Source organism: Indicator indicator, chromosome 12 (genome assembly GCF_027791375.1).
Source record: "Indicator indicator isolate 239-I01 chromosome 12, UM_Iind_1.1, whole genome shotgun sequence".
In the NCBI taxonomy this organism is placed as follows: Eukaryota; Metazoa; Chordata; class Aves; order Piciformes; family Indicatoridae; genus Indicator; species Indicator indicator.
The window spans coordinates 7,136,981-7,206,938 of record NC_072021.1 but is presented as its reverse complement, the minus strand read 5'-3'; the positions used below and the strand labels follow the sequence as shown (position 1 = coordinate 7,206,938).

Genomic DNA, 69,958 nt, shown 5'->3' with positions numbered 1-69,958 from the left:
AATAGACTTAGCAGGGGTCCCTTCTGCTTGAGACTTGCCCTCATCCTATATTAGGGCATTAGGTGCTGTGGTGGAAAGCAGGATGTGCCACATCTGTAATCCACAAGGGTATTAAGAACCCGTGCAGTACAAAATGTTGGCTTTGGCCACAGCCTATTCACAATGTTCTGAACGACTGCACCAGAAATTTAAGGCTTATTCTGATGGTTGCTTGATAGGAGCTCTCCAACTGTAGCCTGCTGAGCTCTAAGAGTCACAGTAACCAGGTTAAAAGGAGCAGAGGAATCCATTGACATTTTCAGCTGTCTGAGCCCAGAAGATCCCATGGTTTATAGATGTTCCCTGTGTGTACACACTTGCTCACCAGTGGTCCCTGCTGTGAAGCCATTAGATTTGAATTTCTGTATCAGAAAGATTTGAGAGAGTGGTGAAACCTTGCTACCTTCCTAAGCTGTGAAAAGAGGCAGGCACGAGGGGCAGGGGAACTCCAGTTGTCCTGGAGGAAAGGTTCCCCACAGCACCAGTTCAGTCCTGGGAGATGCTAAAGAATGTATCCAAAACTCAAATCTCAAAACACAAGTGTACTTGAAATTTCTGTGTCAGTCTATAATCCTGAAATTTGGACAATAGGACATCATCCCGTGGCTAGTCCCACAGCCTTTCTGCCATTTTCTTTGTCCCTCTTCACCTCTCTGAACTTCCAGCTTCCTGAGCTGAAATATAATACAGAAAGCACCAACATATCTGTGGAGACCTATCTATCTTTGGTTTCCACTGCCTCTCTAGGAGTCCCCTTCTGGGTACAGTGCAGAGCTATTTAATGTCTGCCCTCAGCCACACACACTGAAGCCAGTCCAGCTTGAGTTCTGGTCCAGCAGCAGCAAGAAGCAACAGAAAAGATGTTGGCAATGTCACAATATGGAGCTAGAGACCACTTACACACCAGTAAGGTTGTGACCTCTCAGGACAGACAGCACGTACTTTTCCTCGTGAGTCCATTTCTCTTGCTAGTTTTCAGAACACATATGCCTAAATTTGGGAATCCTCCTTGAGAGAGTCCATCTTCCAGCCCTTTAAGCAGGCTGCTTTGCCCTTTCTTCCTTCCCACTGTTTGTGGAACCAGTTCAGAGCAGCTCTTGCCACTTCCCCTCACATCTGGGAGTGGATCAGACACAGGCAGCTTGCTGCATTTCCAGATGCAGCCATTGCAATGGCTTTTAGCAGAGCCTGAAGCTGAGAGGTTTAATGGCTGAGTCTGCATAATTATTACTAAGTAATTAAAACATATATGAAGCAAATAGATCTCTCCAGCAATCTCCTCACCAGAATCTCCAAGAGAAAAGAATGACCATATTCAGACCAGAGCTCCACATAGCCTCCTGCCCACCACTCCAGGGGCCCAAGTGAAATGTGTGGGATGAGGGTACAGAAGAGCGAATGTGCATGTGTTAACTTCTCCCTGTTCCCTCCTCCACCCCTTCAGGCTTCAAGAATCAGTGCAGCTATTTCTTAAACCAGAGGTAGTCCCATATATTCTGTAACACAAGGCCCTTTCCTCCTGGAGGTTTATCTGGCCTCCTCTTAAACTTCAGAACTTGGAGAGCTTGTGAGGAGCGGCTGTTCTGTTTCAGGAGATGTTATGGAGAGCTCCCTGTCCTCTCATCCCTTGCCTAGATGCAGTGACTCAGAAGGTAGTGGGCAATGGCAGCAAGCTCCTGCCCAGCACAGCGGGCACTGCTGGTGTGTCCCCCCAGTAACCCACCCAGCTGCCTTGGCAGGGCGGGTGCAGTGCTCTGCAAAGGGCATCAGACAGTGACAAGGGTGATGGATCATCCAGATTGGAAGACTTGACCCCACATCAAACCCTCTTCAGTCAAGAATAAAAGAAGGGTCATTGTCATGGGTGACTTCCTTCTCAAGGCAGTACAAGACCTGGTGTGCAGGCTGGACTCATGTCCTGGGGAAGTCTACTGCCTCCCAGGGGCTCAGATCAGTGAGGTGAGGAGAAAGCTTCCTTCCCTAGTGCAGCTCTCAGACCACCATCCACTGCTGGTCTTTCAGGTAGGCAGTGAGGAAGTAAGAACAAGAAGTCCAAGGGCAATGAAGAGACTTCTAGTTTAAGAGGTTAACTGGTTAAGGGATCAGGAGTGCAAGCAGTGTTCTCCTCTATCCCCCAGTCATGGAGAGTGATGAGGGAATGAAGAGGAAGAGCCAGGAGATCAATGCCTGGCTCCAGGTCTGGTGTCTCTGGCAGGGTTCTTTAATCATGGTCTGATTTAGGGGACACCAAGTCTGCTGGGAACAGATGGGATACACCTGTCTCAGAGGGGAAAAGGGATCCTAGCTGGCAGGGCTCATTGAAAGAGCTTGAAACTGATGCTACCTGGTCTAAGTGGATGGCTCTGATAACACAGAGAGCTCGAACGGGAAATCTCGAAAGGCCTGGTTTGGTGGAGGTGATCACAAACTGGCCAGAAGGCACAAGCTGTGCAAAACCTCCAGAGGAGAGAGTAGCTCGTGCTGAGGAAGCTCCTCCTTACAGTGATCTGTCTGATGATGAAAAGAGATATGCTTTGTTCACAGACGGTTCCTGTCGTCTTGTTGGGAACAAGCAGAGATGGAAATCTGCAGTGTGGAGCCCAACGCGCAGAGTTGCAGAAGCGAGAGATGGAGAAGGAGAATCCAGTCAATTTGCAGAGGTAAAAGCTGTCCAGCTAGCTCTTAACGTAGCTGAACGTGAGAGATGGCCAAAGCTTTATCTCTACACCGACTCATGGATGGTAGCCAATGCCTTGTGGGGTTGGCTGAAAGACTGGAAGAAGAATGGCTGGCAGAGGAAAGGAAAGCCAATCTGGGCTGCAGATCTGTGGCAAGACATTGCTGCTCGTATTGAGAGAATCCCAGTGAAAGTGAGACACATCGATGCTCACATTCCTAAGAGCAAAGCTACTGAAGAACAACAACACAACCATCAGGCAGATCTAGCTGCAAGAGTTTCCCAGGTGGACACAAACTCTGATCCTGATCCTGATCTTGACTGGAAACACCGAGGTGAGCTGTTCTTAGCTCGGTGGGCCCATGACTCGTCAGGACATCAAGGCAGAGATGCAACCTACCGATGGGCTCGTGACAGATCCATTGACATTTCTATGGATGCTATCACACAAGTCATCCATGACTGTGACATTTGTGCTGCTATTAAGCAGGCAAAGAGGATCAAGCCCTTGTGGTACGGTGACCGATGGTCCAAGTACAAGTATGGTGAAGCCTGGCAGATTGACTACATCACTCTACCTCGTTCTCCATCTGGTAAGCAGTATGTGCTGACTATGGTAGAGGCGAGCACTGGATGGCTGGAAACTTATCCAGTTCCTCATGCAACTGCATCTAACACCATTCTTGGTCTGGAGAGACAAATCCTGTGGAGACACGGAACTCCAGAGAGGATTGAGTCAGACAATGGAACCTATTTCAAGAACAATCTTGTAAAAAACTGGGCCAAAGAGCACGGCATCGAGTGGATATTCCACATTCCCTACTATGCACCAGCTGCAGGGAAGATCGAACGCTACAACGGTTTGCTGAAAACCACTCTCAAAGCCATGGGGGGTGGATCTTTGAAAAACTGGGAGAAACATTTAGCACAAGCAACCTGGTTAGTGAATAGTAGAGGTTCAGTGAATCGAGCTGGACCTGCCCAATCAGATTTGTTGCGAAAGGAAGAAGGTGATAGAGTTCCTGTTATCAGAGAAAAGAATCTGTTAGGCAAAACTGTTTGGGTATTTTCTCCTTCAGGAGAGGCCAAACCTGTCTGAGGGGTGGTTTCTCCTGAAGGTCCTGGTCACACCTATTGGGTGATGCAAGAAAATGGTGAAATTCAGTGTATTCCACAAAGAAATCTAACTTTGGCTGAGAGAGGTTAAATTCAGAGTGTTGTGCAGATACAACATCGCGCCCAAGAGGAGAGTCCATGAGATCTACGGTGCACGAACCCTGAGAGCCCTGAGTCACCTGAGAGTCCCTGTTCCTTCCTTCGCTCCATCTGCGAGGAAACAAGCTGTTTGCTGTTTTTCCTGTGATTTGACTCTTTTGAATCATCTACATCTGAAATAGCCGGAATGGACTATGGTCTTTATTCACCTAGTGTTGTAGATATTATTTTAGATTAGATAAATGGTAGTAGCAGCCAATGGAATTGTTTAGAAGGGGTGGACTGTGATGGTTGAAACTGTCTTTTTAATTTTTCCTTGCAAAGTTCAGAAGAGAGAAAGTTAAAGAGTGTAAATAAGTCACTATTGGGTGCAAGAAAGCAAAATACTGATTGTTCTAAACACTTCCATTGGATAGATAGAAATGTTTAAGAACTATTACCCAAAACAAAGTGGGCACTCTGCACATTCTGTGTTCTGCAGTGGGGGCAGTTGCTGGGCTGTCTGGCTGCTGTTTCTTCTTCTCTTCTGGCTGAAGATAACACACTGACCTTGGCAGCTAAGTTAACAACTTTCTGCTTAACTAACTCTGCTTCTCTGTCCAGGGGCGTCTGGGGGGAAGCTCCTGGGAGAGGGAGGCCCCTTTGGGAGGGTCCCCTTGAGGGGAAGCAAAGGGAGATCGGTTGTGCTTTTTCTGTTGATTGTATATATTTGTAAATGTTGTGAATTTTGTATATTTGTACATATTCATTGCATTTCATTGTAGATTTTAGACTCTGCTTGTAAATACATCCTTCATTTGCTTCCAGACTGGGCTAGCCTGATTATTGTTGGGGGGGAGGGGGGGGGGAATTTCAGCTCACACTGACACAACAAGGATCACCAAATAACAGAGTTCTCAGGTGTTGGGGAAGTAAAGATGGGGGTCAGCAGAACTGCACCTGGGACTGCCCACTTTGGTCTGTTTTGGAGACTCGTGGACAGAGTCCCTTGGGAGGCAGCTCTGGGGGGCCAAGGAATCCAAGAAGGGTGGATATTCTTCAGGAGGGAACTCCTAAAGGTGCAGGAACAGGCCATCTCCATGTGCCAGGGAGGAAAAAGGCCTGGCTGAATAAAGAGCTGTGGTTGCTGTTTAGGGAGAAAAGGAGAGTCTGTGGTCATTGGAAGAAGGGTCAGGCCACTGGGAAGGACTACAAGACTGTCATGAGGCTGTGCAGGGAGTAAATTAGAAGGGGCAAAGCCCAACTGGAAATTAATTTGGCTTCAGCTGTTAAAGAGAACAGAAAAGCCTTCTACAAATCTATTTGCAACAAAAGGAGGACTAAGGAGAATCTCTGTTGGATTCAGGGGGAACACAAATGCTCAAGGATGAGGAGAAGGCCGAGGGACTCAATACCTGCTTTTCCTCAGTCTTTAGGAGTTAGACCAGTTGTTCACTGATATCCAGCCCCCTGAGCTGGAAGATGGGGATGAGGAGCAAAATGAAGCCTCCATAGTCCAAAAGGAGATGGTTCATGACCTACTGGACCACTTAGACATGCGCAAGTCTCTTGGATGGTAGACAGCTGTGCATACTGATGGAGCTTGTGGAAGTGCTCACCAGGTCACTTTCCAACTTTCCATTTACCCACAGTCCTGGCTAAGTAAGGAGGTCCCAGCTGACTGCAGACTTGCAAACATGAAGCCCATCTACAAGAAGGGCTGGAAGGAGGACCCAGGAAACTACAGACCTGTCAGTTTCACCCCAGTGCCTGGGAAGGTCACAGGGCAGGTCATCTTTAGTGCAATTATGCAGTATATGCACAATGGGTTCCTGACGGGCAGGTTCTGCTTGATGAACCTGATCTTCTATGCAAAGGTGACCTTCTTAGTGGATGAGGGCAAGGCTGCAGATGTTGTTTATGTGGGCTTTAGTAAAGCCTTCAACATCAGGGCTACAAGAAAGCTGGGGAGGGACTTTTTAGGCTAGGTAGTGATAGGACTAGGGGGAATGGAATAAAGCTGGAAGTGGGGAGATTCAGACTGGATGTGAGGAAGAAGTTCTTCACCATGAGAGTGGTGAGAGCCTGGAATGGGTTGTCCAGGGAGGTGGTTGAGGCCCCATCCCTGGAGGTGTTTAAGGCCAGGCTGGATGAGGCTCTGGCCAGCCTGATGTAGTGTGAGGTGTCCCTGCCCATGTCAGGGGGGTTGGAACCAGATGATCCTTGTGGTCCCTTCCAACCCTGACTGATTCTATGATTCTAAACTGGCTGCTTATGGCTTGGATGGGTGGACACTTTGCTGGGTTAAAAACTGGCTGCGTGGTTGGGCCCAAAGAGTGGTGGAAAATGGAGTTAAGTCCAGCTAGTGGCCAGCAACAAATGAAGTTTCCCAGGGCTCAGCACTGGGGCCAATGAGGTTGCAGTGAGGTGAGGGTTGGTCTCTTCTCCCTATTATCAGGTGATGGAATGAGAGGAAATGGCCTGAAATTGTACCAGGGGAGGCCTAGGTTGGAGATTAGGAAAAATTTCTTTGCTGCAAGAGTGGTCAGGCATTGGCACAGGCTGTCCAGGGAGGTGGTGGAGTCCCCATCCCTGGAGGTGTTCAAGAAATGTGTAACCATGGCACTTAGGGACATGGTGTGATGGCCATGGTGGTCTTAAGTTGTTGTTTGGACTTGATCTTAGAGGTCTTTTTCTAACTGGAACAGTTCTATGATTGTATAAATTATTAAACAACTGTTCTCACCTTGTATTTACCTTTGATCTGCTGCCCTCATTTTAGACCTCAAGAAGGGTTGTACATCTGACAGCCTGCCTGCTTTCTGTAAACATCATATCTACTGTGATGCTGCTACCTACAAGCTTTGCCTTTCAGGATGTTTTTGTGTATCCTCAAACTTTGAAACCAACAAACTGGAGGAGAACAGAAACCCAGCACAACACAACAGTTGCAGCATTGCAGAAGTTAAAGGGAGCACACCAACTTCTGAGGTCTGCCTAAAGGGAAGACCAGAAGGCATCAGGAGAATCCTTGCCTTGTGAGGTAGCTGCAGAGAGGAATGAGCCTGTTGGCTTTGCAGGAATTTGCTGATGATAGGATTGAGTATGTGTCAGGTTTTGAGTAGGAAAGGAGACTGTCTGACTAAAAGTATGGCTGGAGAAAAATCTCACTGTGTGAGCCAGATCCTGTACCTCTTGTCCCCTGAATTGTCCTGACAAACTATGGGCTCCTGCTGCTGTGTGACCTGCTGTTGCTCCACAGGCTTCAGTGAAATACTGCGGGAGCCAGAGGAGCCCTGCTGCCTGTGTTTGCCCTTCCAGGCCGTGTTTATGTGCTGCATGACTTTCCAGCACCAGTTACCTTGCAGAGGATTTCTTGAATTCAGTAGACATTTGACCTGCAGGAAGGGTTTTTTTTCCCTTCAGCACTGTCTGGGCTGTTGCAGCATGAAGTGGAACGTCACTCTTCCTGGTTTACTACATGTTATTTTGCCTGCTCCAAACATATGTTTATCCTAAAATGCATTTCTTAATGCCATATGCCTCAAAGACTGCGAGGGCATCAAGTTGAAGCAATGGACATGTGTTCAGCTGTAAACATGGACATATTGACTGTCCCTGTTGGTGGAATCACAGCCAGGCAAAACTGATCCCAGTCCCTTATATTCAGCTTTTTAACTCTGTTCCAGAAAACTCTGCTGAAGGTCAGAGGAAATGAAGGTCACAAGAAAAGGCGTGAGCTCAGGAGTGCCAGCACACTCGATAGGCTGCAGGCAGGGGTGGCATGGAGAGATCAGCTCCGTGGCCTTAAGTTAACTCCAATCAGATAGCCCTCATGCAGCCCAGAAGGCAAAATTGTGTCCTGGGCTGCATCAAGAGGAGCGTGGCCAGCAGATCAAGAGAGCGGGTGCCACCATCAGTAGTGACAGTGACCACCTGCTGGCAGGGCTGGGGCCAGTATTGTTTTGTACCTATTCATACATGTTTCGTTATTATTATTTCCATTCCAGCTGGTTCAGTTTCTTTCCCACCCCATCAGTCTCTCTCCTTTATTCCCTTTCTCTTCCCTTTGGGAAGCAGAGGGGTTCATGGAGCCTCTGGCACTTGTTTAGTGGCTGGCCCAGCCCTAACCCATGACAATCTTACCTCCTTCTCACATAGAAGTCAAAGGTATGTTCTCTTTAGTCTCCCTTTGTTACTCCAGTGCCACAGCAACCATCATCTGCAGAGCCAGGAGACCACATCTCACGAGCACAGGGGGCTATGGAGATCTCAGAGGAATTGTGCTGACTTCTCCTTCCTCTCCTGCCTGCCACTTTCAGGAAGAGCCCTACATTTAAAATGGCTGTGGACTAGAGATCTACTGAACACAGCCTGGGTGCACCTGCAGAAAACACCGTCTGAAGATGTAGAATCAAACCAAGACTATATCAAGAATATAAAATAAATTTGCACACACAGCTAAAAGTGAATCATATCCTGCACCTGCAAGATGCATTTGACCTGTTGAGGTTTTATTGTTTTATTCCATAGTGTAATGCAGAGGTTTCATCCAGGGTGTGTTCCATTTTCATCTCAGTTCTGAGCAGTAGTGAGCATATTTCTGTTTCCATCCCAGGTCTTTCAAAAGGATGAAAGGATGCTAAGGAAAAGAAAGGTCTCACCTCATTCCTGAGCCACTGCAAGCACGGTGCCTGCAGAAGGTGCCCTTGTTCTCGGATGTCACGTGCTGTGCTTTCATCTCTTCTGTAGGACTGGATGGTTTTGCAGCCACTGGGTGATCTGTGACTTTCAGCTTATCCACAGCAAAACCAAACTACCAAAATAAATTTCCATGGGATCAGAAAAAGAATTTGTTTTATTGTGTGGAGGCAGAGTGTGATAATTCCTGCAGAGGAAGGAGGAGGACACATGGCCAGGGAAAGGGGTAGAATTGAGTGGATAAGTGATATGCCATAATTACTAATTTGTAGTAATTGTCAGTGCACATGTTTTTGGCACCTGTAGTCTTCCAACTCTTTAAAATGCTGTAAAGACAAGCACCTGTAAAGATAAAAGCTGTAAAAAATCAAACCAGGACCTATATCAAGAGCTGCAAGGTGATGGAATGATTCCAAGGTCTTCCACATCAAAAGCCCATTTCTGGAGTCCTGATTCCATCAAACCCAAGGGTTCAGACAGTCCTCAGTGATCATACTTGTGAGGTTCAAATAAAATGATCATCCAGTCATTGTATTTTACCTCGTGTGTCGGTGTGAGCTGAAATTCCCCCCCCACCAACAATAACCAGGCTAGCCCAGTCTGGAAGCAAATGAAGGCTGTATTTACAAGCAGAGTCTAAAATCTACAATGAAATGCAATGAATATGTACAAATATACAAAATTCACAACATTTACAAATATATACAATCAACAGAAAAAGCACAACCGATCTCCCTTTGCTTCCCCCCAAGGGGACCCTCCCAAAGGGGCCTCTCTCTCTCCCAGGAGCTTCCCCCAGACCCCCCTGGACAGAGAAGCAGAGTTAGTTAAACAGAAAGTTGTTAACTTAGCTGCCAAGGTCAGTACGTGTTATCTTCAGCCAGAAGAGAAGAAGAAACAGCAGCCAGACAGCCCAGCAACTGCTCCCACTGCCGAACGCAGAATGTGCAGAGTGCCCACTTTGTTTTGGGTAATAGTTCTTAAACATTTCTATCTGTCCAATGGAAGTGTTTAGAACAATCAGTATTTTGCTTTCTTACACCCAATAGTGACTTATTTACATTCTTTCACTTTCTCTGTTCTGAATTTTGCAAGGAAAAATTAAAAAGACAGTTTCAAACCATCACACCTCGAGAGACTGCAAACTGAAGGCTCCTCAGGTACGATCAAGAGATAAGTGAGTATCTGGTTGGTTTTGAAATTAAATCCTTTGTGCCAAATGCTTTTTGGTTCTCCATGGTTTTCAGGCTGGGTGATACCAACCCAAACTGAAAGCTCTCTACCTGAGAATGGGTTAATCTGCATTCTAATTATCCCACTGTTTTACTAGAGAGAGCACAAGAATTTCTAGCAATATAAGGTGTGAGTTATGTATCATTTCTGGGTTTGTCTAGTGCTGATTTTGGAGACCAAGGGGGTTTCGAAGTGCAACAGGACACCAGGAGCATTTTGTAATTGGAAGAAAACCACAGAATCACAGAATGTCAGGGGTTGGAAGGGACCTCCAGAGATCATGGGGTCCAACCCCCCTGCCAAAGCAGGGTCACCTAGGGCAGATCACACAGGAACATGTCCAGGTTGGCTTTGAAAGTCTCCAGAGAAGGAAACTACAACCTTTCTGGGCAGCCTGTTTCAGGGCTCTGCCACCCTCACAGTAAAGAAGTTTCTCCTCACGTTGATGTGGAACTTCCTGTGTTCTAGCTGTTACCAGGTGACACTGAAAACAGCCTGTCCTTTTCCTCTTGACACCACCCCCTTCCCCCAGATATTTATAACATTGATTAGATCCCCTCTCAGACTTATCTTCTCCAGACTAAACAGCCCCAGGGCTCTCAGTCTTTCTTCATGGGAGAGATGATTCAAGTCCCCTAATGATCCTCATAGCTCTCTGCTGGACTCTCTCCAGTAGGTCTTTGTCCTTCTTGAACTGGGGAGCCCAAAACTGGACACAGGATTGCAGGTGTGGTCTCACCAGGGCAGAGTGGAGGGGGAGGAGAACCTCCCTAGACTTGCTAGACACACTTAGCTCTGAATTCTTACATGAAAAGGCAGTTTTAAATTGGAATGAACACTGCAGGAATTAACAGTGTTTAAACTTCAAAGTAACTTCTGTTTGCAAAAAGAAATTTGCAACACATAAATAAGGAGCATCATTAATCTGTGCCTGTATTCCTAAACAGATTCATCTCACAAAACCATCCTGAAAACTAGTAACTTTAGCACCATGCAGGAAGATTTTAATAATAGAATGCAGAATGGTTCAGGTTGGCAGGGCCCTTAAGGATCATCTAGTTCCAACACCCTGCCATGGGCAGGGACACCTTCTGCTAGAGCAGGTTGCTCAAGGTCTCATCCAACCTGGCCTTGAACACCCCCTGTGATGGTTTGAAACTGTCTTTTTAATTTTTCCTTGCAAAGTTCAGAACAGAGAAAGTGAAAGAGTGTAAATAAGTCACTATTGGGTGTAAGAAAGCAAAATACTGATTGTTCTAAACACTTCCATTGGATAGATAGAAATGTTTAAGAACTATTACCCAAAACAAAGTGGGCACTCTGCACATTCTGCATTCTGCAGTGGGGGCAGTTGCTGGGCTGTCTGGCTGCTGTTTTCTTCTTCTTCTCTTCTGGCTGAAGATAACACGTACTGACCTTGGCAGCTAAGTTAACAACTTTCTGCTTAACTAACTCTGCTTCTCTGTCCAGGGGGGTCTGGGGGGGAAGCTCCTGGGAGAGAGAGAGGCCCCTTTGGGGAGGGTCCCATTTGGGGGGAAGCAAAGGGAGATTGGTTGTGATTTTCTGTTGATTGTATATATGTTTGTAAATGTTGTGAATTTTGTATATTTGTACATATTCATTGCATTTCATCATAGATTGTAGATTCTGCTTTGTAAATACAGCTTTCATTTGCTTCCAGACTGGGCTAGCCTGGTTATTGTTGGTGGGGCCGGAATTTCAGCTCACACTGACACATCCCCAGGCATGGAGCCTCCACAACTTCTCTGGGCAACCTGTTCCAGTGCCTCACCACCCTCATGGGAAAGAATAGTGAAAACTACCAAGTTCCTGCTCTTTTTCTCTTGCTCAGTTGTTGAAAATAAATTGACATCACACACTTAGACTGTGCTGTGGTTGTAACTGCTACTCACCTAAATTATACTGTAACACTGGAGACTTAAATGAAATAAAACTATGGACACAACACATGGACTGCAAAGTTCACTTTGCTGCCCCAATCACCTCCTTGTCTGCTTTATCACATCAACAGATTTATGCAGGTGTTGCAAAACCCCTTCCCATGGGAAGAATAAAACAAGGATGAGTTCAAAGACAAATAGCCCTGCTGCAGCTGTACAGTGGTAAAACACAGAGAGGAGCAACCCATGCACCACACTCGGGGACTGCACCAGTAGTAATGCCTTCTAGCCATCATGTTCAATGCAGCAGCTGAGCACAGTGAATCTTGATGGTGAATCCTTTCCTCTCTCCAACCTCCAGATCAAAAAGGGATTTCCTGTCTTGTGCAGCAGAGCTCTGATCCTTTCAGGTGCATGAACTGCTTCATGTTGGTGCACATCAGATGCCTCTTCAGCAGCTTGTGCATCCTCAGATGATGTAAAAGCATAACCTAGCAAGACCTTTCCCATGAGTTACTGTTCGTAAAGAACCTGGACGTTTAATTCTGCCTAAATCAGTGGCTCAGACTAAAATTTGAAGCACCAAATCCAGGACTAGCATATGAAGTAAAAGTTGTGTTGGGGGACAGCTGGAGTGCTCAAAACCTCCTCTTCAAGACTGCTCAGCAACACTGCCCTTTCTCAGTGCTTGACTGTCTGAGAAGGGCACAGGTCACTGGAGTGCACATGTAATTGTGAGGAGCACAAAGACATCTGCACATTTGAAATCTATAGATCTCTCCAGAACCACAAGAAACTCTGGAATTGCACAGAGGTAGTTTCACAATCTATGACCCAAATACAGCAGCAATGTGCTCCCCACAGCACACAAGCACTTGCTCTGAGGAGTCACAAATCAACAGCCACACAGGTTTAAAAATTTTCCATGTTGAAATTTATTTAGAGCTCAGGGGTTAAGCGTGGCAAGGTTCCAAATGTCCACTGAAAGCCCACCCAGGCCACTGTTGGGGATTGCACAGACTCCCTCTGCCACCCTCCTCTACCCAGTCCAGTAGGTTTGCAAAGAGCCTGCTCCAGGGCACCACTGCACTTCCTGAGCAACTCCAGGGTACACTCAGGCGAAAGAAAAACCAACAGAATTATGATTCAGAACTAAATCAGCTGCTTTAGCTTACTGCTGGAGCACACAGTCAGAAATGCAAGGTGTTGGAACAGGAGATTGTTTTGGAAAGCTTAAAAAGGTGGAGAGGGAAGAAAGGAAAAGCCACATTTTAACAACTGACATTTTTTTACTTGTATTTTAAACTCAGTATTTTTAAACTTCAAGCCATTGACCTCAACACTACCAAAAACGGCCCAAGAACCTCAGAGTCATTCTTAGCTGGAGCTGAAACTCACTCAGACAGCAGAGACCAAAACACCCAGGTCACTATTCCTGGACTTTGCAGGGCAGCTCTGCTGGCTCTAAGCACAGCAGGGCAGTGTCCCTGCTGGCCTTATAGCTGCTCAGGGCTTGGCTGTGAGTTACCCACAGCACTGAGCCCGAGGCTCCAATGCAGGGTTTCAGACATGCCCCCTACAACACAGTGCAGCTCCATCGTGCCAAACCAGCCTAGTGGCAAACTTGTGCCTAAGCTGGTGATGTGTTAATGCCAGCTCAGCCATCACCAGGCTGCCACACAGCAGCTTGTCCATACAGTGCTGCTCAAGGCCAGTGACAGTTCGTGCCAGAACAGCTCTCCTCCATGAGCAGCCTGTGCCACTTACTGGCTTTGGACAGAAAAACCTTTCCTAAGCTGCATTTCCATTGGCAAATGGCTTTAGGGGAGAGCTGCAGCCCTCTAACTTCACCTTGAGAGGTCCTGCTCTCCATCAGGAGGATGTCTTGAGGAAAGACCACAACTGCTTCTTCATCCAAACAAAGCTGAAGCAGTGGCAGCTGACAGAACACCAACTCCATTGTTCTGGCATATTTTTTTTATGATAAATTACAAGTATTCTCATTTACAGATTATTTTGGCAGAAGGGCTCTTCAGGCTGCAGCTGAACAAAACCCAAACTTTTCGTGTCTCAAGTTTAAATTCTTCCCTTTATGGAAACTTGTTTGGAAGCAAGAACTGATAGAACAGGCACCCACCAGCAGCAATGCCCAAGGGATGTTGAGTTCTGCTTTAGTATGATGGCAGTGGCTTGCCAATCCTTGTCCCCTAAATTATTTGTAAAAACATTGGAAATACCTAAGAAATTTATAAAACGGCTCCTAAACATCTGCTTAATGCCCTTGCCTTCAGACAGAAAATCTCCATGATTCCGAGTCTTTTCCAGCAGGTCCATGGGAGAGGTGGAGAAAGAGGTGAAAGACAGGAGCATGGCCACCGTTTCAGCTGCTATGGCACAGTGCTGATGACTGCTCCTCTAGAGATCAAACACAGCCTTTACAAAACAGTGGAGAGAAACCAGAACTGAAAGCAAGTAAAATATGCATCAGGTCAAAGTGACAGGACATTAAGAACAGCCTTCTACACTCTACAGAAGATAACATACACAGCTTTTAACAGTTCTTTTTCCCCTTGAAAGCCACTGTCAACAGGAGCAGAGTCTTACTGCACAGACAAGTGACTGCAGCATTTGGAGTTATCAAGGGGGAAAAATTAGGTTATAAAAGAAAAATATATCAAGTACATCTTTACACAGTTCTATACTATGGTTTAAATTAAAAGCCTTAAGCCTTCTCTTAAATCATAGAATGGTTTGGGTTGGGAGGGACCTTAAAGATCATCAAGTTCCAACTCCCCCGCCACAGGGACACCTTCCACTAGACCAGGTTGCTCAAGGCCCCAGCACAACCCAGTGGAATATTGCTATTAGAATACAAACGTCAGGGAGGACACTTCTCACCTCGTTAGTGTGGCTATGCTAAAGGACAGCTATCTTACAAAGGAGATTAAATTCAGATGTTTAGAAACATGAACAGTAAGAGAAGGTTAGAAACTCTGAACAGCTACTAATATTTCACTACGGTTACCTCGGAGAGAGCATTCAACTCAGCTCCAGGGTTTGCTATGGTCATGGTATGAGAAGGAGGTTCTACCACACCTAAAGGATACGGCATAGCCATCTACTAATTGGCAGATGTGTTTATTTGTCTGTTTGTGAAAAGGTCCTTAATTTGTGTCAGAAGCAAAACAAACTCCAGCTGAAGGATTGCTATCTGCAGCAGGGCTGAGAGCAGCCACCCTGCCGCTGCACTTCAGCAGCTCTCAACAGCACACACACAACATGCTATCTGAAAAAAGTTACTCACTGAAATACATGTATTAAATACTGAAAAAAGTTACATTTTTGTTGGGTTTTTTTGTTTGTTGGTTGTTTTTTTTTTTTTAGTTATAATTTATTTTATTTAACAATCTAAGAAGTTTGCAGCCATCAGAAGTTCCAGTGCAATTTCAGGTGCGATGGGGAATTCAGGAATCTCCGTAGAGCTGTTGGTGTAGCGGACCTTGTAGGTGAAATACATGCAGACTTTGGATAGGACATGGGATGGGATCTCTCTGAAATTCACCTCGTTCGTTTCGTTTTCTGCAAACTGTCCTGGAGAGAAACAGAAGCAACCAAAAATCAGCATCTCAGTTCATTGCAGAATGGAATGCTTGACCTACCTGATCCAACACTGGGCACAGACTTGCCCTCATCCCATATTAGGGCATTAGGTGCTGTGGTGGAAAGCAGGATGTGCCACATCTGTAATCCTCAAGCGTATTAAGAACCCCTGCACTACAAAATGTTGGCTTTGGCCACAGCCTATTCACAATGTTCTGAACGACTGCACCAGAAATTTAAGGCTTATTCTGATGCTTGACAGGAGCTCTCCAACTGTAGCCTGCCGAGCTCTAAGAGTCACAGTAACCAGGTTAAAAAAAAAAACAGAGGAATCCATTAGGGGTGCTGGTGGATGAGAAGCTCAACATGAGCCAGCAGTGTGCACCTGAAACCCAGAAAGCCAATCACTCCTGGGCTGCATCAAGAGAAGTGTGGCCAGCAGGTTGAGGGAGGTGATTCTCCCCCCCTACTCCACTCCAGTAAGACCCCACCTGGAGTACTGTGTGCAATTCTGGAGCCTCTATTACAGAAAAGATCTGGAGGTGCTGGAATGTGTTGCCTTTCTCACGGCAACGGTGACCTGGTTCAGGCACAGCACGACGACCAATCCCAGGTCGCTTGGGTCATTAGCCCACTAACACCAATGTGGTGGATGGCAAATGGTGTTTATTGGTATGCAACACCACATTATATAGCTTAGGTTTACAACGTAGCTTCCGTCTGCTTACATCAAAGGTTAGTGCTATTGGCTATCTGGAGAGGTGTCTTATCTTTCCGTACAGCGCGACATCTTCCGACCGCCAGGCCCTAACTGCCCACGTCAGGCCCTACTGCCCACAGGAATGTGTTCAGAGAAGGGGCATGAGGATGAGCAGAGGGATGGAGCTCCTCTGCTATGCAGACAGACTGAGAGAGTTGGGACTACTCAGTCTGGAAAAGAGAAGGCTCCCAGGAGACCTTCTTGTGGCCTTCCAGTATCTGAAGGGGGCTACAAGAAAGCTGGGGAGGGACTTTTTAGGGTGTCAGGGAGTGATAGGACTGGAGGGAATGGAACAAAACCAGAAATTGGGAGATTCAGGTTGGACATTAGGAAGAAGTTCTTCACCATGAGGGTGGTGAGACACTGGAACAGGTTACCCAGGGAGGAGGTGGAAGCCTCATCCCTGGAGGTTTTTGCAGCCAGGCTGGATGTGGCTGTGAGCAACCTGCTGTAGTGTGAGGTGTCCCTGCCCATGGCAGAGGGGTTGGAACTGGACGATCCTTGAGGTCCCTTCCAATCCTAACAATTCCATGATTAGCATTTCCAGCTGTATGAGCCCAGAAGATCCCATGGTTTATAAATATTCCCTGTCTGCACACGCATGCTCACCAGTGGTCCCTGCTGTGAAGCCGTTAGCTTTGAACTTCTGTATCAGAAAGATGTGAGAGACTGATGAAACCTTGCTACCTTCCTAAGCTGTGAAAAGAGGCAGGCACGAGGGGCAGCGGAACTCCAGTTGTCCTGGAGGAAAGGTTCCCCACAGCACTAGTTCAGCCCTGGGAGATGCTGAAGAATGCCTTGCTGATCTTAAAGGTCTTTTCCAGCCTAAACAATTCTATGATTGCAAAGGTAATCAGTTGCCACCTCCCCAGGGCAGACTGATGCCTAGCCAGTTCCCAAGCAAACTATGCTGACCTTCCTACCCCTCTTGTCCCCTTTCGGTTTTGAGCGTGCAGTAGCTCCTTGGTTGGTTTGGATCACCTGCCTGGTTGTGTTCTCTCCCAGGCTCTTGCACACCATTCACTCTGTGGGGCAAAGAGCAAGAGACATGGCAAGCCCAGACACTGTGCTTGCACAGTGCATGTTCATCAATGGCTAAAACATGGTATGTGTTCAGCACTGTTTTGGTCACAAGTGATAGAATCACAGAATGCTTGGGATTGGAAGGGACTTTAAGGATCACCTAGTTCCATCCCTGCCATGGGCAGGGACACCTCCCACAAGCTCAAGTTGCTCAAGACCCTATCTAACCTGGCTTTCAACTCTTCCAGGCCTGGAGCCTCTACAGCTTCTCTGAGCAACCTGTTCCAGGGTCTCACCACCTTTGTGGGGAAAAATTTCTTCCTAACATCCAATCTAAATGGAGCTTCTTCCAGTCTGAAGCCATCACTCCTTATCCTGTCATTCCATGCCTCTGTATGAAGTCCCTCCCCAGCACTCCTGCAACCTCCTTCCAATAGCTGAAACAAACTAGCTAAACAATAGCCTGCTAGTGAGCTGTAGTAATGACACCACAAGATCATGGACTGTCCAAAAGCAGACCAGCCCAGTTCCATGGCTGGTGGCACAGAGGTGGACTGGTCCACTGGAAAGGGGAACTGGGAAGGGGCTGGAAACGTATCATTCATTCCAGTTTTCACACACTGCACAATATAAATTCAAACTGTCCAAAGGTAAAAACCAAGGATATGGTGGTATGGAACCTACCTGGCCCACTCAGCATGGCTTTTATTGTTCCTGATGTTAATGCATGCTCTCTTTTTACAATGAACTCATGGCCATCGGAGGAGATCAGCTTCACGTACATCGCATCTGGGCCCTCACACCCACCATATGTCTTCTCCTCTCCATCTGCAATGGAAACCAGATTGTCAGTTTCAGAACAAACACCATGACTGATGGACATCACTAAGAAGGCATGCTGCAGGCCCTTCTGCGACTGCAGAGCAAACAACCCAGCAGCACAACCAGACATGGACAGAACATTGTGTGGCTGCACATGACTTCTCAGAAGCACTCGGCAGCCTGGTTTAAAGCAGGAATTTTTGTCAAAGTAGGGTTTTTTAATTAACATCTCTTTCCTCATGACCACATTTTGACACCAGTTCTAAATTCCATGTAGGGATGAAATTTTCCTTTAGAATTTCTTAATGGAAATGAAAACATCACTGCTTCTTTACCTAAGGCCACTGCTGACTAGTGCTGGCTCAAAGCTGCCTCGATAGCACTCTAACATTTACAAACACAGCACTGCTTGGCGCAGCACAGGCCAGCACAGCAGCAGGCAGCACTGCTTGGCGCAGCACAGCAGCAGGCAGCACTGCTTGGCGCAGCACAGCAGCAGGCAGCACTGCTTGGCGCAGCACAGCAGCAGGCAGCACTGCTTGGCGCAGCACAGCAGCAGGCAGCACTGCTTGGCGCAGCACAGCAGCAGGCAGCACTGCTTGGCGCAGCACAGGCCAGCACAGCAGCAGGCAGCACTGCTTGGCGCAGCACAGGCCAGCACAGCAGCAGGCAGCACTGCTTGGCGCAGCACAGGCCAGCACAGCAGCAGGCAGCACTCCTGTGCTCAATAAATGACACAAAGTAAGACTCAGCCTCCCCTGCTGCCCAGCCAGACCCAGAACTACCACACAGCCTTGCTGCACATCTGGGTGGTAACTTTTGGTGGAAAACAGGGGAAGAGCAAAACACTAAACCCCAAGAACTTAGCGATTTCTCCTCCTGGCAGTTTTGATGGTACTTTTTCTGTTTGCCTTCTGCCTCACTATACATCCACTCTCCTCCTCCTCTCTCTAGAAACCTTTATCCCCCATCCCTTTTTGTTCGGTTATTTATTCTTTCCTAACAGAGCTCTCTTTACAAGCTGAAAACCCCAAACGCAGCAGTTGCCACCACTGTGCCATCCACTCTGCAATCTTAAAAGCTTCTCCATCTCACACCCCTCTTTGTCTCCTCACACTGGGAAGTTAAGGCCTGCCTTCAAACAGGCTGCTTTCAAAGGGACTCAGACAGCAAGTATTGCTACAATTGTATTAAAGCAATACTGGAATTTGACACTGCACAGTAAATTTCATCTTCAGAACAGTCTTAATCTTGACAGAATATAAGTCCTGGAAGCTCTTCCAGCATGCAAACATATCCCAGAAGAGCTATATACTTCTGGAAAAGTAATATATTGACAGGATTTGATGATTATATGCAGGAAAATGAACCAGATACTGACTACAAACTTGACATGTGATTGTTAGTACTGTTTCTCCTGGCAAAACGAGGACATGATATTAATGATTAGAACAAGTTCCTTGCATTGGATCTGGTGTTACAACACATGTAACATTCACCCAGTCAAGCTGCTTGTGAATTTGAAGTCAAAACTGAATTACCACCTAGGTACTGCCAGTGTTAATAGAGCATTGCCAGTACCAAATGTGCTAAAACCCATTCAGAAGAAATCCAAGCAAGAAGAGAGCCTGTTTGCTCATGTTGCACTTGTAGAGGCAGACAGGGCAGTTTCACTTAGTCACACAATGGAATTCATCAGAAAACAGTCCTCAGTAGGATCTCCGAGCCAGAACTTGACAGGCTGACCTCAGTCACCAAACAAATATTTAAACCACCTGACCTCAGAAAACAAATATTTAAACCAGCACACAGCAACACTTTCTTGTCCCCTCTCCACATGTTGAATGCTATAAAAACAGCCTGGTTTAGCATGTGCTGGCACTGTGCATATGATGCAAGTGAAATGTATTGTTAGATGCACTCTGGACAAGCCTTGCCATGAATGAACAGTCACTTGAAATCCTCCTACAAGTATTTGTAGGGAGGATCTTCATTTGCTTTTGAGGCTATGAGAAAAAAGACAAGGTCAACATTTCAAGTCTTATGGTTCATTTCCTTTACCAATGCAAGAAAGAAAAACTATTCACAAACAAAATTCCTCTAAGATGATGAACTTACCCATCCTCTTCTTATATAAAAAAATCTTTCTTTTCAACAGCAGCTTCTGCAATTGGAGCGTCTGAAAAAATAGAATGGGGGGATGTTTTCAGTCAGCAGCACAATTTCTAAGGTCAGCTGTAGTTGTTATCTGTGTGTTATCTGAAACAGCCTTGAGAAAAGGCTATGCTGACACACAGCATGCAGGCTTGATCAGCATTACATTCTGAAACCTAGCTTTGCCATTCAGGGATCCTTACCACATCAGAGAACCTCCACATTTTAGCTTACTTTGGAAAGAAGCTGTTCCTCCAAGCTTTTGAAGGGCCCTTCATGGCTCTCCAAGTAAAACCAGAGTTGCTGCAAGAGCCTTATGACTTCTACCACTGCAGACACTGTTCCTGCCATGGTACTGAGGAGGTAAAGAAACCAAGTTTTGCCACACTGCAAAAAGCATTGAAAAGACTGAACAGCTTGTCTACAGAAAAAAACCCTAACAGTCAGAGAAGAGTTTTCCATGCTGGAATGAGGAGTTCTCATCCCATCATTCAGAGTGACCCTGACAAGCTGAAGAAAGGGGACAACAGCAAACTATGAAGCTCAAAGGGAAATGCAAAACCTTGGGAAGAGTTACCACAGGCACCAGTGCTGGCTATAGGCTGACCAGCTAGAAAGCAGCTTTGCAGGAGACCTGAGGGTGCTGGTAGACACCAAGTCGAGCATTAGCCAGAAACATGTGCTGGCAGCAAAGGTAGCCACCAGCACCCTGGGCTGGATTAGGAGGAGCATTGTCAGCAGGTTGGGGCAGGCGATTCTGCCCCTCCACTCAGCACTAGTAGGACACATCTGGAGTGCTAGGTCCAGCTCTGGGCTCCCCAAAACATGCCAGTCCTGCAAAGGGCCACAAAGATGACCAAGGGATTGCAGCAGCTACCACAGGAGGAGAAGCTCAAAGAACTGTGCACTAAATATCTGGTCTCCAACCCGTCTTTCCCAGAAGTGACTGAGGCTTCCTGATACAGCCACCAATGTCACCTAGATAATCTACTTTAGACATTTCAGCCAGGTATTCCCATGGTAAGGAACCAGGAGCTTCCACGGCTTAGAAACTGACACCCAGCTTGCTGCACACCTATTTCACCACAGCAATGAATTGAAAGAGAGAGCTGAAAGCACTTGCTTACAAAACACATCTGCTGCAGATACAACAGCTATTTCTTTATGCTGAACTGCATCTCTGCTGCAGAAACCTTTGGAAGAGAAATTCCACACACCCACCAGCCTAAAATTTCTTTCACAACAACAGGTCCTTTCCAAACATTAACCCAACACAAATCAATCAGCTACTGCTGTGTGCCCAGATTCCCCAGTACAGCATGAGACTTCTGGGTCATTTCCCAGTCAATATCCATGGTCAGAGGCAGCACAGGGACTGGGAAGAGTTTTGACAAAGCAGTGAGCGCCAGTAGAGGCACAAACTATGACTGCTCACTAGAGAGGGACCCCAGAGCAGGAGGTGTGAGAAAACAGAACAAGAGACCCCCTCACCCCTCCCTCCTGTGTTTCTGGCAGAAGCTTAGCAAAAAAAAAAAAAAAAAAGAAAAGAAAAAAAAAAACAAGTTGAGGAAAGAGCTGCAAAAAAGTTTTACAAAGATCTCTTCAGAAGATGCAGCTCTTTGCTGTTTTAATTCTCAACAGCACAAATGTGAAACAGTCTGTGTTTCCTGAAGCTCTCTCAAAAAACCAACTCAAACCACACAGTTTAACCAGCAGCTGTTAGCTGCTGTCTGTGGAGAGCTGAGCAAAAAGCATCCTCCATTTACATTGAGTTTGTCTTTCAAAATTATCCTACTTTACAGATGCATCAATTATTTTCCTTCCCTGCTGCCATGAAGAACACCTTCATGTGCCATAGAAACATAGAATCAAGCAGGTTGGAAGAGACCTCCAAGATCATCCAGTCCAACCTATCACCCAGCCCTACCCAATCAACTTGACCATGGCACTAAGTGCCTCATCCAGTCTCCTCTTGAACATCTCCAGGGATGGTGACTCCACCACCTCCCTGGGCAGCCCATTCCAATGGCCAACCACTCTCTCTGTGAAGAACTTTCTCCTCACCTCCAGCCTATGCCTCCCCTGGCACAGCTTGAGACTGTGTCCTCTTGTTCTGGTGCTGGTTGCCTGGGAGAAGAGACCAACCCCCTCCTGGCTACAACCTCTCTTCAGGTAGTTGTAGACAGCAATGAGGTCTGCCCTGAGCCTCCTCTTCTCCAGGCTAAACATCCCCAGCTCTCTCACCTGTCTTGCAGGTGAAGAGTTCCTCAATACAAGGCACTTTCGGGAATGCCCCCTAAGAGTCCATCTGTGTACTCTCTTTTAGAGACACCTTGGCATCAAGTGTTACATGCCTTCCTCATTTCCAGTAATTCCAGGAACTCATCCAAGGAAATGACAGTTGGGTGCTAGAACAGCTGTGGCACAAAACTGATGGGATCTCTACTGCAACAGGCATTGTAAACAGAAATCAAGCAGCTCATTGGAGAATATCTGTAGCTCAGGAACTGAAGGAATACCTTCTAAGATGTGAAAGGGCCTCCAGGAGAGCTGGAGAGGGACTTTTGACAAAGACATGGAGTGACAGGATAAGGAGTAATGGCTTCAGACTGGAAGAGCTCCATTTAGATTGGACAATATAAATTCTTACCCATGAGGGTGGTGAGGCACTGGAACAGGTTGCCCAGAGAAGCTGTGGAGGCTCCAAGCCTGGAAGTCCTCAGAGCCAGGCTGAACAGGGCCTTGAGCAACCTGGTCTATGCAGTCAGAGCACAGCCACTCTGTGGCCAGCTATCAACTGACACAGCTCTGTAGGGGCAACAATAAAAAAGTGGGGGAGGGTGGAAGAGGCAAAGACAGATATCAAGGATTTCTTTGCAATAGAGGTAGGGAAATACAAACAGAACATTGCAGATGAGCAACAAGTTGTCTGGAACACCACAGACAATTATGAATTCCTGTGTTCAAGAAAAAGAAGTTCTGATTACATAAACTACAGAAGAGCTAATAGGACCAAAGAGCCTGTAGTAAAAATGAGTCTTGCTTACTCAGCTTGCCAAAATACAACTGGAATGAAGATAAATATTACAATTCATTAAAAGGATAAACATCAAAGAGGGAGAAGTATGCCAACATTATTCCTCTAAGTCCAACAAAGGAACATAAACTTAAAAGAATCAACTTTACAGAGCTATTCTATAATCCATGTTAGGTTCTGAATATAGAACAGAACTAACCCTCTGCTGCCAAAAAAAGCCATAGAAAGGCTGCCTGCTTTTAAGGAAAGCGCAGCCTGCAGTCCTCCGCATGGAAGCAAGGGGCACAGTCTGGTTTCACTCAGTTTCCATGGTATAACAATATGTTATTAAAAAATGGTAATAAAAACACCTAAAAAGAGAACTGTGAATACAATCAGGAGTATGGATTTACTGCTGACAAAACACGGACAGCAAAGAGCACAGTTGCTACAACAGAGAAGGAAAGAAACCAAGAAACCTGAAAACCCTAAAGCAGCAATAATATCCATAAGCATTTAGTGGTTCCTCATCTGGATCCCCCAAGTATTCAGTGTGTGATGGAACTTTCTGAAGATTAGAGCACTCTGCAGTTTAAAGTTACTTTGTAAAAAGCATCTCCTCCCCACCCACTACATTCAAGGTACCTGAGACATCATTAACAGTAATAAACTGCTTATATGCAAACCACTCCATCAGGAACAGAATTACACTCTCAATCTTCCATGGGCACAAGCCACAGCCTGTTTTTCAGTCAACTCCAGTCAACTTCTTCAGTTCACAGAAAACTAAGTGGGAACAGCAGGAGAAATGCGCTGTAAAAATGGCAACGCAAGCATGCAACATTTGATTTCTTGATTTTTGATAGAACACTGAGAATCACAGAATCCTTTTGATTAGAAGAGACCTTTCAGTCCAACCATGCTGTAACTCTACCAAAGCTGGGGCTAAACCATGTCCCTCTGCACCACATCTCTGCCTCTTTGAAACACCTCCAGGGATAGGGATTCCACTACCTCCCCTGTGGTTGAGAACCCTTTCAGGGAAGAAGTTTCTTCTCTAATCAAACCTAAACCTCCCCAGGTGCAACTAGAGGCAATCTTGATTTGTTATTTAATATCCCCCAAAACCAGAAAAAAAAGAAATGCACATAGAAAGAAACTAGAGAGAGAAAGGATGCAGAAATGCCTGCCACATGTTACTGCTTGTGTGGATAGCAAAAGGAGTGTGGAGGGCAATTTTCTGCACAGAAATGTATTTCTGAATTGACAACTGCATGCCCTTATGTATTAAACTATATGTTAGAAACAGGAAAGTCAAGTCAGAGAATCACAGAATGGTCTGGGTTGGAAGTGATCTTGAAGATCATTTAGTTCCAATCCCCTGCCATGGGCAGGGACACCTTTCACTAGATCAGGTTGCTTAAGGCCTCATCCAACCTGGCCTTGAACACCTCCAAGGAGGAGGCATCCACAACCTCCCTGGGCAACCTGTTCCAGTGTCTCACCACCCTCACTGGAAAGAATTTCTTCCTAATCTCTAGTCCAAATCTGCCCTCTTCCAGCTTCAATCCATCCCTTCATCCTATCACTGCAAGCCCGTGTAAAAAGTCCCTCCCCAGCTTTCTTGTAGCCCCCCTGAGGTTCTGTGGCCTGGTGGCTTCTCTTACCAGCACTTCTTCTCTTAGAGTCTATTTACCAATGCACTATTTACTGCAAAGCATGTCCCTGTGTTTTCTTTCCACACAATGAAAGCACACATGACAACATCTGCCAAGACAATGTGAAGAAGGAGACTTGCTGAGGCTTCTGAAGATGCCTGTAACTGTATTTTATTTTCCACATTTCATAGCTGCTCCAATACTGCACCAATCACAGAATATTTTTGACCTTTAAAGCTCATCTAAATCCACACTGTGATAGGGAAGTGAAAAATCCACATTTTCTGAACTCTCAACTATCTGCCTTTTTTGTCATAGATTTCTGACTGTTTCAGCCTCCTGCAAAGCACTGTGGATTTTTGTTGAAGTACATTCCTGATTCCATTTCCCCTTCAAGAAGCTTATGTGGCATTACCAATCAGGTGGTTCAGCTCCCTGCCTTTAATCTCCAAAAAGCAGATATATTTGGTATTATTGTTCTCCTGCTTTGACTCCTTAACAACAACAAAAAAAGATGAGCAAAGCCTGCTTTTGTTAAAAAAAGATTACATAAAAAGGACATGCCACTTTTTAATCACTGAGGGAGAACAAAATACAACTAAGCCCTGCAGATTTGGCACAGAAACTTTCCAACCAGTCTAAAAAGGAAGCTCCTGCTGCAGAACAGATCAAATCCTTCTTAGAGGACTGAAAATGTTCACAAGTTGTGAGGATGTTTACACCTATAAGGTAGAACATAGCTAAACCCCACATGAGGCAAGCATTCTTGCTGGTGTACTTCAGCCTCCTTACAGCTTATAGAAGCAACACTGTGGTTCAGTGAGTTTAGTTTCATCTCTCTCCTGCTTCTTCTCTTCAACATCAAATGCAAGGAAAAAAAAAAGCATAACATGTCTATGGCCCTCCCACCTCACTCCCAAAGATGCCTTCCCATTTCCCAAGCTTCCCAGAATTTCCTTGTCTATCTTCTATGTCAATGAGACCAAATATTTGAAGGACATAGAATTGCTTTGGCTGGAAAGGACCTTTCAAATCATTGCATCCAACCATTACCCCAGCACTGCCAGGTCAGTGCTAAACCATGGCCCTCAGCACCACAGCTTTTCAATCCCTCCAGGGATTGTGACTCCACCTGAGCAGCCTGTTCCAGACCTCGACAATCGTTTTGGGGACAAAATTTTTCCTCATGTGCAACCTAAACCTCCCCTTTAAGCCATTTCTTCTTCTCCTATCACATCTTCCTTGGGAGAAGACACTGACCTCCACCTCACTCCAACTTCCTTACAGGGATTTCCTCATATCCAACCTAAACCTCCCCTGGGGCAGCTTGAGACCATTTCCTCTTGTCATGTCATTAGTTACTAGGGAGAAGAGGCCAACACTGGCCTTGCTCCAACCTCCTTTCAGGTAGCTGTAGAGAGTAATGAGGTCTCCTCTCAGACTCCTCTTCTCCAGACTAAACAACCCCAGTTCCCTCAGTTGCTCCTCACAAGACTTGTTCTTCAGACCCCTCACCAACTTTGCTGCCCTTCTCTGGGCACAATCCAGTGCCACACAGCAGCTCCAGGAGCCACAGCAGAGCCTGGAATGGGCCAGCCAAGGTCAGGAGTTTATGCTGGCTTTCCTGGCATATGCAGATTCCAAGCTGTGCCCAAGGAATTTATCTGTCTCAATAGTGCAATCCAAAGGACCTCAGGACAGTGCTTGGCAGCAGGTCTGCTTGTCCCCAGAAGCATCCACAGGCTTCAGAGTCACAAGCAGAACACTGCAGAGAGCAGAGCCAGGACCAGGGGCTTCAAGGCTGCTGATCCCTGGAGGTTGGCCATTCCAGATCCCTCTTATGGCTCATTGTTACAGCCACCACAGCTCTGCGGCAAGTAGCAGCTCCTCCTTACACAAGCACTCCTGCTACAGAGAAGCCTCCCTCAGCTCTGCTCAAGGTCCTTCTGCATCTACAGGGCTTTCAAATCCCTCCAGGGAAGGTGACTCCACCACTTCCCTGGGCAACCTGTTCCAGAGCTTTACAACCCTTTCAGTGAGGATGTTTTTCCTACTATCCAACTTAGCTCTGCTCTGCTGTAATACACTGCTGTAACTGAACACATACAACCACTGCATGGATACTCAGAACCCCAGGGCTTTATTCTGGTTAGCACCAGAAAATTAAACCTGTGCAAACATTTCAAGATCTCAGATTCTTTGATTCTATCTGTAGGAAACTTATTAAAAACTCAACTTCTACTCTAAGGAAACTCAAGCAGCTTCTAACTCATTAGCTGTGCAACACAGGCACAACTTCTGTATGCTTCAGCTCGTGCCACTTCTGCATTCTACGTAATTCACCTCTGGAAAACACAGGGCAAACAACACAAATGTCATCACAGTTTCTAGGTTAGCTCAGAAGCCAAATGCTACATTTTCTGGGTATCATCTGTATATTAGTGAGAGTTCATCAGTATGTTAAAACAGTAGCCTCCTCCTGCTCAAGCCTCAATTCTACTCCTGCTCTTGATCCTTGTTTAAAAATGCCACTCTGTAGTTTAATGCTCAGTGTGCATCAAAAAAAATTATTAATGTGAGTCAGGATTGAAACAGAAGGGGAATCCGGTACAGCAAGAATCCAATCTTCACTATGAATTCACAATTCCATACCAGGGGCATTACAGTTCCAACCTTGGGGGGACACTGCAGTGTGGCAGGAAGGTGTGCTACAGGTGAGTGCTGGCTGGAAAAAACAGGAGGTGAGGTAGGATATGACATAAGGAGCCTCAGAGAACTTATATAAGGTGGTCCATTTCCATCCAAGGAAACTTCCCTTTTCAGTAATTCCCAAGGAAACAGTAACACCCCTCTGCCCTTTTACTTTGTCCTTAAGACAGAAAAATAAGGACAGAGAGTTGCTACTGTTTTCTTCTTACCATACACCAAAATCCCTGTACTGTGCTCTCTTGCCATCAGCAGGGGAAAGCTGCCAACATACTGCAAAATTTCATAGGGCATCTGCTTGCCCTCTCCTTAGAAGCATTCACCAAAACCTACTGTTATGCAGACTACCCCATAATGAAGACAATTAAATCCTGAACTTTCCTAGCTGCAAGAGAACTTGTCAAAATACATCAAAATTCCTTTATTTTCACCTGACAAACCCACACTTTTATAACAAACCTCAAGGGTTTCTTCTAATAAACAGTGAAAATTGCAAAAGCACAGTAAAACATCTAAATATACTCTATATCTGAAATATACCTCTGAAAGATATTCACTTATGCCCACACAAAGTGTAAGGGACAGAAGAAAGAGCACAAATGGATCAGAAAAAGAAATATGAGGCTGAGAGACAGAAGAAGGCACCTCCTCACTGTACCAAATCTAGTCTTCACATTAAGGCCACGTGAGACTACTTCTCATGACCCATTCTAGTACCAAAGGAGGAAAAAAAAGAGATCTTAAATGACTCTTCTCTGACAAGAAAAAAAAAAGTTAAATGCTGGAGTGCTGTAAGTTTCTCAATATTATCTTGAAGATCCCAATGTTGGTGGGAAATGCTAGTGAAAATTTTGCTGACACAACAGGCACATTAGAAGGCTGATCTCTAGGTTTAAGGTGTAAGTTGTATGTGCAAAAATGGCAGCCAATGTATTATAGAAAAACTATTTAACACTGTTTCCCCTTTTAAGTAATTCTTTAGTTAATAAGCATTACATCTCTCTTAATGTTGCTGTATAGCAAAAGAAGGAAAGCGGAGCACATAAGGGATTAATCAGAAATAAATTTTTCTTACCACAAGTGTGGCTCACTTGATTACTTATCAATGTTTTTCTGGCTTGCTTCCAAATTGAACTTCTGCAAGTAATCTTTATCAAACCCACGTAAACAAACAGCCTATAACTAAGTCATAGTGCAAGACTCAACTCATAATCACTAGTATTAAACATCTTAATAAAGCTTTTGCATATAGTATTACCCAGTAGACGATTACACCGGCCATCAAAGTTAACTGCTAGCATCACCACGTTTTCATACATACAGCTGATGGTCATCAACACCTTACTTATGCTCAGGTTCCCTTGCATTAAGGCAGAATCTCCCTTGGAGGTACACGCGGTACTCAAAAGCTTATTTTTCTTACTACGCATACGTTTATCACCTTCTTACGTCAACCTTGCTTTGCTTATACTTGTCGACCATCACAGCTAAAGCACTCCTCACCTTGATATAACCCTGGGGGTGCATCTTAAGTTGTTTCGTACGTAAGTTCCCCGCCCCCCACCCCCTCTAAGGGGTGGACGTCCTTTGTGGCGGAAAAAGTTTAGAAGAGCTATTCAATGAAAACATCGCTTTGCTCCCGCTCGCAAAGAGAAACGCGCCCTTCACCACCGTCCCGGCGGGGGAACCCCAACCTGGCACGGCAACCCCTGACAGCTCCCTGCGTTCCTTCGGCCGCTCCAAGCCTGTTCTCTCCGAGGCCTGGCTCCGATTCCGCACCTCCGAGAGCGGGGCGAGAGCGGCGCGGAGGGCGAGGCCTGCTCCCCTCCGGAGGGGCAGGCCCCAGGGGCTCCCCCTTTTCTATTCTCCGCCTCGCCCTCTTCGACGGCGGCGGCAGCAGCGGCGGGGCCTAGCGGAGCGGGGCCGGGCCGGGCCTGGCCTCGCCTCGCCTCCCCTCCCTCAGCATAACCAGCCCCAGCAGCCACTCACTAGTCAGCGCCGCTCTCTCCGCCCCGCTCGCAGGGCCCCCGCCGTGTCGGGCCAGCTGCCTCCGAAAGCTTCCGGCGAGGTCACAGGGCACTTCCAGCTCAGGGCCAGCCCCCGGAGGGCCCGCACGTCCCGGCACACCTTGCGCGCGGGACGCGGTGCATGCTGGGGCGCGTAGTTCGAGCTGGAGGGGGCATGGTGGGGGCAGGAGTCGGGCCACCATGTCGGGAGCGACGCCCGGAGAACGTTGAGACGGCGTTTCCCCGGGAGGACAGTCTTGTCTGCGGGCTCACAGGTGCCCGAGAGCCCGCCTGCCCGCGGTAGGCCGAGTTCCAGGCTGGCTGCGTTGCCCAGAAAACGGGTTCTTATCACGCGGTGCAGTCAGCCAACCTCTCCCACTGAGCCCGCATACAGATTTACTACAATTCCGGGTGCTGGGGGATATCTCCTCGAAACTGACTCACCAGCTCAACTTCGCGGCCAATATTTATAAGGTCAAATGGATTAGCTACGCCTAATGCTAACACCTACTAATTAGATATTGCTTAGTTTCTTTCCTGTTTCATCTTAAAGATACAGCTTCTTTGAAATTCACCAGGCATGCTCAGAGAGTGGGGGCTTTTTTTGGGTAGGAGCTTTCTAGCTCCCCAGGTGTGGAGTTTAACATTATAACGAGTAGTTCACAGAAAAGCTACATCTACTATCTTAGTTTTCTTGCCAGAGGCCTGATTGGTGACACATTATCTCAGGGTGCTCCCCGAAACAGATTCTTCAGTTAAGAGCTCCTCATGATATCCTCAGTGTTTTACTGCCAATTTTGATGGAAACACCCAGCACAAAGAATCACAGAATGTTAGGGGTTGGTAGGGACTTCAAAAGATCATCCAGTACAACTCCCTTGCCAGAGCAGGATCACCTAGGGTAGGTCACACAGGAACACAAAGCCCTGAAGCAGTTGTCCAGAGAGGCTGTGGAGTCTCCTTCTCTGGACACTTTCAAAATCCGCTTGGACAGTGTAATCCCGGGCAACCTGCTGTGGGGTGATGGACTGGATGAGCTCGAGAGGTTCCTTCCAACCTGGGTATGTAGGCTAAGAGCGGGACATGGATTCTAACGGTGCGGGCGGAGCTGTGGCCCTGTATCCATCGGCAGTACGGGCGGGGTGGGTCTCAGAACCCCTCCTCGCCGAGGGGCTGTGCTGTTGCATGGCCGGGCGGAGAGTTGCCGGCGCATCCCAGCAGGAGAGCCGTTCGGCCCCTTCCTGCCGACGGAACCGAAACGCGGAGCTGCGGCGCTATGGAGCTGTGTTACCGGCACACCGCCCCGCCGCTACCTTCCGCTCTTGGCTGCGGTCGCGTCCCGACATGCTGCTGCTGCTGCTGTGGGCTCCTGGCTGCCGGCGCGCCGCCGGCACAGCCCCCGCCGCCGCAGCCTGGCTGCGGGGCGCCGCTCACGGCCGCTTCCACAGCGCCTGCCGCCGCCGGGCGGGGCCGGCCGCCGCCGCGAGGCCCCAGCAGGTTGGGGGAAATGGGGCGGTGAGGGGACGCGGCCCCGCTCCCCTGGAGGAGCTGGACGGGGGGAGGGCGGCAGTCCTCAGACTCGCGGCTTTTCTCCGGCCGAAAATATGAATCGAGGGAGGGAGCGGAGGTTCTCTGGGCATCCCGGAGATCAAACGTGCGCCGGCGGGCGCGGAGGCCGTGAGTGGCTCCCTGCAGAGGCGGATGGAAAGTGACTGCGAGCTCGTCGATGGAGCCGCGGATATGTAATGTCGATTATTAAAACAGCCACGCAATACATCAGTTTGTGGCCTGCTTTGTAGTGTAACTTAACTTCAATCCCTGATTTGAGGTGCTGGGAATAGGTTTAGGGCAAGGAGAAACTCCACGAGTGTATATACACATCTATGTATTTATATAAAGCATAGTGTGGTTCTGATGTTTGGCCATATATTGCTTTCATTTTTCAGGTTACATCTTTCCAAGGAATAGCTGTTCGCAGCCTCTGCTCAACGTCCCCTCATGAACACCCAGAACATGGAAGATTAGTTTATAAAGGAAATTTGGCAAAGGCAGTGTTAGGTATGTTACTTGAAGGCATTTGTATTGCCTTTTAAAAATTGAACAGTGTTTAATAGATTTAAATGCAGCATTAGGAAGATGAATGTTCTCCTTTCCAAGTCTGCTAATAACCTGGATGCTCTACAACAAAAAGCCATGGTAGGGGCTTGGTTTCTATTTCTACACTTGTGTGTGCGGAAAGTTCTGTAGGTACTGTGCATTTCTATGACCCCTCAGCATCTTCCTCTGGTGACTTAAGGACTGTGGGTGATCTATGGCACTGGCTATTCTCTTTCAAGCTGCATGCAAGTTGGTGTTGCAGTACTTGTTAGCATTGAATAGCCTGTGTTTTTCAAGTTACGCATGATGGGGGACCACGCAAACTTCTTTGTAATGCACACTGAACATCAGCATTAGTTGGTGATGAAGAGAGGAATTCCCAGTCATATTCCTGATGATTACCATTATGTGTGTCCATGGCTGGAGTCTAGTTTCTTTGGAAATCAGGTCCCTATCTGTGAAGTAAAAACTTCATAGGTATGTGTGATAGCCAGTAGCAAACTTCATCATAGAAACAGGGCTAGTTACTAGCTTGATAAACTCATTATGAGCATATGCTCATAGACAAACAGTAGTAAGAATCATAGATGGTTTGGGTTGGAAGGGACCTTAAAGATCCCCTCTAGTTCCAAATCCCCTGCCATGGATAGAGACACCTTCTACCAGACCAGGTGGCTCAAGGCTCCATCCAACCTGGCTTTCAAGCCTTCTAGGCTTGGAACCTCCACAGCTTCTCTTGGCAACCTGTTCCAGTGCTTCACCACTCTCCCGGGGAAGAATTTCCTCCTCAGAGAGTTTTTCCAGTCTGAAGCCATTGCCCTCATTCTGCCACTCTATGCCCCTGTAAAAAGTCCCTCTCTGGTTCTCCTGTAGCCCCCTTCATATACTGGAAGGCTGCTAGAATGTCTCTCTGCAGCCTGCTCTTCTCCAGGCTGAACAGCTCCAGCTCTCTCAGCCTGTCTTCATAGGAGAGGTGCTCCAGCCCTCTCTGATAATCATCTTGCTGGTCTCCTCTTGACCCACTTTACTTTGTCTTGTGTTGGGGGCTTCAGACCTGGACAGAGAACTCCAGGTGGGATCTCGCCAGAGCAGAGGGGCAGAATCTTCCTAATGTCTCATCTAAATGGAGCTTCTTCCGGTTTGAAGCCATTATGCCTTGTCCTGTCCATGCCTGTGTCAAAAGTCCCTCTCCAGCTCTCTTGTATCCCCCTTCAAATACTGGAAGGCTGCTAGAAGGTCTGCCCAGAACCTTGTCCAGGCTGAACAACCCTAGGGTGAACTTTCAATTGTTTCATTGAGAGCTTGAAAATTTTAAAAGGGACGTAGATTTTCAGTAGCTGCAGCCATTTGTGTAATGCCATCAATAGACAGTAACAGAACAGAGGCTGATGGGGAAAGTTTTACTCCTGGGTCTTAATCTCCATTTTGTTTTTGCTTTATGTAGGTGTGAAGTTTTTCTCATACTCCACCAGCATATTCAACCTGTTCATGATGCCCTACATCATGCTGAAAACTGGGATTGGGTTTGACAGCGTGCTACTAGAAGCTGCCTTTTATGGGGTGATTGGGTTTTTCACCTTTGTGACACCAGTGACTCTCCATGTCCTTACCAAGGGCTATGTGGTTCGGCTCTATTACAAAGATGAGGTAGACACCTATACAGCCATCACCTACAATGTCATCTTGGCAGAAAAAGCAACTGTTTTCCATCAGAAAGATGTAAAGATTCCAGACATCACCAAGATGTTTACAACATTTTATGCTAAGACAAAGTCAATGCTTGTGAATCCATCACTTTTCCCTAATATTCAGGATTACAACCATCTCATGGGCTATGACAAATCCTTGTACTTTAAATTAGAGGAGGAAAAGGAAGCTGAGGAAAAGAAATGATTTGAAGATCATGAATGTCAGTAGCACCGTTGATGGTGCAGTGCTATATATATGAATGTAAAAGTCTATTACATTTTCTTAAGTACCAGATAGAGTTTTCCCAATGCAGTTTGGAATGTAGAACAAAACAGCATTTTTTTAAAAATCTTGTAAACAGTGTGGAGGGTTCTTCAGAGTTAATGGCACCAAGCACAGTAAAAGAAAAAGCTCTTAGCTCTGTGTTGTGCTTGGTTTTTCTTGTTAACTGCATGGGCTGTGGGTAATCTCACCATCCCCACTTTCAAAAGGAACCATTCATGTAAGAAAAGTCATCAATATTCATTACCTGTCAAGTGCATAGTTAAAGTTTTAGGCCTTAAAGATTATATGTAACCCAAAAACATCTGGCTTTCTTGTCAGTGCTGCTGGTGGTATAAAGGGACTGGAGCTGGCTTTCGCTTCCCTTTGTGAGAGCGTTGGCAGCCAGGAGGAGTCTGCAGAAAGCCAGATAGGTATTGTTGCTAGGCCCTACTGCAGTCTCCTTCAAGAGGCCTGCAGGCTTGTGGAGAAGACAGGGAGAATGGCTGCCTTGCAATAGTTTAGCCACTCATGGCTACTAAATGGTTTCTTAGGCTGGAGTCCCACTCCAAGCAACTCAGTCCCTAGAGGTGGAGACCAAGAAGCCTCTCTGTTGAGCAGGAGAAAGCACCTTAGCATGAGATTTGCTCTGTGACTGTCCCCTTGGTTGCTGTATTTGAACTGACTTAAATACTGGTTGTTAAAATGGATTCTTGTCTGCATTTGTGTGAGGTGAGGAAGCAAAAGGGAATCTTGAAGGGTACTGTTTAGATCTTGTGCTTTTAAAAAACATACCTCTTGATCTTTAGCACTGCAAAGACAGCCACCTTTTAGCTCAAGTGAGAAACAGGAGTAGATTTTTTGTGTGTGTGGGTGACTAGATTGGTTAACTGCACTCTTGAGAATGCTGAAATTGCAATTTAAATGTTTTTAGCCCAAGGAGAGGATTGTTACAGACTTAACAGGTATTTGTTTTCAGATCATAAAGGGCCTAAATATTTGGAGGCTTAGAAATGACTCAATTAAAAAAAAAGGCAAAACTCAGATTTATCCTTTTCTATTAGCAATGCCCTTTGTAATGAGAAAATCTGATGTGTGCTACTAATATTAAATCATCCTGAGACTGCAAATAAAGTAATTATAGCTAACTTTCCAGATACTTCCTAAGTTCTAGCTGAAAAAATGCATTTAAGGGCCTGAATGTCTTCCAGATCCCATTAAAACATCAGAGTTTGTAAATGTTGGTTTTATGACTGTTGGAACTGCTGTCAGTGTATTTGCTGAATAGTTAAAAAGCCAAACATCTCCTCCAGATAGTTTTGAGGGACTCGTTTTGTTGGCACAGCTAATTCGGCCCTGGAAAGCCAGGATCAGTTCACAGGTAACTACAATATATTCAAGAATTATTTCCATGAATGATACTGAACTGCAATGTCAGTAACAAGCAATTCTCCTCTGGTTGTAGGACTTGTCTGTACTGAAATGCTGTTTAACACATCATTAAATCAGCTTTGTCTGGTGCATTCACTTGCTTCTTTTTCTTCTTGTGGGTGAAGTTAAAGTCATCTTAAATACAAACCCAGGGAGAGCAGGAAACAGTTGCACAGAATCATGGTCTGGTTTGGATTGGAAAGGACCTTAAAGACCATCTAGTTCCAACCCTCTCCCATGGTCAGGGATACCTCCAACTCGAGCAGGTTGCTCAAGGCCACATCTAACCTGGCTTTGAACACTTGCATGCTTGGAGCTTCCACAACTTCCCTAGGCAACCTGTTCCAGTGCCTCACCACCCTCATGGGGAAGAATTTCTTCCTGATGTACACCTTCTTCCAGTTTGAGGCCATTACCCCTTGTCCTGTCTCACCATACCTTTGTCAAAGTCCCTCTCCAGCTCTCCTGTAGCCCCCTTCAAACACTGGAAGACTGCTCTAAGGTCTCCCCACAGCCTTCTCTTCTCCAGGCTGAATCTCAGACAAAATGAAGTCTTTGGTATGAAGCCCTAAATACTCTAGACTTGGAGTTATTTTATGTATTGTTAACTGGATATGAGAATTGGTCGTTACTAAATAGAGTAGGATTTCAAATTAAATAAGGTGAATTGTCACAACTGTAGTGAGATAACACTGGGATGTAGTTCTTTTCACCTTCCTTCTGGATCAGAGTATGTCAGAAAAAGATTGTAGCAAAGAAAGAGTATTTAGTAAAAACAAAATATACAGAAGCTTATATCCTTCTCCAGTGACCTTCACACTGACTTGTAAGGGGCAGAGCAGATCCCTCCCTCACGCCTCTGGTGCACTAGTTTGGAGTTTCAGTGAACATCAATCAGAGGTATCAAAAGCCACAAGTGTCTAAACCTGAATTTACTGAGAAGGTTTATAAATAAGTGAGGTTTGATTTAAGACATGGTCATAAGTGGTTTTAGCCCTGATACCAGCAGCACTTATTGTTCCTATTTCCCGTTAGCCATCCAGATCTTTGTAAAGTGGAGCCTGTTTACACTGATTTTTTTTTAAGCATTGGAATATTCTTGTGCAAAGGAGCAGGAGAGGAGACAGAGGCTTCCCCATGTGTCTGTCTGTATAAGCCACCAGGGGGGACTCATTGCTCATCTCTATCGTTTACTGCCAGAAGCATCTGCAAAAACACCTGCTCTTGAACTAGGTCTAGGAAGCCAGCAAGTTCAACAGAGAGCTGATCTTCATTTGTTTCTAAAGAGCTTTTCTGCAAAATCTTCCCAGGCTGCACATGTGCCATGTGTTAGGGCTGGCCACTAGATGAGTGCCAGAAGCTCTCTGTGAACCCCTCTGCTTCCCAAGGGGAAAAGAAGAGGAGTAAGGGAGAGAGACTGATGGGGTGAGAAGCGAACTAAACCAGCTTTAATGAAAATAATAATAATTAAATAAAATATATGCAAATATATACAAAACCAATATGAAGCCTGACCCCCTGATAGCAATTAGTCACCTTCACCACAGAACATTAGGGGTTGGAAGGGACCTTGAAGGATCATTCAGTCCAACCCCATTGCCAAAGCACGATCACCTGGAGCAGGTCACACAGGAACACATCCAGGTGGGTTTTGAATATCTCCAGAGAAGGAGATGCCACAACGTCTCTGGGCAGCCTGCTCCAGGGCTCTGTCACCCTCACAGTGAAAAAGTTTTTCCTTATGCTCGCATGGAACCCCCTCTGTTCCAGCTTGCACCCACTTCCCCTTGTCCTATCAGTGAGCAGAGGCCTGGCTCCATTCTCCTGGCACTGCCCTGCACATCTTTATAAACATGAACAAGGTCACTCCTCAGGCTCCTCTGCTCCAAGCTAAAGTTTTCATAATTTGTGATTTTTTTTTTCTCTTCTTTATCATGTACAGGAGACTCTAAGCATTTGAAATTATACCTTAACAAATGTTCCATCTGATGAGTCAACTAAACTTGCCCTTTACGTGCTTCTGGTAACCATGATTTTATTTCTTACTTCCCCATTTCACACAGTTTTCTCTTTCATTTTTTACTTGCGGCTTGAGCTGTGCTGTCTGGAGAAAATGTAGCAACAAAGGCAGAAATTCTTTTGCTTCACAGGATTGATTGTCATGATAACTGATAGTGCTGCAGTAAGAGGGATTAAGATTACAGAGTATTTGACAAAATAACTTGAATATTCACACAATCACAGAATACTAGAGGTTGGAAGGGACCTCTGGAGATAATCTAGTCCAACCCCCCTGCCAAGGCAGGTCCACCTAGAGGAGGTCGCACAGGAGCATGTCCGTCTGGATTTGAATGTCTCCAGAGATGGAGACTCCATCACCTCTCTGGGCAGCTTGCGCCAGGGCTCCAGCACCCTTAAATTAAGGAAGTTCCATGTGACTGAGGATGACTCTGCTGATTTTTTTGTTCCTCTCTACTCAAAACAATGTTTTATTTTACCAAATACCAATCCAAAGAAGTAACTATGTTTGGATTTCTCTTTTTTGTTTTGATCACTCCTGGAGCAAGTGAATTTCTTTGTACATCATCAGACCTGGAATTGTCCTATACTTTTTGTGGTAAGTAAAAAAATGACTTGTTATTTTCTTACCGTCTATTGCACAATAACTGCTGTTGTCTGAAGCAAATGCAAACTTTCATTCCAATTTGTTTCTTTGATGAATACAAGGGAAAATATAAAGAAGTTAAGCTGGAGTACATTTCTGGTATCCATTACCCTATTACAAGAATTGTACTGCACAGGCATGAACATTAACAGCAGCTAAACGAGAAATTTACTTCCAGGCATGTTTTGATTCAGAAAACCCTAGAATGAAAAGCTTTGAGGTGGGTGTTCTCCCTAATAGCAAGTGGTAGTACCAGAGGAAATGGCTGAAGTTGCAACAGGGGAGGGTTAGGCTGGAGATCAGGAAAAAAATCTTTTACTGAAGGAGTGGTCAGGGATTGGAACAGGCTGCCCAGGGAGATGGTGGAGTCTCCATCCCTGGAGGTGTTTAAGAAACGTGTGGCCTTAGCACTTTGGGACATGTTTTTAACATGCTCCTGTTAAAAATCTAGCAATGTCAGGACTTAAAGCTTTGAGACCATGGTGAGTTTTGGTTTTTTTGCTTTTTTTTCCTGTTGCAATTTCCTGTGCACAGTCACCTCCAAGATGAGAAACTGACTGCTGGTTACTGACCGCCAGATAGTTTCCTTTTGCTTTAATCTCCAAACACCACAGAACCCTTCCCTACTGAAAGGAGGTTGCAGTGAGGTGGGGCTTGGTCTCTTCTCACTTGTAACAAGTGACAGGACAAGAGGAAATGGCTTCAAACTGCACCAGGGGAGGTTTAGGTTGGATATTTGGAATGATTTCTTTGCTGCAAGAGTGGTCAGGGATTGGAACAGGCTGCCCAGGCAGGTGGTGGAGTCACCGTCCCTGGAAGTGTTCAAGAAATGTGTGGCCTTAGCACTTGGGGACATGGTTTAATGGCCACAGTGGTGTTGGGTTGATGGTTAGACTCAATGATCTTAGAGTGCTTTTCCAACCAAAAGAGTTCTATGATTCTCTGAATCACCCCACCACCCTGTTTGCTAGCTGGGCTAGCACTGGGATCACCCTTTGCATGGGAAGCATCCAGGCTCATGGCAGGCAGGGAGTGGTTAGATAATGGTGGGACTTCATCATCTGAAAGAGATTTTCCAGTCTAAATGACTCTGTCAGTCTATTCTATGATTCTGTGCTTCAGCTTGAAAACTCCAGGGAAGGCAGAAGCAAAGTGAATGAGGCAGATCTCTTTCCTAAAGTTAAAATAAAAGCACTGGCTGGAAATCCTTCCAAAGGCTGCCACTGAGTGGTTTTTTTTCAAGAGTTAAAATACCAGCTAATGGGCTCAAAATTCAATTAAATACATGTTGTGTGCTTCTTTTTCATGCTGCACCTGACACCTTGCATTGTACAGTTGTGTGTGGGTCCTTCCCACAGCAGATCTACTCACAGGTTCGTTTACACTATCCTGGAAAATGTGCTGCTGTGGTAAACACATTTTTAGCTGCTGTCTTCAATCACAGAATACATTGGGTTGGAAGGGACCCTCAAAGGGCATCTTGCCCAACCCCCCTGCAGTCAGCAGGGACATCTCCACTAGACCAGGTTTCTCAGGTCCACATCTGCAGGAACAGGGGGGCCTCCCCACATACCTGTTCCAGTATTTCACCACTCATTGTGAAGAATAACTTCCTGATGTCCAACCTAAATCTCCATTGCACCTCATCCTATCACCACAAGCCCTTCTAAACCGTCCCTCTCAGCCTTCCTGTAGGTCCCCTTCAGATGTTGAAATTTATATAAATTTCATGGCTGGCATCACTAGAGATTTTTTCATCTGGCTTAATGCTACTAAAAAGTTTGTGTAACTCCAAAAGAGAAATAAAGGTACCTTTGCCTTTCTGTGCAGAATACCATTCACCAAATAACAGATTTATTTTTGTCAACTTAAATATGATATAATTTGTGCTCTCTAAGTATATAAATAATTCCAAATATACTTTAAAATACATATGTGATAGTTACTATTTCCTATTGATATTTATATTAGGCTATTTTATGTGCATTAAATGCATTTTAAAATGTGCTTATAGTGAGTGTGCATATATCTTTGTTATTTTCCTGGAGAAGCCTGTTCACACTACCAACATGAAATATTTTGTTTCCCATAGATTCCACACCTCATACTTTCACGTTTAATGTGACTCCTTGTACCATGGCAAACAAACCCATCTGGAAGGCTGCACTTACCTGGGTTCCATGTGAGTCCCCCTTGGCCAGGCAATGATATCCTGCAGTGTGCCCAGTGAGACCAGTGGGAGCAGGGCAGGGATTGTGCCCCTGTACTGGGCACTGGTGAGGCCACACCTTGAATACTGGGTTCAGTTTTGGGCTCTTCACTACAAGAAGGACATTGAGGGGCTGGAGTATGTCCAGAGAAGGGCAATAAAGCTAATGAAGAGTCTGGCATACAATTCTGGTGAGGAGCAGCCGAAGGAGCTGGGGTTGTTTAGTCTGGAAAAGAGGAGGCTGAAGGGACACCTTCTGGGTCTCTACCACTCCCTGAAAGGAGGTTGGGGTGAGGCTGGTGTTGGCCTCTTTTCCCAAGTAGCAAGTGACAGCACAAGAGGAAATGGCCTCAAGCTGCACCGGGGGAGGTTTAGGTTGGAGATTGGGGAAACTTTATTCCCTGCAAGAGTGGTCAGGGATTGGAACAGGCTGCCCAGGGAGGTGGTGGAGTCACAGTCCCTGGAGGTGTTCAAGAAACATGGACATGGCAGTTGGTTTCATGGCCAGGGTGGTGTTAGGCTGATGGTTGGCAGCAGCTACGTTTTCTCAATTTCAGTGTCTTCACTAGGGAGTGACATCACCTTTCTGAAGACCATCTTCAATGTCTGGTACGACGGAGCCAAAGCATTACACTGGAGACAGGTCCTGTGCAGTGGAGCTGACGACCGATACTCAGTGTGTGGAGCACTGAAAGGGGGTCGGTGTGGAGATGATTTGCTGCCTGTCCCTGGCCTGGCAGGAGCCTTCCACAAGAGGGCCACATCCTACCAGCCCTCTTTCACCACTAACCAGATTTCTTAACAGACTACTTGGTCAGCCCAGAGACAGTTTTTCCCCCTAATCTAGATCTGCCTGTTTTCAGGCAGGCAGCAGACTTTGGAGCACGCCGTTCTGCAGTGCCAGAACCCCAGTAGAGAACTTCCAAATTCTGTGCTTTAACTGCCTTGCACTGCAGCTTCCATCTCTATAAATTAGGATTACTAATACCCTTCATCTCATTATGAAGCAGGACAGAGAACAGATAAAGATATCCTGAGGAAGACTTGGGGATGCTAGGTGGTGAGAAGCTCAACATGAGTCAGTGATGTGAGCTTGCAGCCCGGAAACAGACCCTGTCCTGGGCTGCATGCCCAGGAGGGTGGGCAGCAGGTATAGGGGAGGATTCTGCCTCTCTGCTCTGGTGAGATCCCACCTGGAGTCCTATGTCCAGGTCTGAAGCCCCCAGCACAAGACAAAGTAAAGTGGGTCCAGAGTAGACCAGCAAGATGATCATCAGAGGGAGGGCTGGAGCACCTCTCCTATGAAGAGAGGCTGGGAGAGCTGGGGCTGTTCAGCCTGGAGAAGAGCAGGCTGCAGAGAGACATTCTAGCAGCCTTCCAGTATTTGAAGGGGGCTACAGGACAGCCAGAGAGGCATGGAGTGACGGAATGAGGGGCAATGGCTTCAGACTGGAAGAAGCTCCCTGAGGAGAAAATTCTTCCCCAGGAGGGTGGTGAAGCACTGGAACAGGTTGCCAAGAGAAGTCATGGAGGCTTCAAGCCTGGAAGTGTTGAAAGCCAGGTTGGATGTGTTGTTGAGCAACTTGGTCTGGTAGAAGGTGTCTCTATCCATGGCAGGGGGTTTGGAACTAGATGATTTTTAAGGTCCCTTCCAACCCAAACCATTCTGTGATTCCATGATTATGACACCCTATCATTATCATCTCCAAAATGACATGGAAAGGCTACATTTGGCTGGACTGTACAGAAGACCTGAGAGGAGCTAGAGGCACTACTGACATTCAGAACAGTTTATTTCTGTGTCAGGATGAGTTTGTAGAGATGTTCTCCACACCCACCCATAACCTTTTTTTTTTTTTTTTCCTCTCCCATCAGAGAAAAGCTTATCCTGTTGTAGAGACTAACCAACATTAACATGGCACAGGCTTGGATCCAGGGAATTCAGGCAGGATGTCAGCTCAGAGGCCAAAAAGACCTGTAAGGAGACCATACATACACAACCCACTCTTTCCTTTCTTTAAAAAACAGTATCAGCTCCCTTCAGCTGTCATTCAGCTGACCTAGTATTAGAAGTTAAATTATTGGAGTTATCTCAGTAGGATGGGTCTGCAGGAGCTTCCCATTTTCTAACCTGGTTTAGACAAACAGAGCTCTAAGAGAAGATACAGGTGAGGGCTTTGGCAGCAGAGGGGCAGATAGTATTGGCACTGCTGCTGAGAGATATGCCATGCTGCTTTGAAGTTGTTTAGGATGTTTGGTTGATAACTTGCTGAATAAGTAACCCTTTATGTTATAATTATCTCTGTTTTACAGAAACAATTGCAACAACGTTTGACATCAAAGGTTCACGAATATCATTTCCAAAGGTATTTTTCAGCATTTTATCTAAAGAAACAGCAATAGAAAAGTCACATACTCACATGTACTTATTTTCTGAAAAGAGATATTCACCCAAACTGTAGCAAACTGCAAAAGGAAATGTCAGCAAAGTTTCTGATGTTTGATGTGGTGACTCCAGGATGGTAGCATCTCAGAAATGTTCATTATTCCTCCTTTATTTTACAAAAGAAAAGACCAAAGATGTCAGTTAAACTCACCTTAATAATCCCATTTTCTTGGTTAAATTCTTGCTTCCTCTTACCTGTTGGAAAGTAAAGCCATCCATATTCTTTCTGTCCATTTTGTTCTTTCTTTTCCACTTCATGTGCTGGTCTGTTTCTCCCTGAAACCCTTTTCAAAGATTTAAAGAGGAATAACAATATCCAAAGCAAAGGCAATGCTCCAGTGTTAAAGCACGAGCAGCACAAGTCCTCAGGCTGCCCACACTCCTCCAGCACCTGCTCATCAGCTGCAGCAGCCTTCCAAGATCCTTAGTGTCCCTGTTAATCCCACAACTGTTGCTAAGGAGCTCACACTGGTACAAAATCTCCAGCTTCCCCTGAACTTGCGGCTCCTGAGCCTCTAACAGTGTTGAACTCCATCCAGCCCAGCATCTTCTAGCCCCAGAGCTGGTAGTAGAGAGGAAGGTCCTCTGTCCTGTGTAGTCCTCTTGTAGCTGAGGTGCTTATGGCAGACCTGACACTTGTGATAGGACTCACTGAGAACCTGGAAGCCTAATCAGAGCCTTTGCTGAAAACTGTAAGCTCCTGCAAGCCTCCTAGTCCTTAGATTAGTCCTAAGAGCCTTTCAGCTCCCAAGTGCTGATCCCCAGTTTGCTGTACCAGAAGAGGAAGGTGGCAGGCATCAAAGAAGGCAGGGTAAGCCCTGGGTTCATCCTGGCCCACATAGCTGTTTAAGATTTTCCCAGAGTCAAAAGGCCCCAGTGGAATAGATTTAGATTGCTTCCCCTCTCCCCTTTTCCAAATAGGGAAAGAAAATTAGGCAGGAGGAGAAGAGAGAGGTATAACAATGAAAGAACAGTCTTGGACTGATTTGGAAGTAAAAAGGTAAGTTTAATGAAAAATAAAAGGTATTTAGGTAAAAGGAAGGTTACAAAGGTATAAGGAAAAGGGATAAATAAAAATGTGTATAAAACCAGACACAGCTGGCAAAGGATTCTCTAATTGTAGGGTGGATTCTCTTTAGCTGCTACAAGTCAAGGATTTTGGTAAACACCACTGAGGGTGAATCATGTTAAACATCCAGTGTGTGATTATAGCTGGAAACCAAAAAATGGGCTGTTCAGTAGAAGAACTTGGGTTACCAGACTGGTCAGCAGTGATGTGGTGTGTAGCCTGCATGATTCCCTAGCACTGCCTGGAAAGTACAAAAGTTGTTATTGCAGCTCTGTATGGTCTGAGTCTGGGTATTGGGGAAAGCAGGAGGCAGAAGTTCAGTGGAGAATGGGTGTTGGTCAGGCTGAATCCTTGCTGGAGGCCAGCTGTAAGGGCTAATGAAGTTACTGCCCTGTAGAGGGGACAAAAGGCTCATTGCTGCAGAACTCAGTTAATTCCTGTTTGTAGAGTCAGAAATGCTCAAGAGAAGAGCTCAGGAAGGGGGAGTTGGTGCCCTTGGGAACAAGAGACTCCAGTTTGAGAGAGCTCTGACAAGTGCAAGCTGGGTCATAGCCTGCCCCTGTCCCTTAGTACCCTGGTCAGGAGGAGAAGCTTGAGCACTAATTTTGAATGCACACATATATTTGAATATACCCATGGTAACAGTCCCTGCTGGGAACCTTTCTTTTCCAGCCCTGACAGAAATCACCACAACCATTCCAAAGCAGTTCCTTAGATAAGACCAGGCATCATTATGCACTAATTTCCTTTCATTTTCCCTTGCTTCTTTTAGGGCAATTATAACATTATTTTAGAAGGCTTCTCTGATGATTCTGAGAAGGATATGGTCATGTGCTTGAATTTCACCATGAGAGTCAAACATGACACTTTCTGAAGGCAGCAAACATTTCCAATCATTCCAGGACACAGCGGTCACTTCGGCAAACAACTGGAATCCAAACTGCAAATGAAGAAGCACACTAATTGTCCTGAGGTAGAACCAATCATGAACTGTCTGCAAAGCTACATGATGGATGGTTTTATCCATTTATAGCCCTGCTGTAAAGAGATGCTCAGCCAGCGTGCACAAGGTCTCTGGGAATCAGGCACCCTGATTAATCCACAGAGTAGCCCTGACTGGATGTCAGGCTGGGGAATGCATTTTGATGCTGTGCCTTGAGTTACAAAGCTACATCCTGTGGTGCATGAATACAAGACATTTTGAAGTTTGGAAGTGCAAGAATCAGAAGTTCACCAATATTCAATTAAAAAACCCCAGCAATTGAACCTGGGAACCCTGCTGTAGGTGTTTCAACAATAAAACTTGTCTGTACAAACAATTAGAGAAATGGGTTTTGTTTTCCTGTTATTTTCTTATTATCATTGTAGACCCTCAGAATGGTTTGTGCTGGAAGCAACCTTAAAGATCATTCTAGTTCCAACCCTATTGCCATGGTCAGGGACACCTCCAGGTTACTCTAGGCCCCATCCAATCTGTTTTTCAACACTTCTGGGTTTTGAGCATCCACAAGTTCTCTAGGCCACCTATTCCAGTGCCTCACCACCATCATGGGGAAGAATTTCTTTCTAGAATGTCATCTAAATGGAGCTTCTTCCAGTTTGAAGCCATTGTTCCTTGTCCTGTCACAACACATCTTTGTCAAAAGTCCCTCTCCAGCTCTCCTGTAGCCCCCTTCAGGTACTGGGAGGCTACTCTAAGGTCTCCCTGGAAACTTCTCCAGGCTGAAAAGTCCCAACTCTCTCAGCCTGTTTTCAGTGGGGATTGTCTTTAGATGTTTCCTAATGTTCTGCTCCCTCTGCACTGAGCTGTTATGTGGTACTAGCTGATGTTGAGTAGCCTTCAAAGTGGAACATGTTTCCAGTTGTACTGGTAAGGTATGGCTGAATTTAGCCATCCAGAGCTGTGATTGCAATCCCATAGCATGCTTTTAGCTCTCGCTCAGAGTCTGAGGGGCAGAGGCTACACAAGTTGTTTCCTTCAGAGGCAGGAAGATGGCTGTTGCCCAGGAGATTGACCTTCTTCAGATGAATCATAGAATGGTTTGGGTTGGAAGGCACCTCCAAAGCTCATCCAGTCCAACTCATCTCTGCAGTCAGCAGGGACATCCTCAACTAGATCAGGTTGCCCAGAGCTGTGTTGAGCCTGACCTTGAATATCTCCAGGGATGGAGCTTCAACCACCTCCCTCCGCAACCCGTTCTAGTGTTCCACCACCCTCATGGTGCAGAACTTGTTCCTAACATCCAATCTAAGTCTACTCTTCTCTAGTTTGAAAAGACCTCTAAGATCATTGAGTCCAACCATCAACACAACACCACCATGGCCACAAAACCATGTCCTGCAGTGCCTTGTCTACATGTTTTTTGGATATGCTGTGTCTGGCTCTGTCCAGAGTTTGAATGGTATGACTCTGTGAAGTCAACAATCCACTGACTAGTTCTTGCTTAAAATACTCAGTGAGACCTACATGTCCTGAGATACCTGGACTGTGCCAGAAGTTCCAGTGAGCTGTGCAAAGCCACATCCCCTGCAGACCATAATAAAATAGGAAGACCTTGCATGCAGCACACTTATCTGAAACAGATCTCTAAAGCCTTCACAAATGTCTCTTTTCTCTCCCTCATTACTGTTGTTTTTATGTGGCTGTCAGGATTTGCTGCAGATGGGAAAATAGCTTTGCTTCACCCCCTCACCTTCTGTCACCAAATATATAATTATCAGAAGCAGCAGCTCCTGTAAAATTTGTTTTCTAATAGGAGTGCACTTTTGGAGCTCTACTTTTGAAGTTTCACTTGATAAAAACAATACAGCATGCACAATTACAAATCAGAGAAGTCCTGCAGACTGCAGAAACACAGAATCACCAGGGTTGGAAGGGACCTCTAGAGATCATTGAGTCTAGCCACCCTGCCAGGGCAGGTTCACCTAGAGAAGGTCACACAGGAACACATCCAGGTGGGTTTGGAATGTCTCCAGAGATGGAGACTCCATCACTTCTTTGGGAGGCCTGCTTCAGGGCTCCATCAACCTTCAATTAAAGAAGTTCCTCTTCATGTTTAGATGGAACTCCTCATGATCAAGTTTGCACCTATTACCCCTTAGAATCACAGAATCATTCAGGTTGGAGAAGACCCCTGGCATCACCAAGTTGAAGCATTAACCCTGCTCTACAAAGTTCACCCCTAAACCGTATCCCCAAGCACCACATCTAAACCACCTTTAAACACAGCCAGAGATGGAGACTCAACACCTCCCTGGGCAGCCTATTCCAGTGTCTGACCACTCTTGCTGTGAAAAACATTTTCCTAATGTCCAGCCTAAACCTATCCTGTTGCAGTTTGAGGTCATTCCCTCTTGTTCTGTCACTAATTACCTTGTCCTGTCACTGGGCACCATTGAACAAGGCCTGGTCTCATGCCCTTAAGTATTGATCAGCATTGATGAGATGTCCCCTCAGCCTTCTCTTTTCCAGACTAAAAAGCTTCAATTCTCTCAATCTTTCCTCATCACGGAGAAGTTCCAGCCCCCTCAGCATCTCTGTAGCCCTTTGCTGTGCCCTCTGCAGCAAGTCCCTGTTCTTGAACTGCACAGCCCAGAACTGGGCACAATGTGGCCTCACCATGGTAGAGTAGAGGGGGAGGAGAACCTCCTTCAACCTGCTTGCCACACTCTTCTTTTTGCTCCTGAGGATGCATCAAGACACACACATTGTCTGCTGGAAATGGTAACATCTCAGAGACATTTCTGAGAGAGACACACGAAGAAATTGCCAGGTAATTCAGGTATTACCAGAGGTGATCTTCTTTCCAGGGGTGAACTGGAAGGCAGAAGCAATCCCTTAGCCACCAATTAGCTTAGCTGGTCAAAAGCAGGCACAGTCATCCTGAACAAAGACACAGCAGAGTGCCTGCAGGGAGGAGCTGGACTTCATGTTGCAGGACATATGTGCAGCAAGCATCTAAACACAAACATAGCAGCATGAATCACTTTTGCATGTTTTTTTTTTTCTTAGTGGACAATGCTTTTGCTTTGAAGTGTTGAGGGACTTCAGCTGCTTCCCCCTGCCTGTGTGCTGCCGCTAGCACGGCAAGCTCGGGGACAGCAGGTGGGGATAGTGACATTTTTGATGGGAAGAGATGGGGAGGGAGGGAGAGAGGGAGGGAGGAAAGGGAAGGCACCTCATGCTTGCAGAGTTCAGGGGAGAGAAGCCAGGGGAAAGAAAATTCAGAAGCTCTGCTTGCTGGCCTTAGGAATGGACTTTGGAAACCCCACTGAGTGATCATTGTGCACATGTAGTTGTCCTGTGGATCCCAGGCACGCTGTCCTTGCTGCATGGTTGCTGTAGATGGTAAGTCCAGAATCTTTTTTCTTCAAGACAGGTTTTACTACTGGCAAGAGAACTTACAAATAGGTATAGAAAATCTGTATTTGATACATACACACAGAGATAGGTATAGGAAATCAGCTAACTGGGCACATTCACTGTGGTTTTTGTTCTCTCAGAGGTCTGATACCTCTCCTGTAGAAGCTCCTCCACACTGATCACAGAATCACAGAATGTTAGGGATGTGAAGGGACCTCAAAAGATCATCCAGTCCAACCCCCCTGCTAGAGCAGCATCACCTAGGGCAGATCACACAGGAACACATCCAGGTGGGGTTTGAATGTCTCCAGAGAAGGAGACTCCACAACCTCTCTGGGCAGCCTGCTCCAGGACTATGTCACCCTCACAGTGAAAAAGTTTTTCCTTATGGTCACATGGAACCTCCTCTGCTCCAGCTTGCACCCACTGCCCCTTGTCCTATCACTGGACATCTCTGAGCAGAGTCTGGCTCTGTCTTCCTGGCACTGCCCTGCACATCTTTATAAACATGAATGAGGTCATCCCTAGGTTCCTCTTCTCCAAGCTGCAGAGCCCCAGCTCCCTCAGTCTTTCCTCAGCAGGGAGATGTTCCACTGCCTTCAGCATCTTTGTGGCTCTGCACTGGACTCTTTCAAGCAGTTCCCTGAGGTCCTTAATGAACAAGGACAATATTCCAGGTGTGGCTTCACCACAGGGCAGAGTAGAGGGGCAAAAGAACCTCTCTTGACTTACCAACCACAGCCTTTCTAATGCACCCCAGGATGCCATTGGCCTTCTTGGCCACTGGGCCAGATTGTTGGCTGGTGCTGGTGTTGGGTTCATTCTTACATGCATTCTGTTCAGGCAGATTCAGTTGAGCCATTTCACTGTATTACCCATGCCCCCCTATTTCTAAAACAGTAGTGTGGTTTAACAATTTTCATGAGTGCAAATTTAAAACCCAACCAACAGCACCACAACTCTACAATGATTAAAAACAGGAAAGCAAAGTTCTAGCATTAATCCTCTGAAAGTCATAGAATAAACCAGGCTACCCTTTACTTCTGAGTTGCATAAAAGAGGTTATAATCAAACACAATGCCTGTAAGAGCAAGCTGTTGTTCACTCTGACCCTAAATTACTCTGTTTTAGAACAACTTAATTTCACATCTGAATATCAGCTGAATGGACTGGTAGCTGTCTTTTATGGTTCTATACTGCCATGAAGAAATCTTCCCTGCGGAGACATTGCAGTGGAACTCTCCTTGTATCTTTAAAGCATTGAAAGTGTCTGAACAGAACAGAAGAGTGAGAATTTTTAATTAAGCTTCACATATGATTGTCAGCAGCACTACACCTGTTTGTTTCCCTGAGATACCTTCCTGTGGCTGCTAGATTAAACAGTTCCTCTAAGCTTTCAAAATGTTGGTGATTTTATTATTCTAATTATGACACCGAATCACAGAATGCTTTGGGTTGGAAGGGACTACAAACCTCTCCCTGCAACTAAAGCAGGTTGCTCACAGTTGCTCACAGTCCCCAAAACCCTGACTGGAATGGTTCTAGGAATGGGGCATTCACCACCTCTCTGGGCAATGTTGGCCAGGGTCTCATCACTGTCAGTGTAAAACCTTTCTTTCTTCTACCAAGTCAAAATTTTCCCTCCCTCATCCTTCCCTTTGAGATTGCAGTGGTGTTAGTCTGCCCCACTACAGAGAGGACGAGAAGGTTCCTGAGCCACTTGTGAGCCACTACAAGGAAATCACTCCAGCATTTCATAGATTCATGGAATGGTTTGGGCTGGAACAGAGCTTGAAGATCATCTAGTTCCAACCCCCCTGACATTGGCAGGGGCACCTTTCACTAAAGCAAGTTGCTCAAGTCCTCGTAATTTCCCTGCACTCCAGGCCCTGATGGAGGTCTGATGGAGGAAAGGAGTTCCTAAACAAGGATCTAAAGAAGAGGGAAAGGAAGAGGACTCTTTCAGTTGGAAGGGACTTGTGACAATCACCTTGTCCAACTGCATGATCACTCCAGGACTGACCTTAAAGTGTATTTCAGTAACATCCTGGACCTGAAGTGTCAACTTGTGATAAGCCCTACTAGAGGTGTTGAGTGCCTCCAAATCTTGCTGCAGCTAAGAAGTGGACATGATTAGGGATATATATTTTCATATATGCCAATCTTAGCATGCTCATAATGCAGATGCTTTTATTGAAGTGTAGGTGAGAAGGTTGTGAAATAATAAAACCCTGAAATTTCCTTCCAGGCTAGTATTAATTCTTCTGCAAATGCTTTATGCAAAAGTTCCTTGGTTCCCAAAGCCAAGCCTGGATTTCTGTGAGTGAGCCAGGGAGCAAGAGGAGGGAATTCCTTCTTCTGGCCTGGCTGGAGGTGCAGCACTCTGTAAAGTGATGAGATTGAAAACAGCTGCTCCCTGTTTCACTGTTGCTCCAGCCAGCCCTTGTGATGGTCCAACTCTTCACCCCAAAACCACAGTGTTCTGGGCACAAAGTGTGGGATAAAATGACAAGCACAACTGCAGTTTTGAAACCATAGAAGACAGTAAGGAAGAAAGTGTAGGTGGGGCAGTTACATAAAATACATAATAAAATGCAAGATGTTTGAAATATTTATAGACAAAACAGTGCAATAGCAGTGAGTCAGGCACCAATATTGAGTTTATCTGAAGAAGAGACTTTCTCCCAGCATTCTGTCAATACAACAAGGATGACTGAGACATCATAATTCTGTGAGGAGAGCTTAAATTCACCATACACTCAAGGTATTCAGCTATTCCAGTCATGATGACCTGGCCTTTAACTGCTTGGAGTGCAGTGGTAGCTTGCAATCAGGAGTGCTGCTTCCCTGCTGCACACTGTGGAAATATTGATGAAATTAGTAAAATAATATTTGAAGTGTTCTTTGAATCATGGCCAGATCCTACTAAACATCTAGTCCTGTGGGGGTGACCCAGACTCCTTTCATTCTGCAGTGAGTTTGTTTGACACCTCCAAAGATCTGCCTCTGCCCCTCCACCCCTCATCTTCATGGCTCTCCTCTGGACCTACTGCAACGGTTCAATGGCACAGAATCATAGAATCATAGGGTAGGGTTGGAAGGGACCTCTAAATGTCATCTAGTCCAACCCCCTCTGCAGTAAGCAGGGACATCCTCAACTAGATCCTCCACCAGATCATGTCCTTGTGTTGGGGGTTGCAGAGCAAAGAGGCAGGATCCCCTCTCACCATCTGCTGGCCACACTGCTTTTGATGCAGCCCAGGCTGCCATTGCCCTTCTGGGCTCCAAGTCCCCATTGCTGGCTCATGACCAGCTTCTCATCCATCAGCACCCCCAAGTCCTTCTCTGCAGGGTTCCTCTCAGTCTCATCATCCTCCAGCGAGGATTGATAGTGAGGATTGGCCCAACCTAGGTGCAGGACCTTGTACTTGGTGCTATTGAACCTCATGAGATTCTCCTCAGCCCACCTCTCCAGCCTGTCCAGGTCCCTCTGGATGGTACCCATCACATCTTTCAGATCAATCAGCTACACCACTCAGCTTGGTATCATCTTCAGACCTGCTGCGGGTGCTTCAATCTCACTGCCTATATCAGTGATGGAGGTATTGGACAGCACTGGTCCCAGTATGGACCCCTGAGGGAAACCACTTGTCACCCATCTCCATCTGGACATGGAGCCATTGACCACTATCCTTTGGATGCAGCCATCCAACCAATTCCTTATTCATTGAACAGCTCACCAGTTTAGAGGGAAGGATATTGTGGGGGACTGTTTCAATAGCTCTGTCAAAGTTTGGTGCACTGCAGCATAGCTTTCTGCTGAGGACAAATGGAATTCATTCTTCTTTTCCACTGTAATTTGTATTTCAGAGCATTAGCAGCCTGAAAAAGCATACAGCAGGGCAGAGCAAAGTACATGCCAGAGTCTAAGCACAAGGATTTTGCTGGAATACCAAGCTGAAAACAGCCAGGTGCATGCAGTGCTGGGTGTTTCAGCATGGATTTGGCATCAAATTCAGCTTTTTTTTTTTTTCCTTTGCAAGAGACATACATATTTCCAAGAGACATCACATTGACCACAGCTCTGTGGAAGGTAAGATGCTAGGGAAACTGGACCACCTTATTCTCCATCACAATATGGCTGTGTTATCTAAATGGTCCTGCCACAAGAACAACATTGATGCAATCTCTAAACCGAACCACTGACCCTTTAAGTGCCTGTTTTCTCTATTTTTAGTGTCAGTCTGGATGTTAAGAGACTAATCTAAGAGTAAACCTATCTATTTTTAAGATCATTGTCCTAATGTTCACTGTAGTCAGGTGGAAACCTTTTGGTCTACTGCCTCTTGGTGGGACAGGGTAGTCTTCCTGTTTCCCAGAGGTTATTCACAGGAACCACCACAGGCTTGTGGACCCAAGGAACAGCAGTCTCACTCCTTAGTGGACCACACTGGCCACTGCTAAACAAAACCCAGCACTTTCTACTCTGCAGGGTTGTGACCACTACAGTGTGAGTCTGAAATAGCCTAGTCTTACAAATTCATCTGATCTCCCTAAGCTCACCATGGCAAGGGTCTTAAGATGTGCATGGTATCATAGAGAGAATCCAGCAGCTGCATGGTTGTCTCAGCTTTCTCCACACAGTAAGTTTTTCTGCCAAGAAGAAATGATTAATCAGGGGACTAAAAACCCAGGCTGGCTCTCAGCTTGCTAGGCTACCACATTTTCCAAGTTCTTGATCTTAAATCCCCCACATGAAGTTGTGAGTGTTCCCATTTCCCTCCTTCCCTTAAAACCATGACAGGATTGGCATGACTGGAGTTGGAATGAAGGCCACCCCACTGGCTGGGGTGGTTGTCCTGGTACTGGGCTTGTGTTTCAGTTCCTGCTGAACAGCAGGATTTTCACAGAAGCCAGGAACTGCTACTTAATTAACACATATATGCTAAATAATACAACTTAGAGTATCCTACAGGGTACATGTTTTGAATTGTCAGGAGAGTATTATTCTCTTCAAGGGATCTTGATGTGCATGAAAGCAAACTGTGAAATGCTGCCTGCATGCTTCATATTATTTTTACTTCATTTATGTTAGAAAAAAAAAGAAATTTAATATTTGACTATTTAAACGGGTGAGATAAACACTAACATGTTCAAGAAATAAATGGAATATGCTCTGTTTAGCCTTTAAATTCTTAATAACTTTTGCAAAACTGGTATCAAGCCTGGAATAAAAGGAGGTTGGCTGGAAGTGGTTGTAAAATCATAGTTGTAGAATCATTTTTGTTGGAAAAGATCATCCACTCCAATCATTCTCTAACTCTACTAAGGTTGGGGCTAAACCATGGCTCTCAATACCACATCTCTGGCTCTTTGGAATGTCTCCACAGATGGGGATTCTACCACTTCTCTGGGCAGCCTGATCCAGTGACTGAGAACCCTTCCAGGAAGATGTTTCTTCTAATGTCCAACCTAAATCTCCCCTGGTGCAACTTGAGGCTATTTCCTCTTGTCCTGTCACTTGTTACTAGGGAGAAGTGACCAACACCCACCTCACTCCAACCTCCTTTCAGGGAGTTGTAGAGAGCAATGAATTTTCCCCTCACCCTCCTCTTCTCCAGGCTGAACACCCCCAGGTCCCTCAGCTGCTCCTCACCAGCTCTGTTCTCCAGACCCTTCCCCAGCTTCCTTGCCCTTCTCTTGACCCACTCCAGCACCTCAGTGTCTCTTGTAGTGAGAGCTGTTCTCTGACTCACAGTCCTAGGAGAACTTACCCTGGCTTGTGACTGACAGGTTATTATCTTGCTCAATAAAAAATGAGCAAGAGTGAAAGGAAGCTCTGCGCTTGGAACCAAATTCTACAGCTCCTCAAGCACAGCATAGACTTGTTTAAGTCAATGAAGCTATTTTTGAGAAGGATGATCACAGCCTGGCCCTTGGTAAGTGCCTACACAGAATATGCACTTGTCACTCTGCTCCTGAGCCACTCAAAAGACCATTAGCAGAAAGCCTTTCACCTGGAGACTGCCAGTTGAAATCTGTCAAGCAACCGAAAGTCCTTGCTGCAGTAAATTTAATGCAAGAATTGCAGGTGGTTCTAGGGGAATATTTACTTACATTCTTGCACATTTACTTACACACTCAACTCAGGCAAGCTTGTCACTCATTTTAATGTGCCCCTCTTGGCTCCAGTCTTTAATAACTCAAGCATGTATCACCCCTTGAGCGGTGCAGGACAGGCATTTCCCAAACCTGCAGAAACAGAAATCTTGATTCAGTTTCTGAGCATCTTGTATGCTTATTGGGATGGAAGTGATGAACACAAAAATAAGGATGGTTTTGAGTGATTCTGCAGATCACCATGGTCAAACATTAGTTGTACTGCAAATGGCTTTCCTGAAAATTGATGGAATTAAAATGCCAAAGATGAAAGGAGGAATACCTGGTTAAACTGTATGGAAACAGGTCCCTTACCTAAACACCAATATTTGTGATTGCTACTGGTGGATTAAATAGGTTTTGCCTCTTGGCAAAACTTTACTTTCATCAAGTGAAATGCAAGAGATGTAAATGCTGCTTTCTGCAGGAAAATCTGACTGCTTTCAGATTTCCTCCTGAACACAAATCTCTGCTGAAGACTGGTTCTGTCACCTTGATTTCTCCAAGAGACTCTCCCTTTGAAGGTCTCCCGTTTTCTGCAGATCTCTCCACATATTAACACATTTCCCCACCTCCCCTTACTACAAGACCTACTGTGTCTATACTTCCCACCACACAGAGGGGTTTTTGCTATTCAGGTGGCTCAGTGCCACTCAATTCCATGCACAAGCTAAAGTTTTGAAGATGAATGTTAGATGACTGACCACTGGCTGAACCAGCACCTTTCTATGAAAAGGAAGCTAAATGAAGATGGTAATTCATGCAGTGCACACTTCTGTCTTCCCTCTGCTGCAGCAGGCAGAGCTTTTCTCGGTGTGGCTGTATAGTGGAACTGTCTGCAAGGCCATAGGTATATGTGGAGAAAAAAACTGGTGGAGAGCCCCCCCAGATTCCTGTGAATCGTGGAATAGCCAGAGCTGGAAAGTCTTTGCAATGTTACAGTTTGTTAGGATTCTGATCCCTGCTCAGCACTTGCAGCAGATTCACTATCAGATCAGAGTTTTGGGGAGCTGTTGTGCTGGAGGCAAAACTCAGATTTAGTCATACAGTGCTGAAACTAGGAGAACACTTTTCTTGCTTAAAATCAGATGTTAATTATCCTACTAATGAAAACCAAATTAACTTGGAGGGTGATTGAGATCACATAAATAGAGTTGTAATAAAAAGCAGGAGCAGTGATGGGAAGCACTGAGGAAGCATGCAGCAGAAGCTGGTCAAGAATTATTTGTCCACAGAAGAGTCACAGAATCACAGAATCACAGCATATTAGGGGCTGGAAGGGACCTCGAGAAATCATCCAGTCCAGCCCTGCTGCCAGAGCAGGATCACCTAGAGCAGATCACACAGGAACTCATCCAGGCAGGTCTTGAATATCTCCAGAGATGGAGACTCCACAAGCCCTCTGGGCAGCCTGTTCCAGTGTTCTGTCATCCTCACAGTGAAATAACTCTTCCTCCTGTTTCCATGGAACTTCCTATGCCTCACCTTCCACCACTGCCCCTTGTGCTGGCATTGGGCATCACCCAGCAGAGCCTGGCTCCAGCCTCTTGGCATTCACCCTTTATGTATTTATAAACATGAACGAGGTAATCTCTTAGTCTCCTCCTCTCCAAGCTAAAGAGCCCTCAGCTCCCTCAGGCTCTCCTCATCAGGAAGATGTTTCACTCTCTTCATCATTTTAGTGGCTCTAGTGCTGGACTCTCTCAAGCAGTTCCCTGAGGTCCTTCTTGAACTGAGGGGCCCAGAACTGGACACAATATTCCAGATGTGGCCTCACCAGGGCAGAGTAGAGAGGGAGGAGAATCTCTCTGAACCTACTGACCACAGTCCTTCTAATACAACCCAGGATACCTTTGGTCTTCTTGGCCTCAAGAGCACATTGCTGGCTCGTGGGCAACCTTCATTGGTTTGTGTGCCCATGATTGCTCAGGCACCTCCACAGCTTGGTGCCAAGCACCACGGGAGCTCACTTGGCTGCAATGATGTGTCCTGCCACCAAGGTCAGAGATATCCCATACTGGCCTGTTGGAGCTGTGCCTGAGCTGCTTCTGCAGCCACCACCTTGGGCTGAGGTCACTAACTCCTCTCTTCTTTCCTGCTCTGAAGGAGGAAGAGGAGGCTGTCTCCTCCACTGGTTTAGAAATCATAGAATGATGGAATCACAGATCAGTTCCAATGCTCCTGTCATGGACAGGGACACCTTCCTCTTAGATGGGGTTGCTTAAGGTCCTGTCCAGCCTGGCTTAGACAATTCCAGGATTGGAGCCTCCACAACCTTTTTGGGCAGCCTGTTGCCTGACAGTCAGATGGAGAGTCACTGCATCTAGCAAGGGCTGTCAGCACCTCTGCCCATAATTTAGCATTTGCCTGGAGGTAGTACTGGGAAATCACCCTAATGGTGACCCTGGAAGCAAAAGTAACACCATCTGGGGGGTTGACTAAAGCAAATCAGTTCCCCCCTCGCATCAGAACTTGTACCCAAAAAGAAAGAGGAGGCTAATTGTTATTGGTGATTCCCTTCTGAAAGGAACAGAGGGCTCCAGGCTACCCACAGGGTAGTCTGCTGCCTCCCTGCAGCCTGTGTCAGGGATGTTACCAGAAGGCTGCCTAATGTAGTACAGCCCTCTGATTACTATCCCTTGCTAGTTATGCAAGTGGGAAGTGATGAGGTCAATACCAGAAGTCTTAAATCAATCAAAAGGGACTTCAAGGCACTGGGAAAAGTAGTAGAGGGATCAGGGGCACAGGTAATTGTTTCATCTATGCCCTTAGTTGCAAGCATGAATGCTGAAAGGAGCAGGAAATCATGCCTGATTAATAAGTGGCTCAGAGGCTGGTGTCACCAAAAAAATTTTGGGTTCTTTGATTTTGGGGAACTCTATATGGTCCCAGGACTGCTAGTGACAGATGGGGTACACCTGTCCAGAGGGGAGAAAGATCTTGGCACACAAGCTGGCAGGGCTTGTACAAAGGGCTTTAAACTAGGCTTGAAGAGGGAGGGGAGTGAGCACAACATTACTAGAGATGAACCAAAGGAGGCTAAGGGTGGTAAGCCACAGACAGGGGCAAAACCAGCAGCCCAGCTAAAATGTGTGTACACTAATGCACCCAGCATGGGTAACAAACAAGAGGAGCTGGAAGTCTTGGTACAGGAGGAAAACTGTGATGTTGTTGCCATCACAGAAACGTGGTGGGATGACTCTCACAACTGGAGTGCTGTAATCAAGGGCTACAGACACTTCAGGAGAGACAGGAGGGGAGAAGGGGTGGAGGAGTGGCCCTGTATATTAGGGAGACTCTGGACATCATGGAGGTTGAGGCTAAGGATGATCAGGTTGAGTCCCTATGGGTAAGAATTAGGGGGAAGGCCAACAAGCCTGACGTCCTGGTTGGAGTCTGTTATAGACCACCTAATCGGGAAGAAGAGGTTGATTTAATTTTCTTCAAGCAGCTGGAGGCTGCCTCAAGATCACTTCCCCTTGTTCTTGTGGGTGACTTTAACCTGCCAGACATCTGCTGGGAATTGAACACTGCAGAGAAGAGGCAGTCTAGAAGGTTCCTGCAGTGTATGGAGGATAGCTTCTTATCCCAGCTGGTACGTGAGCCTACCAGGGGTTCAGCCCTACTTGACTTGCTGTTTACAACTAGAGAAGGGCTGGTGGGAGATGTGGTGGTGGGAGGCTGCCTGGGGTCCAGTGACCATGAAGTAATTGAGTTTTCAATAGATGGTGAAACCAGGAGGGGCAGCACCAAAACCTCCACGCTGGACTTCCGAAGGGCAGACTTTGGCTTGTTCAAGGAACTAACTCGGAAAGTTCCTTGGGAAACAGCCCTTAAAAACCAAGGGGTCCAGGAAGGCTGGACTGACTTGAAGAAAGAACTCTTGAAGGCACAGGAACAGGCTGTGCCCATGTGCCGGAAGAGGAGCTGACAGGGGAGACAACCGGACTGGAGGGGCAAGGAGCTTCTAAAGGAATTAAGGGAAAAAAGAGGGTGTATCACCTTTGGAAAAAAGGAGAGGTATCCCAGGATGAGTTTAAGGACATTGCTAAGTCTTGTAGGAAAAAAATTAGAGAGGCAAAAGCCCATTTAGAACTTAGACTGGCCACGGTCGTAAAGGAGAATAAAAAATATTTCTACAAATCTATTAATGGCCAAAGAAGAGACAAGGACAACCTCCACTACTTATTGGAGTATTTAGTAATAAAAGATGAGGATAAGGCAGAAGTATTTAACACCTTCTTTGCCTCAATCTTCAATAGTGGGACAGGCTGTCTGCAGGACAACCGGCCTCCTGAACTGGCAGATGGAGTCAGGGACCAGTATAGTCCCCCTGTAATCCAGGAGGAAGTCGTAAGGGACCTGCTGAGCCACTTGGATCCTCACACGTCCATGGGACCTGATGAGATCCATCCTAGGGTGCTGAGAGAGCTGGCAGATGAGCTGGCCAAGCCACTGACCATCATTTATCAGCAGTCCTGGCTCACAGGAGAGGTCCCTGATGACTGGGAGCTGGCCAAGGTGATGCGCATCCACAAAAAGGGACAGAAGGAGGAACCAGGAAATTCCAGACCTGTCAGCCTGACCTCAGTGCCAGGCAAGGTGATGGAACAGGTCATCTGGAGTGAAATCACACAGCACCTACAGGATGGTCAAGGGGTCAGGCCCAGCCAGCATGGATTCAGGAGGGGCAGGTCCTGCCTGACCAACCTGATCTCCTTTTACGATCAGGTTACTGCCTGGAGAATGCAGAGCAGGCTGTGGATGAGGTCTGCCTGGACTTCAGCAAAGCCTTTGACAATGTCTGCCAGGGATCAGTGCTGGGCCCCATCCTGTTCAATATCTTTATTGATGATCTGCATGAGGGAATTGAGTCCATCATCAGTAAGTCTACAGGTGACACCAAGCTAGGAGCAGGTGTGGATCTGTTGGAGGGTAGGGGAGCCCTGCAGAGGGACCTTGCCAGGCTGGCTGGGTGGGCAGAGGCCAATGGGATGAAATTTAACAAGGCTAAGTGCAGGCTTAGCAGCTCCAGGCTGGGGACAGAGTGGCTGGAGAGCAGCCAGCAGAGAGGGACCTGGGGGTGCTGGTTGATAGTAGCTGAACATGAGCCAGCAGTGTGCCCAGGGGGCCAGGAGAGCCAATGGCATCCTGGCCTGGATCAGCAGTAGTGTGGCCAGCAGGACAAGGGAGGTTATTCTGCCCTGTACTCAGCACTGGTCAGGCCACACCTTGAGCCCTGTGTCCAGTTCTGGGCTCCTCAGTTCAAGAGAGATGTTGAGGTACTGGAAGATGTCCAGAGAAGGGCAACGAGGCTGGGGAGGGGTCTGGAGCACAGCCCTGTGAGGAGAGGCTGAGGGAGCTGGGGGTGTTTAGCCTGGAGAAGAGGAGGCTCAGGGGAGACCTCATTGCTGTCTACAACTACCTGAAGGGAGGTTGTAGCCAGGAGGGGATTGGTCTCTTCTCCCAGGCATCCAGCAGCAGAACAAGAGGACACAGTCTCAAGCTGTGCCAGGGGAGGTTTAGGCTGGAGGTGAGGAGAAAGTTCTTCATGGAGAGAGTGGTTGGCCATTGGAATGTGCTGCCCAGGGAAGCGGTGGAGTTGCCATCACTGGAGATGTTCAAGAGGAGACTGGATGAGGCACTTAGTGCCATGGTCTGGTTGATTGGGTAGGGCTGGGTGATGGGTTGGACTGGATGATCTTGGAGATCTCTTCCAACCTGGCTGATTTTATGATTCTGTGATTCTATCATTCTATGATTCTATGAAAGTTGATTGAGCAGTGGAAGGGAAGCAGCTTCAGCTGCCTGTCCATCAAGGCTGGTCTGAATATTGAAGCCACTAAGAGTGACTCAACTGAAAAGCTGTGGTTAAGATGAGGCACCAGCCTGGTTATGCTGTGAGACCACTGCAAGCTACCCAAAGCCTGTCTGGCAAAAGGGCTCAAGCTGATGAAGTTCTGCAGTGGCTGCTGCAGTACAGGTGGTTTCCAGTGCAAAGTGACCCTCTGTTGGCAGCTGGCATAAAGCTGCTGTTCTGCTGAAAGCAGAAATCATGTCTTTATTTTTTATTTAATAATTCAGTTTACCAGGAAGCACACTTTCTTTTGGGTTGGGGTTTTCTTGTGCTGTGGGGTTTTTTTTGTTTGTTTGTTGGGTTTTTTTGCTGTTGTTGTTGGCTGGAACAGAACACTGCAGTCAGTGTATCCTGCAATGGCATATCCAGAGGTATTGTTTTTGGCTGCAGCTTTGCCATTCTTTCACAGGCCTAATATTAATTATAGGTGTATTTTTTTCTTGCTTCTGCCACTGTCTTCAGTTACCATCCCCACACCAGCCACATGCTGCTTGCATGCTTCCAGTTTTTCTTTTCAGGACAAGCTCCACCTATTCCATTTAAATATATTTTCAAAGTTTTATTTAAAACTGCTAAACTAAATTTATTCTTCATACAACTTTTGCCTATGATCCAGCCAACAGTGATAGTTCTCATCAGCAACCTCTAGAACTGTGTCTTCCTCATGAAAACCAAGGAATAAATGTAAGAGCTAATTAAAGAAATAGTGCCTGTGTGCACATGTTCCCTTCACTCTCACCATGAGACAGCAATGTGCTCTTGTGGCCAAGAAGGCAAATGGTCTCCTGGGGTGCATGAATAAAAGTGTGGTCAGCAGGTCAGGGGAGGTTCTTTTGCCCCTCTGCTCAGCCCCAGTTAGACCACGTCTGGAGGGTTGTGTCCAGTTCTGGGCTTCCCAGTTCAAGAGAGACTGGGAACTACTGGAGAGAATCCAAATGATAGCCACAAAGCTGCTGAGGAGCCTGGAGCATCGCTGTGAGGAGTAAAGGACGAGAGACCTGGGGCTGTTGAACCTGGAGAAGAGCAGCCCCAGGGGAAATCTCCTCAATGCTCTGCAATAGCTAAAAGGTGGAAGTCATGAGGGTGGGGCTGGGCTCTTTTCAGTGCTGGCCAGTGAGAGGACAAAGGGCAACATGCACAACAGGAACCAAAGAGGTTTCACTTGAATTTAAGGAGAAACTTCTTTGCTGTGAGGGTGCTGGAGCCCTGGAGCAGGCTGCCCAGACAGGTAGTGGAGTCTCCTTCTCTGGAAAGATTCCAAACCCACCTGGACATGATCCTGTGCACCCTGAGCTAGGTGATCCTGCTTTCCAGGGAGGTAGGACAAGATGATCCCCAGAGGTCCCTTTCAACCATCACCATGATGAGATTCTGTGGTTTGGGTCAGGGCTGCAACTACCCTTACAGCACGAATACACTGAGTTTATGAGGGTGGAAGCCACTTCTGTGCTGGTAGATCCTCATTGGAGCTTTCCATTTCCCTTCTCTCTAGATATGGGTCTCAGCCATAAAGATGAAAGGTCACCTGAAACTTTTCTGAATTTCCTATAAAGCAGACATGCAAAACAATGCCAAACACCTCTGACTTGGAGTAAATTGGCACAAGTTACCTCTTGTAAACTGCACCTTGTGTTAAGAGGTGTTAAGCAGCCACAGCTTAGAGTCTTACTGCATTCAGAGTGCTGAAAAACCCAGTGATAATATGAAGCCAGTTCAGCTGACTATGCACATGAGAGATTCTCTGAACTGGCTTCTGTATCTGGCTATATTGGTCATGGCCTGTTCAAAACCAAAGGAAGTACACCTTTTTTTTTCTACTGTTTTACAACTATTGACAAATTCCACATGGTGAAATCCTATACAAACCCATTAACTTTATTTAGAGCTGGAAAGTCTTTGCAACAGTTGTAGCAAGGTTTGCACTTTGCACTGGCACTTTGCACAGGTTTTTTTAAGTATTAAAAATTAATCTAAACTTAGGCTTCTGCAGAAAGTGTCCCAACAGCAGTCCTACAGCAACAGAACTTTTAGTTTCCTTGCTTTGAAACAAGACAGCTGCTTGCTAACAGGCTACGTAATTGCTAGTAAGGAGCATCACAGAATGCACTGTGTTGGAGGGGACCCTCCAAGGTCATCTCCTTCAAGTGTCCACTGCACTCAGCAGGGACACTTCCAACTAAATCAGGTTGCTCAGGGCCCCAACAAGTTTGATCTTGAATATCTCCAGGGATGGGGCCTCCACCACACCTCTGAGCAGCCTGCTCCAGTATTTCACCACTCTCACTGTGCAGAACTTCCTCCTGATATCCAACCTGAATCTCCCCTGCATCAGTTTCAAACCATTGACCCTTGACCTATCACCACAGGCCCTACTAAACAGTCCCTCCCCAGCCTTCCTGTAGGTCCCCTTCAGATACTGAAATTCAGCTATAAGGTCTCTCCAGAGCCTTCTCTTCTCCAGGCTTACCTCCATTAAGTAGGAAAGGGATCTCAAGGATATTCCTATCAGAGCTGTGCAGTGTTTCCATGTCCTGTGCAGCAGGAAGGAAACATCTCCATGTGTTTCACTGAAGTGTTGAGAATACCTGGAGCACCTCCTCCCCCTCCTTCTTCACTGACCTTGGTGACTGCAGAGTTGTTTCACACATTCTCACTCTTCTCTCCAGGTACACTTGCACAGGTTCTTCCTCTTCCTTACCTATGTTATATCCATGTTGATCTGCTGGGGGCTTGCAGCACCACTTGGCACCAGTTCCAGCCTTCAGTGAGCACCCAGATCCTGCCCGTGCCCTCACCCGCAGCGAGGCACGAGGACTATCTGTAATGACACTTGCCTGGGAACTGGTTTTGCTGGGTGTTTTTTCTGTGCTGAGAGGTGACTGTCACTGTCCCCTCATCTTTGGTTTTGGCTCAACATACAGCTCAGGCCAGGCCCCAATGTGTGCTGGAGCGACCACTGGGGCACAGCAAGACCAAGACATGGGTAGGACACAGTGGGAAGAAGAGTTAAGGTTGACTCAGCTGCCATGTGCTGCAGAGGAACCATCAGCTTCTTCAGAATCCACTAACCTGTGGAAATGCACAGACCAGCCTCCCAGGCTGAAGGTAGGAATACCCAAAGAGCCTCTGAGGTAGCTCCATCAGGAGGTTCTCATGCTCCCTGGTGTGGCACAGGGATGCCCACACTGAAGGGAGGAGAAATGGTGAGAACGCTCATCACCAGCCAGCAGCAGCCTTGATGTGCAAGTTAGAAAGTCTGTGAAGTGGAGAATTTGGGAATTAACAGGAGACTAATTAGAGAATTCATGTGGTATGGCAGTCTGTACAAAGGGCCTTATGCCAACATTTGATTTACCTTTAACTTTATGAACTCCTGAAATAAAGTTTGGTTTGCTGAGTATGTTGTCCTGCAAATCCAAATGTTCAGACATTGGGGTAAAACAGACAGCTTGGGGTAAAAGATGCAGAGAAAGAGAAGTGGCCTGTTCTTTCCTTCAGCTGATGAGACTCTAGTTATTAAAGATGAGTTCCTTTAGAAATGGGATCAATAGGCCATGCATAGAGTAAGGTATCTGTAAATCACTGGGGATGGTGACATTTCTTAATTAACAGTCCTATTTATTTTTAATGAAAGCGAGCTCTGTTCAGCCTTGGATAATGAGAAAAACCTTTGCCAAGTCACTTAAGCCTTTCAGATCACAGCTGAAGTTTCTCCCTTTTCTTTCTCTGTCACTCTTTCCAGAGGTGGTGGTAGATCTTCCCGGGGTAATGTCTTGATCCAGAGAGACAGGAGTGAAGTAAGGCTGTTTGCATTTATCTTGTGAGAATTCACTTGATGCACAATGAATCCAGCTCAGATGTGTAAACATTTGCACTTTACCTTGGTTTAGCTTAAGAGGATGATTCTTACCCAGAAAAGAGAAGATCTGAATCCAACCCTCTGTGCTTTTTCCGAGGACTTCTGCTGCTGTAGGATTTTCCAGTCAGTTTCTCCTTCCATTTCCTACCATTGTCCTTATCTAGGGAATTTTCTGCTGCTGAAGGAGACCACAAAGCTTAGGGCATGCCACACATACCTTACATAGTGTCCTGGGAGTCAGCTGCAGAGTCACTGTTTCTGTCTGTTATCCAGTCAATGAAAATAGATTCTCAATCCTACAACTCCAGATCAAAACATGCAGCCTGGCTGCTCACCTCACCAGTCCTTGCTATATAGGAACAAAAAGGGAGAGGAAAGGGGCAAAATTTTCAAAGAAAAAAGCTACACTGCCAGCTAGTTACTGAGTCCAAGAAGCCAATTCCAAGGCTGCTCAGTGGATTTTGGTGGAAAACTTCCTTTCCCTTCTAAAAAGAAGCCTTTTGTGTTTGGCTGGAAGTGGTCTGGAAAGGCTGCTCCCCAGCTCTCTTACAGTGAGGGTTTACTCATCCCAGGCTCACAGGATGTTAGGGGTTGGAAGGGACCTCCAAAGATCATCAAATCCAACCCCCCTGCCAGAGCAAGACCATAGAATCCAGCACAGGTCACACAGGAGCACATCCAGATGGGGCTTGAAATTTTCCAGAGAAGGAGACTCCACAACCTCTCTGGGCAGCCTGTTCCACTGCTCTGTCACCCTCACAGTGAAGAAGTTCCTCTTCCTGTTGAGGTGGAACCTCCTGTGCTGACTCATCAGGAGTCATTGGCTAGGAGGGACTCTGGCAGAGCCTCCCAAGTACTGCCAGTCAGTGGCTTCAATTGCTGGGGATCTCTCCAAGAAAACAACAGCTGTTTCCCTTCCCCTGAAGCTGTGCATTAAAAAAGGCAGTTTCTCAAATATCACATCTTGCTGTTTGAGCCTCCTGGCTTGTGTGTGAGGCCTCTTGCCACTCTCTGAGATGAAGAGTGGTTTACTTGGATGTATCAGGGTGTACAGGTGTTCATGTTCCACTGTCATCCACTCTTCTACCAGGATTACACTGGCAATGGGTTAAAGTGTCATGTGTGTGGATATTCCAGGAGCTTAAATTGAAGAAGAAATTATTGTCCTTGTCACACAAGACCAGAGGTGGAATTCAAAGGCATGTTGAGCCCAGCATATATTTTATGTCTGATACTGGTACATTGCTCATAGTAACATCACTGCTGGCAGTAAGCAAATGTAGAAACTGTTCTCCTGTCTCTTGCATTTTTTTGCTTGTTCCTTTAGAAGTTCCATCATTATTTGGCAGACAGACAAACTGGTAGCAAGACCAGAGTCCACTGAAAGGTCAGCCACTACCTTCGGTTTCTTGGCACGTACGTAACCAGCAGATGTAAGAAGAAGAACTCTGGCCTGGTGAGAAAATGGCAGTGTTGACAGCAAAGGAGTAGATCATGAATTCTTCAGGAAGGTGGCAAAGGACTAGCAACAAAACCTGCTGCAGAGAGGTCTTTCAGGACTGTCTGCTCTAGGCCTCACTGTCCCTTGCACACTGCAATGCTGGAACAGCTGCACAAGAGGAGGCACAGCTCTTTTGCTGACTCTGGCTTGGGGTGGTCATCTCTGACAGAGCAAGGTCTGACCTCTGCTGAGGTCAGCAATCTTGGAATGGCTCAGGCAGACTTGCCAGGCTTCATTTGTCAAAGCTCTCCGTTTTCTAGTGCCTGGATCCACCATACAGATCCATGGGAAGTAGATAAGGAAGGTCTCTGCATTTCAGCCAGCAGCCTGACAAAGGGTTGATCCTTGAATCCAGCAGTTCTCAACTGCTTGCAAAAAATGAAATCGGGAGGTGCTCTTCATGGTCTTAGCAGGGAGTAACAAGAAGCCTGGGGAGGGTCTGTTCTGTGCCACTGCAAGCCATCCCAGCGGTCTGAGGTGAGCTGTGAGTGTTTGGAGCTGGGGCTGTGGTTTGTCACAGCTCTTTTAGGGTTTGGGTTTTGTCCTGTTGTTGTGCCACATACAGCTTATGGAATGGCTGTGAGTACGTAGGAAGTACAAAAGTGCAATTCATTATCCTCAGGGGTCAGAAAGATTGGAAGACAGGCTCATGTTGAGTCACCTTCCCGGGGCTCAGGAGGAGCAGACTCAATTCCTTTGCTCTGCCCAGGGCTCCTACGAGAGCAACTCCACCTCTTTATCAAACAGAAATCTAGACAAGTTGTTGAACATCATTTCCCATCTCTTTTCTCTAGCACCAGAGACATATCTGACCAGTTGTGCATCCACAGGGTAGCAGATCCCATTCATCCCATGGGATGGACTTGCTATACACATACTGCATAGAGACAGCTCTGTGTCTCATGCTTCTAGGGGCTGCTCACCTTCAGAAGAAACAGACATGGGCAGGAGATCCATAAGAAGTGGAGCCCCCAGGGGCCTGTATATTCACCTGGATGAGGGAATAGAGTGAACCCTGAGCAAATCTGGTGATGGCACAAGAGTGGGATGGGTGGCTGAAAGCTGTCAGGCTGTGCTGCCATTCAGCATGACCTGGACAGGCTGGAGAGCTGGGCAAAGGGCAACCTCAGGAAGTTCAACAAGGACAAGCGTAGGGTGCTGCACCTGGGCAGCAATAACACTGTGCACCAGCAGAGGTGACCTGCTGGAGAGCAGCTCTGTGGGAGAAGACCCAGGAGTCCAGGTGGACAGTGAGCTAGCAACACGCTCTCATGGTCAACAAGGCAAACGATATCCTGGCATGCATCAAGAAGAGTGTGGCCTGCAAGTCAAGGGAGCTTTTCCTCCCCCTGCACTCTGCTCTAGTGAGGCCACACCTGGAGTGCTGTGTCCAGCTCTGAGCTCCCCCGTTCTACTGGAGAGAGTCCAGTAGAGAACCATTGAAACACTGAGAGGCCTATAGCATCCCTGTGGGGATGAGATGCTGAGAGACCTGAGGCTGTTTAGCCTGGAGAGGAGCAGCCTTAGAGGGGATCTCCTCAGTGCTTATGAATATCTCCTTAGTGGTGCCCACTGATAAGACAAGTGTCAACAGGCACAAACCAGGCCACAGGACATTTCAATGCAACATGACAGAAAGCTTCTCTGTTGTGAGAGTGCTGGAGCCCTAGAGAAAGCTGCCCAGAAGATTGTGGAGTCTCCTCTGGAGAGATTCCAAACTTGCCTGGGCATTGTGATCTCAGGCAAGCTGCTGTGGGTGACCCTGCTCTAGCAGGAGACTGGACTGGATGATCTCCAGAGGACCCTTCCAACCCCCACCACGCTGGGATTCTGTGATTCTGTAACCTTGGACACTCATTTGATTTCTGCTGTGTTCAAGGAAAAGGATTTCGTAGTGTTTTGTCCAAGCTGCAAGATTCTGATTATTTTTTACCTTTTTTTGGCTTGTCTTTCATGTGAAAATATAACAAAAAGCAAGAATTAATCAAGTACAAGTATCGATGACCTAAATGCTAGAGCTTTAGTAACTCCTCCACACAGCCCTGATTGAGGCCAACTAGCTGACCAAAGTCTGCATAGGACTGAGTCAGACAGGCTCAGATCTTCACTTGTGGCTATGGAATCACAGAACTGTAGAACAGTTTTGGTTGGAAAAGCCCTTTAAGATCAACCACTGTCTAACTCTACCAAGGCTGGGGCTAAACCATGTCCCTCAGCACCTCTCTGTGTCATCCCCTCCAGGGATGGGGATTCAATCACCTCTCTGGTGACTCTGCTTCCAGTGGTTGAGAACCCTTTCAGTGAAGAAGTTCCTTCTAACATCCAACCTAAACCTCCCCTGTGGCAACTTGAGGACATTTCCTCTCCTTGTCTCACTTGCTATTTGGGAGAAGAGACTGATCCCACCTCACCTCCTTTCAGGGAGCTGTAGAAAGCAATGAGGTCTCCCCTCAGCTCCTCTTCTCCAGACTAAACAACCCCAGTTCCCTCAGCTGCTCCTCCCCAGTCCTGTTCTCCACACCCTTCATCATCCTTGTTGCCCTTCTCTGGACCTGCTCCAGCCTGTCAACGTCCTTCTTGGAGTGAGGGCAAATGTGTATCTTAGAGTGAGTTTATGAAGTTTCTCTGAAGTCAGGGATCATGTCAGGACAAGCAGTTTATGCTGGTTCATCAAATGTTATTACTTTTTTTTCTGGGCTAAGAACATCTTGCCCAAGTGTCATTCTTGAATAAAATTCTAATGAGAGGTGCGAACTGCCCTCAGTTTCTGTCAAGTCAGTATAGTTTCAGCTGTGCAATACTTGACAAAGTTGTTGTCTGACAAATTACATTTCTTCTGTGCTGGGATGCTACTGCTACCTTTGGGGACTTCCACTTCTCCACTTTGTGGGAAGACAAGCTTGGGAGTAAATTTTCCTTGATGTTCCAAAAGCTTTAATGGAAGGCACATGTCAGGCTCTGGCAGAGTTTACTGGTGCTCAGCCCAAATGAGAGATACCTCCAGGGCTTTTATAGCATTTCCTACATAAAATTCTCAGAGGATTTGGCCAGCTGGTTGCTTGGTTTTGTTTGTGTGTTTGTTTGTTTTCCAAAGTACACAAATTTGAATGGGGTATGACAGGCTGGTAAAATTCAAAAGTGCTGATGCAGCATTCTTCAGAGCTGTTCTGTGTAAAGGACTCCGGTATTGGCTTTGCTTCTCTATTGTTTCTCCTGCCAGGCCCATAGAATCACAGAATCATAAACCTGACTCCTTGTGACCCAAGCGCAGCCCCCAGCACTTGTCCTTGTTGAATCTCATCCCATTGGCCTAACCCCATTGATCCTAGCCTAGCCAGATCCCTCTGCAGAGCCTTCCTCACCTCCAGCAGACTGACTCTCCTTCCCAGCTTGGTGTCATCTGCAGACTTACTGAGGGTTCACTCTATGCCCTCATCAAGGCCATTGATTAAGATGTTAAACAGAACTGGCCCAAATACTGAGCCCTGGGGAACACCACTTGTGACCAGAAAGACAGACCCTAGGAAAAGTGGAGAGGGTTTGTGTGTCATCAGCCTCTTAACACAGACATACTCAAACTAATGTCCATGGCACTGCAGCAGAGTGAGCTAAAGTCACCCTGCTTGCCCCTCAGTGTTTCCTGCCTAAGGCAAGAGGAGAGAAAGCCAGGGGTGGTGACAGTGCATTCCATTTCAAGTCCTGCACTGGTGCCCTGGGGTCAGAAATGGGATATATGCTCTGCTTGTGAAAAGACAGCACCTAGTAGAAAGATGAGACTTTTTATTCCTTCAGCCTTCCCAGGTAGGAATGTGGGCTTGGATCTCACACTCAATCCCTTCTTCTCCAACCAGGCAGCTTTGCAATGGTATTTGTCACGCCTCAGGTTAAGGGAGCAACTTGTTTATCTGCTGTGAGTAGCCCTGCTGAGGCTCCAGAGGAGTGGAATTACATTCTGGATAGCAGGCAGCTTGGGCTGCAGCCACCTTACTGAACGCTGGTTAAAGTGTCCCCTGGTTGTTGCCCTCGCTCTTGCCCCTATCAGTAGTCACAGTGTTGGGAGCAGTAGCAGCAAAGCCTGCAGAAGCTGTTGGCATTTTCTCTACTGTCTCATCTTGCTGTCTTCAGCTGGATGACGTGGTGCTGCAAGATTGGAGATACTAGCCTGGGCTCTCATATTGCTCTCTCTGTTGTCTCTCCTGGTAAAGCTTGGGTTCATTTTTGTTGGAAGAGTGGGCAGAACAGCAAACCCTTCTGCTCCTACCCAGCAGCAGGTGACTGCCATTAATTCAAGATTTATCTTAAAACACAGAAGTCAGACAAAGTGTCTGGGGTCCTCAGGGTCTGCAGCGTTTGGCTCTGGGAGCTGGTGAAGAAAGCTGCCCTGCTATCAGGGGCAATATTTGCAGGGTAGCTCAGCCCAGAGGGTACAATGGGTGAGGAGTAGCTCTGGAGAGCAGAGAGAGGCTGTCTGCCTGTAGCCAGAGCTGACCCTGGGGGTTTGTTTGCATAACACAATTTTGAAATGTTTAGTTCAGGCAGGTTTAGGGACATGTGATTGGGTGCAGGGTCTGCAAAGGCTTTAATAACCTCTCATGTCTGCTTTGCAGAGTTCCCGTGGGCTTCAGAAGGTTACAGATTGCCTGATGTGCTGCCATTGTGTCATCAGGGGAATCGTTTAGACAGAGGAAGAGATTTTAATTAGAAGGAAAGAATTCCTTCAGGGTGAAAATGGCTCTGCATTAGTGCTACCCTCTCCCCCTTCAGAACTGCAAAGAAGATGTGGGTTAGATATTCAATACGAAATAAGACAACAAAAAATAGATCAACAGAAATATTTCTGGTGGTAAGTCCAAGTCAATTCC

The 69,958-nt window shown here is 46.4% G+C and overlaps 3 protein-coding genes across 3 annotated transcripts; 2 read left to right on the top strand and 1 right to left on the bottom strand.

Annotated features, from left to right (window-relative positions):
• Positions 1–14,540: 14,540 nt before the first annotated feature.
• ELOC (elongin C) lies at positions 14,541–28,772 on the bottom strand. Its single transcript, XM_054385341.1, has 4 exons — positions 28,743–28,772; positions 20,069–20,129; positions 17,813–17,956; positions 14,541–15,336 (listed from the first exon to the last, which is right to left on the bottom strand). The coding sequence occupies exons 1-4, from the start codon at positions 28,764–28,766 to the stop codon at positions 15,146–15,148; spliced, it is 420 nt and encodes a 139-aa protein (XP_054241316.1). The 5' UTR covers positions 28,767–28,772; the 3' UTR covers positions 14,541–15,145.
• Positions 28,773–30,834: 2,062 nt separating this feature from the next.
• Positions 30,835–35,045, top strand: TMEM70 (transmembrane protein 70). Its single transcript, XM_054385273.1, has 3 exons — positions 30,835–30,987; positions 31,437–31,548; positions 33,032–35,045. Exons 1-3 carry the CDS (start codon positions 30,835–30,837, stop codon positions 33,478–33,480), a joined length of 714 nt encoding a protein of 237 aa, XP_054241248.1. The 3' UTR covers positions 33,481–35,045.
• Positions 35,046–37,485: 2,440 nt separating this feature from the next.
• LY96 (lymphocyte antigen 96) lies at positions 37,486–44,231 on the top strand. Its single transcript, XM_054385635.1, has 5 exons — positions 37,486–37,585; positions 39,726–39,815; positions 40,412–40,540; positions 42,156–42,208; positions 44,130–44,231. The coding sequence occupies exons 1-5, from the start codon at positions 37,492–37,494 to the stop codon at positions 44,229–44,231; spliced, it is 468 nt and encodes a 155-aa protein (XP_054241610.1). The 5' UTR covers positions 37,486–37,491.
• The last annotated feature ends 25,727 nt before the right edge of the window (positions 44,232–69,958 follow it).

Excerpts from the sequence above, each read along its gene's own strand:
- LY96 (XM_054385635.1), top strand. The coding sequence starts at position 37,492 with ATGTTTGGATTTCTCTTTTTTGTTTTGATCACTCCTGGAGCAAGTGAA. Across the intron at positions 39,816-40,411 it reads TGCACTTACCTGGGTTCCAT|GGAGTGACATCACCTTTCTG; the intron begins GTGAGTCCCCCT and ends TGTCTTCACTAG. Across the intron at positions 42,209-44,129 it reads CACGAATATCATTTCCAAAG|GGCAATTATAACATTATTTT; the intron begins GTATTTTTCAGC and ends TGCTTCTTTTAG.
- ELOC (XM_054385341.1), bottom strand. The coding sequence starts at position 28,766 with ATGGCCGGTGTAATCGTCTACTGG. Across the intron at positions 17,957-20,068 it reads TTTATATAAGAAGAGGATGG|ATGGAGAGGAGAAGACATAT; the intron begins GTAAGTTCATCA and ends TTTCCATTGCAG. Across the intron at positions 15,337-17,812 it reads AGCCATGCTGAGTGGGCCAG|GACAGTTTGCAGAAAACGAA; the intron begins GTAGGTTCCATA and ends GTTTCTCTCCAG.
- TMEM70 (XM_054385273.1), top strand. The coding sequence starts at position 30,835 with ATGCTGCTGCTGCTGCTGTGGGCTCCTGGCTGCCGGCGCGCCGCCGGC. Across the intron at positions 30,988-31,436 it reads CCGCCGCGAGGCCCCAGCAG|GTTACATCTTTCCAAGGAAT; the intron begins GTTGGGGGAAAT and ends TTCATTTTTCAG. Across the intron at positions 31,549-33,031 it reads TTTGGCAAAGGCAGTGTTAG|GTGTGAAGTTTTTCTCATAC; the intron begins GTATGTTACTTG and ends TGCTTTATGTAG.